We start from the raw sequence: 72,089 nt of genomic DNA, 5'->3' as shown, positions 1-72,089 counted from the left end.
ACAGAAGTATAATACACTAAGAATGGACAAATACAATGAGTGAAACTGCTTCCTAAGAATGTCTGCTTAATAGACTTAAAAGAAACACAGAAGAGGGCAAAACTCTGCTTGACTCTCAAGAATAACAACACGTGTCATCCTCTCTTGTCTTATATTTGTGGACAGAGCTCCTTACCTCTTTTCTATACATGAATGTTTTTATTCTAAATATCCACAGATTTTTTTTTTCTTGCCACGTCTGATCAATGCTAAGGCTAGTTTGTCTATACAATGTTCTTGTTGTTATTGTCTTTATTATTATTAATGTATGTAGATGTTGTGTTGTGTTCTGCTATTATTGTTATTGAAAAATTCAATAAAGATTTAAATGAGAAAGAAGTATAATATGCTAATTCACACACAGATTGTACCTTGTTCAGCACTTTCGTTGTGGAAACATTTATATAAGCAATGTTTAGGATGTGAGAGCATATTAGGTGTCATAATTTTTGCATTGAAGCATCGCTAGACATCAAATGGGCTTCCTGACTCCATACACTTAAGTTGTATTGGCAGAAAATCCTGCCTTATAAAGCACAAATCATCACTGCTATCCGTGTATCTTAGTGTTTAATTTTCAGGGGGTGTTTTAGTGTAAACAATGAAAAAGGCAAGTTAAAAAGAGAGAAGATCAAACTGAAAGAAAGCAATGGTTAAGTTGCCAGTGGGAAGTTAAATATGAAGTGGCAGACTGCTTGTAATGTGAATACTTTCACACTGTCACATTAAATCCTTAGTCGTGAGGAGGAGAGTAGAAAATCATTTTAAAAAAAAACAGGATTTCATGTAACCTTAAGAACTTTATGACCCATTAAGCATGTATTTTGGCGATACATATTCTGGGAGCAACACTGCAATCAATTTTCTATTAGCTCTTCTCTGTATGGTTGTCAAATATATAATAGACATTGAAAATGTATGAGAATGAACAAACAACACAGATCTACTCTGATAACAATATATAAACAATAATAAAATGCCTTTTTACAAATCATCTCTCTCTCTCTCAGGTTTTTTTTTTTTTTTTTTTTTTTTTGCATACCTTATGTAGAAGATTGATGACAAGCTGCATTCTGTGGACAGAACCTATGCTAATGAGGAACACAGCAGACGTCCCTTGGGTTTAGAAAACAAGTTAACCGAGAATAGGCTCCGGTGACTTTAAGCACAGCGGGTACCACCTCAATCTGCTGAAATGTGTGGGTCCATTTGCATGTGTGGGCAAACGGGTTCAAACGTGCACCTCTTTTCTTGGTCGGTGAGCGGCTGATGCATGTGGACATCTATGTAGGTACAAGGACATATAAACATAGATCTACTCCTATCTTAATAATTGATTTGGTGTGGTTGTGGTGGGGGAAGCAGAAATATTAGACACAAATAAGGTCAAATCTACATTACCATGGTAACCCACCAGAAGAGACCAGCTGGTCCATCTGTTCCTCAGCTAACTTTGAGTCGCTTCTCCCACACCTCATGGCAGCTGCTGTTGTTATAGTCATGGAGGATCTGCGTGTTCACTGAAGCAGCAAAACCCCGTGCATTTTCACTGGATTAAGATGTGAGTAATATATTTAGAACATATACGAAAAGAGCAACACTTGAATCAGATCAACAACTGTTTTTTTTAGTTTTGCAGAAAATAAGGTTGTCTGACATGTTACAGGGATCAAGGCGAGATTTGGGAGAAAAATAAAATATCAGTTTGTTTTTCGCTCAGTTAATAAAAGAAAATGCACTTTCAAAATATGGTTTCATTGGGTAGATATCGAAACTGGAGGAACTTGGAGGTCTTTGTTTAACTCAAGGACATTGCAACACAGAGTGGAAGTTGGCACTGACGTTGAAATGAAAGGATGACTTGACGACACCACATTTTTTAATGCCAAATTTGATGCTAAAAAAGAAAAAAGAAACGTCGATTACTGAAGCTTGTGAAATAACCTGTATTTACAATTAATTCTATTTTACAAAAATGGCACAGATTATGAGAACTTCACAAAGCTAAAAAAGAGACAATATCTCAGTAGGAGGCCAGGGTATAACGAAAAGATCAAAGACAACACAATCAGCTGGGAAGATAAGATGTGTTTTTGATATGAAACTGATGTTGGCTTGTTGGAATGAATGCAATGTTTTTTGTTTCTGTTTTTGTTATAATGGCAAAAAAGCTGGACTTGCTTGGAGATCTGGAAGACGTTTTACGTCAAAATGTTCTTTTCTACAAGTCAGTTCTCCTCAGTCAGTCAAGTCAGAAGTGAAGAAACGTCTCAGATGAGAGGTGTGACTCTTGCAAAAACTAAATAAATAAGAAGATTTTAGTCCCATGATGTCTCTGGATATACCATTGCTTCTAACGTCAATAATCTCGAAAGGCCATCCTTTAACTTGCATGGTAAAGTGAAAGAACCTCCAAAAACGTGTAGACTACAGGAACATCACATTGGATTTCAGTACGACACGTTGAACATATGGTCAATGCTATGAACTTACACCTGAGTAGCAAATACCACATATTTTGAAGTAAAAAAACACTTAGAAAAGAAAAAACAAACAAACAAAAAAAAAACTATGACATAATGAGTAAACATGATGAAAATTTCAACCAATTTCAACCGAAAATTACCGCAATCTTGACTTAAAGCCAATTTTAATGATGTATCTGGTGCAATATACAGTTAGACGTCCAAAATACGTCTCCAATAGCTGTGACAATTAGGCATGTTTTTACAAACTCAGCCAGACAGTATGGCATTGAGACTAATGCTGGTTCACACTCCTGGCAACATCACTGATTTCTCAGCTTACTTATTTGTGTTATGTTGTCTCTGCTACTCTTGAGAAATGTCTTTAAAACTTTTTTTTTTGCAATTTGCTTAGTCTTTTGGTGGGAAAGATTGGAGCTTCCTGCTGGCGGGCTTTGCCCCATCAGCCTTATGTTTTACACCCCTGCTTTAGATACATTATGATGTTGCCCAGCACTGGTGATGGCATCAATATGACATTTTCAACATCAAGTGCAGAATGAGTTGTGGAGTTCATCTAAGACAATTCAAACAGCAGAATTAAGTTGTTTTAAGTTTTTCTTTGAAAGAAATGGGCTGACTTTTTGTTCCCAACAATGTTTTCAGTCCAGCAATGCCGAGGGATCCGGTCACGGTGACATGTCCAGCTAGAGTGATTCCAGGCTGTATGTGAAATTGTTATTTTTCTGGCCAATTTCTCACCACGGAAGCTGCTCTGATTATCATGTGAGTGTCAGGGGTCCAGAACCAAGAAGCTAATGAATTGCTTACATAAAGTCTTCTGCCAAGGTTGACTCTCCTTGTCAGGATGTCTGGGGAAAAACCTCACAGCTCAGTGGTGCGGGGCGTTCATAACATGGAGGGTCTTTAGAAAAGAGCTAGCAAGAGAGACGGAGCGAGAAAGAGAGAACAGGGAGGAACAGAAAAAAAAAAAACCCTAAAAGAAATAGCAACCTTTGATGTAGCTGCATGGATATAAGGGAGGATGAGCAGTTGAGCGTAACACATTTTTGTAGTTTTGACAATCAAATTGTCAGGACAGGTTGAAGGGAGCCTGTTTGCGCTATCCCATTCATACTAAAGTTGCATTGGTTTTTTTTTTCATATAAATTCCTTACAGGTTGATGAATTAATCTACAAATTGCTCAGGTGTGGTTGTTTCTCTTACAATTGTGAGATTATCTATAGACACTGCTGTCGATAAACCATGTAGGTGCAAGTGGATTGGCTGACCAGCAGACATAAATCTAAATGAGAATTTATGCAAAGCTATAGAACAGGGTCCTGCAACAGTTAATGGTCTTGAACGCATTGCAATGCAAATGGTGGGAGAAATTTGAAGCAAGACACTTGTTGGTAGATACAAGCCGAATTTAGATGCTGCAAAATCTAGTTTCAGTTTTCCTCAATCTTTTTTTTTTTTTAATTTATGAGTCGTGTGAGCTGGATCAATCTGAGCTGACAATGGACAAATACACTGTACTTGATTGACTGGTGATGTCCAACTACACACGCACACACCCACACGTACACACATTCACGCCTATGGGAAATGGAGACACCAATTAACCCCAAGTGAATGTGTTTACGGGGTGGTTAATAAAGCATTAATACCCAGAGAAAACCCATGCATGAACAGGGATAATATGCAGGACCAAAGGTTCAGAATTGAGACAAGGATGTTCTCATTGTAAGGCTGGTAATCCAACCACTGCCACACTGTAATTTGGCATATAATCTGAATCAAAATTAATAATGCCCCATTTTGGTTTAGCCCCATAAGTCTTTCTTTAGGGTACAAAAAAAAGTAATAAAAAAAAAAAAAGAAACTCATCTGCCAATTCAGCAATAGAACAGTGGCGATGATAGAAACTGAACTGTACTCATCTCTGTATCTGTGTACGTATTTATATATGACTTTTGCCTAAAGAATAATCAAGCAGTGCAGTGAAATTCATATGTAAAGCATTGGAACAAAAAGTCAGTGTGCTGACAGTGCATGTTAATGAAAAAAAACACCCTAAAGCCATAAAAGTCAGAACTAATTATGTGTATGAGTTCAACGGATACAATCTGTTTGGACAGATGGCAAATGCATTTTTTTTTAAACAACAGGCAGTTAGGTGTTGTTTTTTTATTCAACATCTGCATATGAGTAATTACAAATATAGTTTTCAAGTTTAGATTAGCTAAAGGTGTATTGTTGTTGCGCCATTTGAGCTACAGTTTGGTTCATTTCATTGAAAGTTCCTTGTTCGTTTTATGACAAATTATTCATAATTATTGATCATATTTATCTAAATTATTTCTTTCTTCTTTGCTTTCTTGTGAGATTGTTTACATTATTTTTCCCTACTTTTGTTTTTATTGACTTTTCTCATTTTTCAACACAAACAGAAAGAACTGAACAGCTTATTCTGAACAAATGTATTTGAAGTGAACATAACAAGACATAGATAGGAAATATAATAAAAAGAAAGAACTGAAGATAAGGAAAGAAAAGTAAAAGCAAAGAGAAACAAGAAAGAGGGAAAACAGTTCACATCAATGTAATTATGGAGTGAAAACCCTGATCGATGACAAATTATGGCATTGTATTCATATTTGCAAAACCTTCATGTCATTCTGTATGAATGAGTGATTTATTCTTCAAAAAAAGTATAAAAAAAATATATATAACAATTTCAATGATTTCCCATTCAGCTTTACATCAAAAAGAACACATTATAAAGCTTCTGTAACACTGGTACATACAATTTATTAGCAAAAGAAAACGTGCTCTTCCTTTAAGTATCACATATACTGTAAATAAAGACTGTTGAAATGTGGTTCAAGGAACAGGGATTTCCTATAATGTGTTGCAGGAAAAGCAGCTGTGCGTCCCCCACTGGTGGGCAGTTTTGCATGACCAGGCTGAAAGCAAAATCTAGATAATCCCTGTTGAGCTTACAGTATGAGTGCGATTGATTTTCTTTTTTTATTTTGACCCCCACATTAATTAAACAGCTTTTCCCTGGCAATTTATTGCCTGCGTCGTATTCTTTTACGACTGTGATACAGGCCTGAGTGCAACATGGCTTTATGCAGGCGCAAAAAGAGCATATTGTTATCACAATGTTTATGAAATGTTCCACACAAGTTTCTTTCAAGCTTTATAATGAAAAGATAGGAGGACATGTCTTCAGTGATGCTGACTGTTGATAATATTTTGGGGGAAAATGTTAAATATGAAAGAAGCTGGGATCCAAATCAGCTAAGAGGAGTGGACAATTGGGGGAAAATGTGTATTAAATATAAGATTAAATAAGAGGATGTACAGGTAGCAGATGGGAAAATGGAAGAAAAATTCAAATTCAAACTTGCAGTAAGGCAATGAAATGGGATGATCTAAACAGGAGTGGTAAGCCTGCAGTAAAAATGGATATGGAATTGAGGATGAGGGACAGGGAAGCAGAGGAAGTATTTCCACAAAAGACCAAGATGGAGCCAGAGAAAGGAAATATATCTTTTTGTCGGAAAATGAAACAAAGAGAAATTCATTTTCTGTGAAATGAAAAAAAAAAAGAAAAAAGAAAAAGAGCAGGAAAAGACTGAAAAATGTGTGAAGAAGACACGATGAATGGATAGGAAACAAATAACAGACCCAGAGTAATTTAGTGTGGGAGAGGGGTGAGCCGAGAGTGAATTGGAAGAAGATAAATTAGCCCAGGGGTTGAAGGAGGAAGCAAAGGGATGAGAGACATGCAACTGGACAGGTGAACTCAGGATAAGGGATGGGGGCCTAATGTAATGGACACTATGGTAGAAAGAATCAGTGTTGGAGGTATACAGGGATGGGTAGATATATGTTTATGGCTGAATAACTTGATGGATGATTGATGTCTGAAGGGGAGATGGATAGAAGAAGACTGTAAATGAAAAAAAAAAAGTGCCATGAAGTAAGAAATTGGAGGTTAGCACAAATATGATTAGCACAAATATGAGAAAGGAAATGAAAAGAGTCAAAGTTGTGATGCATTACAAAAAAGACTGGCGAACATCAATGATGATGATGATGATGATGATGATGATGATGATGATGATGATAATGACGATGACGTAAAGCATCATGAGGTCCAACCCCCACTTTTCTCTGAACTTTCAGTCTGTTTGTCAGAGATTGGTTCCCACAGAAAAGCACATCAGGATTTGTGCAGCTGTATTCCACATCAACCAATTTACAGCTTCGTCCAATATGCTGACGGTGCTCGAGTAAATACCTTCTCTAAGGGGACCTTCAAGCCATTGTTGGGTTGACATATTTCACATCAGCATATATATCATTTTAGGCTCGACTTTCAGGCCAAACGAAAGCAACCAGTACACTTTCCGTAGCCATCCGAAGCCTGGCTGTCATCCCAAAAAAACCTCAGGCAACAATAGGTGCCTATAAAATCATTCCTCCGGAGCAATTTGACAGAGGCACTCTCCCCAAAAAAGCTCCCGTGTTTGCTTTGCTATTTTCTTTCTTATCACAAGACAAGTACATGGCTATTTAAGTGAATACATTTGGCTCAGAGGTGATATTTAGTGCAGAATTAATCTAACAGTCACTCATCAAATTGACAAATTCTGAAATTAGAATTTTTTTTCTTTCTTTATTCAAAGATTCAGCCTCAATATCTGATTATACTCATCTTTACTACAGCTGACGTGTATATGTTATTATTAGCACAGAATATTATTATTTTTCAAGTGAATAAATGTAGTTTTCTTTAAAACACAGTTGGGGTTAGTTTTTTATAGCTGAAAATTCCTTTGCCAGTGAAAGTAAATTATGCATGACAATTATTACTTTATATTAGTGCTGATTGGTGACAGGAGGGTGAGTGAGGTGTGAGAGGCTGCCTTTTTGCACATTTTCAGAAATATTTTCCAGAAGAAATCATGACAAAAAATATTGAAAATTAAAACGACTGTTGATTTTATTTAAATTAAATAGTAATTACTGAGTAAAAGTGATAAAGACAAATTGAAATGACAAAAATAAGCTCCACAGGTGCGACAGTTGCAATGCTATATGCAAGCACTTACCCACCTAACTGCCTCTTTTGAAGTAAAAGCCTCTAAACTGTAGGCTTCTCTAATGTAGTTGATTCCGTACAGCTGTTGACAACAGTTTTTTTACAAATGTATTCCTAAAAATGTGCAAGGAGATGGACAATAACAACAATGGCAGCCTCCCCATCCATATTCCCCGGCAACTTGTTTTTGTTTGTAGTTAAGAAGCACCCGTAATAGCAATCCAGATGTGTTGTCTGTTCATACGAATGTAACTGTTCTCGCCTTTGTTATTGTTTCTAGCTTCTGTTCTTTGCATACGTATGTGTGTCAAACAATTGACAGCTACACTGTTTTCAGCATTTCTGACATGACTTTCAAAATAATGCTGTGTAAATGTACCTGTAATGGTAACTTTTCTGAAACAAAAAAGCAAAAATGATGCATCTTCACTTCAAATATATTACAGTTTTATCCCCGCCTGACTTGGATTTTAAAATATAATTAGTTGTTCATGCACTAGATTTAATCACAAAATTTTAGCTATCCTACGAAAACAATTTAGCGAAACGGAGATGCGTGTAGAGGCTCCCTATTGCACCCACAAAATCACAGGCCTATTCACTCATTTTGCTTGGGTTGAAGTCGGCTGCACACTGTGATACATTGGCCATCTCATACAAAAGATAAGCAATAGCGATGATATCTCCAAAATATGTGGTCCAATGTCGGAAAGTGAGGTGAACTCCAGCTGCAACAATTAATAGAAAAGCAGCAGACAATGATTTGATGTTCAAAGCACGGAAGTAAAATGTCAAAATATCCACATTCCTTTCACATTCTATTAATGTATGCAGCTTTTTCTCTGAACATAAATGTTAAAAAAAAACAAACAAAAAAAACCCCCAATAGATTCATTCTTTGTCAGCCTTGATTATTTATTTTCTTAAGGCTGTGGTGGCATGTATAGTCATAAACTGCCATTTACACTGCTTATTAACTTTGATCATTTTCGTGTGGGGTTCAAGTCTCGCACTAAGTCACACAGCTTGTGACTAGTTTGTGACACAGTGACTATCCCATGTTTACATGTTGAAATTGAAATCCATGGGCCTCCAAAGACTAATACATGTTCAAACAGAGGCAGCAAAGTTTCAATATTAATGTCTCATATCTTTCTGAAGCTGTTTTACTTCGGCATCTGATGGGATCATCTGCTCACACTGTCACTGAGCATGATGCTGAAGTATCCCCTGTCCGTTTTAGAGAGGCCTGGTTGACAGCATCAGCTGCACGCCAACACGTGAATAAATAAGGTGGTGTCACCTCTGCAGCAATGTCCTTTCCGCAATAGATCAATAACAGCTTGCTATGTCAGAGATGTGGGAAGAGGAAAAAAAATGTGATGGGACTGCAGTCGGTGCACTTGTGGTTAGAATCATACACCTTGAAATATGCTTCTGCTTTAAAAACATGAAAAAAAGGAGTCAGAGCCAAACACCTATCCACCCACTCATCCATCTCCTGTACCTGCTCTAGTCAGACTAAGTTTGTGAGGGGGTGGAGTCCTTTTGTCGGTTCACCCGTCTGTTGTACAGCTGCAAACCAAATGCGAGTGAATTCCAAGGGCTGTAATAATATAATTGTTTAATATAGGAGACATTGACAATCAACTGCAAAATTCTTGGAATTCAGATAATCACTTTGACACAAGTGCCCCAATCATGAAACCAAATAGCTATAGGCATCTGACACAACCCTGTTCCCGTTCAGAGATTGATGTCTTGGCCTCTGGCATCAGGAAAAGCATTAACATGACAATTCCAAATCATAACTTGAGAAATGCTTCAGGGGCAGGAAAGACATGAGACACACTGTACAAATCCAAAGTGAGTTACTTCATTGGCTTCGGGGTTCATGTGATTTATTGAGTGATGATGCACCAGCAAACAGTCATATTCACGGGGACATACATGTATACATAGGTGGCGCCAGGGAGGGGGCTTGGGTGTGTTGCAGCTCACACTAGGATAGCCAAAGCACCCCCATAGCACCACCAATAAATGTGATTTCTTCTTTTTTTTCAGTGGTTTATTTAGATTTTTTTATGTGTGAAGATTAGAATTTGTTGCCTGGTTAATTAGTAAATATGCCGATAAAACATGTATTTATTTTTTTAACAAAAAAGCAGTGTGACGTAATTAGGCTAATCGCTGCAGAGCATGCATTAACCTTTGAAAGTACAACTTTACGTTCGTGGTGCGGCGCACGAAAAAAAAATAGACCCCTATATTCCCTAGCACCCTCACTGAAAGATCAAGCTCTCCCATAGCACCCACAAAAAAAAAAAAATCTCTGGTGCTGCCACTTCATGTATATTGCTCAAAGAAACAAGACTCACATTGGCAATGTCATGTTTCAAACAGTGTCCATCCATCCATCCATCCATCCATCCATCCATCCAGACAAAGAGTGACGACGGCCAATGTAAAGTCACAAATTAGACATGAACGCATCCGAATGTCACATCCAGAGAAATAACAGACAAAACACACTTTACACTGACCTGTAACATTATAGTACAATATTCACTGGGAACTGTAAGACTTGTCTGAGAACAGCTACTGTGTATTATGAATCTAAAAGTACTCTCTCAAATATCTGGGAAAAAGGCAAACTATTATTGAAATCCATTTGAAAATTAAAAAAATAAATAAAAAAATAGATGAAAAGCATATCCAAGGTATGCAAAATGTATGTGCCAAAGCAAACAGTCATCTCCATATTACATCAATCTACTAAGGTTCAAAGGACAACATATAAAAGATCCCCCATTCTTAGTTCTTACACGAGCAACCTCCTATAAGATGTTGTGTTTTCAATGAAACGTGCCTCATCAATTTTTTAAAACCAAGGAATCGGGATTTCTTCATACATGAATCTTTTGTTCTGATTTTTAACGTTTGGCTATGCTTTAATTCATGTGCTTCAAAGACTTCAGGAATGTGGCCCTGTACATATGCAGTGGGAAATAGAAAGGAAGAAAACCACTGAAAGTAAATGATGTTCCAAAGCAAAGTCAAGACATCCCAGGCTGAAGGTTATACCTGCATTTGTACACGTGTGCACATGCACCCACACACGTGCACATACTAGGGTCTTTTCTTTCTGAATCACAGAGCTCTGCTTCACACATGAACCCTTAAATTAACTTGATTTAAATGTGTACATTTACCTGAAAGAAAACATATAATTGAATGAACGTAAATTTAAATGGGTTGATGTTCATGCAACACACAGATACTCATAAAGAAAGAAAGAAAAAAAAAGGAGCACTGGGAGATGATTTAATGTGACAGTGCCTTCAACCACCTTTAACCTACAGGTTTATACATTCCCCATGATAAGTCTTTCCAGCCAGCCAGGAAGGACATCCAAAAGGATTGACACGTGAACATTTTAGTGAATAACATTTCTGCTCACAATGTTGGAAAGCTCTGTGAATGTGACAAATCCACAGGAATAATTTCTAAACATGTTATCATCTGTGTGATATTTCAGCCAGGGCCCTTATCTAAAATGGGATTGATGTTTGAGCGAATGTGAACTTACATTCTACTGTATGTGCCACTAATACATCCACTGCAGTCATCTCAACCACCATCACACCCTATTACCTCGGTAAGCTCCAGTGGTCACCTCTCCCTCACCAATGTGGTCGAGTGCCTTCCATCAATCATGGTCAACCAGCTATAGTGGAGGCTCGGTGGGGGTTGAAATGCATTTGGGGCAAACTAATGTAGCCTAAACAAGCAGAGTCTCCCCAATGTTTACAGTGATATGGCTGAACATCTGGCTGTATTCAATTTCCCATGTGGGTTTGTGATATATGAAGACTTTAAAAGGCTATTTTACAGCTATTTCCAAAATTAGTATTCTTGCATTATTATACAGAAATACACACCACAGCTTTCCACAACTGTCAGTGCTGTCAGTTTAGGTCCACAACACACTATCATCAATCTTCATCAAAGCACTTGACCTTGAATGTCACCAGTGAAGCAGGACTTATCTCACATTGCACAAAAGCGAGATGGCTATTGTGCATTTGCACAGGTGTTTTTGCTCAGGCTGCGTTTGTGATAAGCCACTACTGTTGACATGTGTAAGTACTAACCATGTCCCCAGAGGTTCATCTCTGTGCAAGGACTGTGCTTTCTTGGTTGTGTAAATTTTAATTTCATGTTACAGCAACTGAACCTGTTTCCTTGCATCTCCAAAGCAGTAAAAGAGCGATCGCACTGTTAGTGGCAATGGGCCTTTACATGCAAATAAGCATGGCTACAGTCAAGCAGCAACAATAATTTATTTTATTGTTTCTTTAATAGCCCCAATTTGGTTTAGGACTGGAAAAACGAAAAACCATTTGTGAAGAGACTGCATGTGTTAATAATGCCTTTTGAATACCGGCCAGCAGCACGTTGGTCATGACTTATCCACAAATTCTAATTAGGGAGTTATATGTGTTCTTTAAACAAACACAAAGTACTTGTAGTCTCAAATAACATATTAGGATACTCATTATCCGTAACACATTTCTGCAGTCATTGATCTTTCAGTAGTTTGGACTTATTGCAGTGCACCACTGAGGCTTTCTGTGCACAGATAATGCCTGTTTTCTCGAAACCCTGCAACAGTTCTCTTTTCCATGTTCAACAAAACAGTAGCATAGTGGTGGGCGGATTGATCCGAATACCAATACAGTAATAACAATACCTCTATTGGTATTGAATACTCGATTGGTATATCAAATGATACCAGTGCAATGATGTTAATATTTAGTTTCAGTTTCTCTCCTGTGTGGATGCATGCTGCTCCTGTCTGAACACTACCTGATTTTATATTTATGTATTTAAAAAAAAAAATTTTTGTGGTGGGGGTGTTGTTTTAGGTTGTTCTGGAGTAATAGTTTTGTACCCGTTAATGTAAGAAAAAAAATCCAGATATTACAATGTATGAGAGAAAATTGTATTGATATTTTTTGTTGTTGGAACTTTCTTTTTTTTCCAATTATGATAATAAAGTACTTTCTGTTTACCATTAAACTTCCAAATACAGTAAAAATCCCAATAACACTTAAACGTCATGTAAATTCATCCACAATTAGCAATTTGATATTGCATTAACCTTGAATAAAAAAAACATTTCAGTATTGCATTGGTATCAGATCTGTATTGGCAAAACTGGCCTGGTATTTATTTGGCATTAGATCGCTTTCAACTATTGCAGTATTGCACACCACTATAGTAGCATGGCTGAAGGTCATGAAGTCATTAATGGCAGCTTTATGAGACAGGAGACAATGGTGCTCATGCCTGTGGCATAGATGTTTGTCCACAAGAACTTGTATAGCCAAATACAAAAACCTGAGTGTGATTTTTTAACCCATAAAATGTTTTTGAAGAAATTACAACATTCTACTAACACAAGGTTGCCTTGTCAACCTCAAGCCGCACTTGTCTTTAAATTGGGGGTGTCAGGTTGAATTTAAAGGTTATTATAGCACTGTTTTATCAGTCCGACCCACTCAAGATGAAATTAGACTGTACGTGACTCCATAAATAAAATGTGTTTAACATCCCTACATTAAATAGACTTTATTTATAGAATGCATTGAGCTTTTTAAGAAGCCTATTACCTATTATTGAAGCCCATTCAATGCCTATTACAAAATCAGTAACTTTCACAATATAACACACACATCAACACCCGAAAACACTTCAACTTCAACACAAGGCAAATGTGAGGTGGGGGTTCGTATCAACTTGGACGGCTACCTTCTCTGCAAACTGAACCTCTGCTGCTCGGTAATCGGGTGCTGACATTCTTTAAAAACCACATCGTGTTATGTCAAATCGGATTTCATGAAAAACACAATAAATAATTTTTCCAATTGTTTCCCTGCAGTGCTATTTTCAATTCAACCTCGCACCTCATCTAAGATGGATTCTATACAACTGTAGAGTATGCACAGCACTGATGTCTCAATTAAACTCATCACTCCCCCGAAGGAAACATCGCAACGGGGAGAAGGAAGCCAAGATAATAATTTCTACCTCGGGGAAATGTATTTTCAGAGTTTACTGGCTTAGGTTACTTTCGAAATACTGAAGGAATAGAAGAAGCATGGCTGATGACAGCTTAGTTCAGATGTGGACAGACTGACAGCACACAACATACATACAGTGCCCATGACATATTTTTGTTTCATGGGCGATGTGAATAAGAAGATCATTTAAACTGCATTGAGTAAATTATATAAATAAGGTGAAAAAATGTGGGAGTATATAGTCTTTCCATTTGCATGAGTTGCCCCTTTTCTTCCCATGGTAAAATGACATTGTAATGTTCACAATCTCCCCCTTTATTGACATATACATTGTTTGGTTCCTTAAAATCATCAAAACATATTAGTGCAAGTACATTGATCCTAATATTTCAAATGAAGGATATTGTTGTATCTATAATAGTTGGAATTACAAATTAAATTCTGCAAGGAATAAACATGTATGGTGTACAGCAGTTTAATTGTAATTATGTGGGAAAATACTTGTATGCCATGCATATTTGTTTCTCTCCACTTCACATCATTTAGCATCAGACTGCTGAAGCCTAGCGGTTGTATTATTATTTCTAATTCTGCATTTTCCTTTCTTTTTTTACTGTTTCTTACTCACTCTCTTCATGGATCCTGGTGAATTGTAGCTCATTCTGAATGAAAACGAAGCAAAAATAAGCATTGCATTTTCCTACTTCTATGGCTGTTGTACCGTCATCAAGGGTGGTTAATTATGTGTCTGTAAGATGTCTGAGGTATTTCAAAACAGAAGCTTGTTCATCACACAGGGAGAGTTTAGTGCTTAGGAATAGGGCAATTGCTATTTCTTTGTACATTGGACTTTTTTTTTTTGTAAGTTCACCTGCAAGTGTTAAACTGACTTGCTTTGTTTACAAATTCTGCCAAGAATTACTTGATCCTTACTTACTTTGTATCTTTTACGAGCTGAAGCAAATGCTCTCAACCGTGTACGCGCACGTGGTTAACATGCCACACTGAACCAGCAGCTTACGGGTTTCATAGTAATAACAACAGTAATAATTCAAAACAAGGTCTTGTTTAGTGCACAACAAATCAATTATATGCATTAGTGTATTTATAAAATAGTTCAAAATGTAGGCACAATTTTTAATCATATCAATTTGTACAAAACATTTTATTATTCGTTGCATTATAATAATAAAAAATATTAATTAATTCCATTAGCAGATTATTCATCTGTGTTGTGGCATCTATATCTATCTATCTATCTATCTATCTATCTATCTATCTATCTATCTATCTATCTATCTGTCTATCTATACGTACGTACATACGTGCGTGCGTGTGTGTGTGTTCTAATACAACAATTGCAACTGATTTTCCATATAATCTGAATATGAATAGATCCCCAGTGTAGGAATTTTTCCTCTCATGTGTTCACACATATAAGCAGCTTTTTGCTTTTTTTTTTTTCCCTGTAGAGAGTCATGACAAGAGTGGCTTCAAAGCATACTGCAACAGCACAAGCACCATAGCCGACTCCACACATTTTAATGAGACATTGAATGGGATAGGACATCTGTGCATGTTTTAAAGCACAGTGCAGTGATCTTCCAAAACAAGCGTAACAAAGGATTGTAGAAAAGTATGTTATTTTGTAGCGTCTTCTCCTTTGATGGGATGGAGGAGTATGCATAACAAGCCATTGTTCAGCACATTTCACCAGTCGACATTTTGAGATCTGCTAATAACTATTTGGGCATTAATCATAATGATGCAAGTCAAAGTAAGAAATATTCTGTCTTGATTGCATGGTGAGAATTGAAGAGAAACTTTTTTTTTATTTTTTTTTGTGGTGACTGCTATCCAAAATAGCCCCCTCATACACATTTTCAGTTTTTGGTGAATGACTAGAAGGCTGGGCTCTAATGAGTTAGGAAATGTGTGAAAAATGTTTTCTCTGTGGTTTTTTTTCTTCTCCCTTTCACACACACACACACACACACACACACACACACACACACACACACACACACACACACACACACACACACACACACACACACACACACACACACACACACACACACACACACACACACACACACGCGCACACGCATGCATACACAAATACTCCTACACCTCCAGAAATAGAGGGAGCAACAATCTCACTGAATCTCTCAGCCCACATGTTGATAATGTCACCTTTGCAGTGTTTCATTACCTTGTGCTAACAATCACAGAACATCTCTCTCGGTGTGCGTTTCGTCTCTTCACTCGATCGGTCTCACCCTGTCTTTATTTTGGGATCAGTGGGACGTTTGAGGGGAACTGTCATTTCACATAATTGCCATAGTTAATGGTGTTACACTGTAATTTTTCCATCACATCTGGAGAGGGAAGGGAGTTTATGATCCATTAATGTCAGTACTCTAACTTGTAAACTGCACTCAGAGGAAATATTACATAAAAGGACAACACTATGGGAGGCATATCATAGAGAAGGCCGAGTCAAAATTATAGCTTTGTGGACAAGAACATTGAAATAATCTTCACAACATTAACATAAATGCCCACTGATCAGCGACTGTGCATTTTCAGAGTTGTGACCCAGACAAGTGCAACAGGATCATAAACTCTTTGAGTTTTGAGAATTGTTATATTGTTTTAAAAAGCCAAACACATTTTCTGTCCAGGTTATAGAGTGCAGCCTTCCAGGAGTAAATCAAGGTGGAGCCATCGCTCGTTCAAATGGAGGGGTGCCATCTGCAATTGTTGCGGTATCTGATGGGACAGGACGCCACCTGGTCACCTTCCAGACGTATGCCAGGCATGGCCAGCCAGTACAGATCCTGGAGGTCAGCATAGGACCCACTGGACATATTATATCTCTTGGTTGGCTGGTGTATGTCTCTGGTGTACTTCACAAGTTTAGCCAGACTCATATTTCAAACTGTTTTATTGAGTCTTCAAAAATTATTAAATTGCCTTCAATGAGAAAGTGAACAGCTACCCTTTTCTGTTTCAAATTGTAATTTCTGCAACCACACACAAATCAATAGCATTGGTTTCATTTATTTTTTGTTTGATAAGGCAGCGAGGGTAATGCTGACGTTTGTGTCAAGACATTTGAAAGGATAAAGGTTTTTTTGTATTTTTTTTTTTACACTGCATGCTGTTTGTTTCTTTCACAGTCACAAAATATACTAGGGAAACAAAAGAAAATGTGTCATTCCTCTCATAACATTTCTTATAAATTTGAATGTCTGTCTATCAATGTATTTATTTATTTATTATGCACAATTGTAATCCCTCAACAACAACATGTGAGATAATATAAATACAATAAACAATTTCAGGATTAAAGTTTGTTGCACATCTCACAAATTTGTTTTCAAGGATTAAAAGTTATTTTAAGTTAACCTTAAATATTTCACTCACATTAATAGAACAATTTGGTATATTTCAGAAGTCTATCTTGAAAATATAGTGATTACAAAAGAGTATATTATTGATAAAGCCTATACTTACTCTGGAGGCCACACCACAGTTAGTTATCCACTACTTTTGTTGGCATTCTGATTTCACTGCAATTGACTCTGGTTTCTGATTAAATCAAAACTCACCTTTTCAAGTTAGGTGCTTAAGCCTCAGTCTCACCCTGGGCATGTGCTGAAGTGTCTTGGGGCAGTACACTGAACCGCAAGGTGACGCCAAGGGTGTGCAAGCCCATTGTAGAGCTTCTGTCACCATTGATTTGTGTGTGAATGACAGTGTGAGCAATTGGATGAATGTTAATGATTGACTAAAACACAGTGACGCAATAAAACACTCTATACAAGTAAAGTTCTTTTAATTATCTCAGACTTTAAAAGCCATTTGCCACAAGGAGAAATGAAAAGAAGAAACTTGAGGAATAGTGATTAAAATCCCTTGCAAATATTTCTATGGATATAAGGAACAGCAGCAGTAACAACAAACAATATGACAAATCCAACCCCTGAACTGAATTTTTTTTCCTCCTCCCACTTTGCAAAAGAAATGCTCTCTGAGGGATGAGTGGCAGCAGTGCAGAGATCCACTAGGTAGAATCAGTATCCAGGAAAAGTATGTGAAGGAAAGCAACTAAGCAGCTGAACAGATGGTCAGTGCGATTTTAATGCCCAGGCCAAACTAAACTGTTGCACGTTGGTTGGCTAAATCTCAGGGTTATAATCAGTGTTATGTAAACTGACGAGTGACAGCGCTGCCGCCACCGCTGCCGCCGACCTGGCTGCTGCTGCTGTGAGGTTTGCCTCCGCTTTGTTGTCCTACTGGCATTTTTCCATGATACTGTGTGTGTGTTTTCTTTCTTTCTTTCTTTCTTTTTTTTTTGCTTTCATACACAGACCTGTGCTTTTGGAGATAGAGAAAAAAAAAAGCAAGGAACCACTAGAGAAATGAAAGAGAGATCATTGGTGGTAGTAAGAAAGAAAAGTAACAGGAAACACAGAAATAAAACAAGATTATTGCAGCAGAGGTATTTGAAGCACGAGGAATGCATCAGTCCTTCACAGCAAAGTAGAGATTCCCAAGGCTTACAATGTTGTTGTTGGGTTTTTTTTTTTTTTTTTGTTTTTTTTACATGCTGTTCCTCCAACAGCCGCTAGAGGCTGGCCTGCAAGAAGCTCTTTTGAAAGGAATAAGAACAACTACATGTATGAAGCATGTTTAAATCTTAGAAAACACCTTTGTTAGAAAATGGCAATTTTTTTGTGCAACATTAGGGGATATTTAATGTGGCTCTCAGATTGCATTGTAATGACATTTCATGACACTTTATTAAATTAAGAAAGCAAGAGTAATACAAAGCTACAAATGACTGATGTGAATAAGGGGTAGGACTAAATAAGCTCTGCTTCTTCCTGCTCCTTTTTGGACAGTTTGGGCCATTATTTATTAGTTATCTGTTACTTTTTTTGCCTTGTTTGCTTTCCTCTGTGATGTTTGTTTGTTTGTGTTAGTTTATCTTTGTTTTTGTTACATACCAACATGTCCAAACTACACTAAGTAAGTGTGAGATGTGCTGAACTCTCTTCCATTTGAAAGCTGTACATTTGAACATTGCTGAAATGTTCATGACTGTAAAAACATGAGCAAAACAGTAGAAGCTGAAACAAGATATATATTTTCCATCGTCACAGGCTGGTTGCTCTTGTCTCTAGCATTGCGAATGCATGACAAAGAGGTCCACTAAATATCTATATACTTTATACAGAAAATTGTGCTGTATATGGAACTAATTCTGTGTATTTGTACAACGACGCAGCAGAGAGGCCTCTGAATTCTTTATCTCACGTCAGCCTGTTTATGCATTCTAAACAAGAAGCAGGGCAGTGTATTCTTGATATCTATTCACATGCCATTTCACTGGAAATATAAATATTTGAGTACGGAAATATCAACTGGTTGCATAATGCAGTTGCCTCCAGAGATTTGCAGGCTACATCCAGCTTTTGATTTACCTCTTTATCATGTCCCACATTGTGTGTGTGTGTGTGTGTGTGTGTGTGTGTGTGTGTGTGTGTGTGTGTGTGTGTGTGTGTGTGTATGTTTTATTTTAAGTAAATGGTAAGACTTTGAGTCTGTGTCCATATATAATGTATACATGGATTTTTGGGTGCAGGCTTTATGCCTGTATGTAAAAGCATGCAGCTGGTAATCAATATAATATAATCTGATACCTTATAGGTATCTTAAGACTTAAATATATTTTAGGTATGGCATGGGTTGAATCTTGGCCCATTTCAATTACTTACAAATGTTATATCTCATTCAAATATATCTCCGCTGCATAATAACCTCTGGTGAATTATACTCATCGTCAGCATTTTACTTTGCATGGTTGCAAAACCAGTCAATATTCTGTTTTCATGTACATGTGTTTTACCTGTTTTTATTTGAACTTAAAGTTGAACTGATGTCATCTTGACTTTTTCAAACCATGGCTTTCAATGACAGTGAGTCCTACAAAGTTGGAGCACTATTGTGACGTTCTCTATTCACAGACAAATCCATTGGGGAAAAGTATAAAGAACAAACCCAGTTCTGCCCAAACGCCATTATGATGAATATGTACAGCAGAGGCTACAACAGAAAAAAAAACAAACAATAAAAAAAGCAAACTGTAGGAAATCAAATGAAACTCAGTCTGGAAAGACGAAAATCCATAGACAATAATCAGGATGATCCAAATTTTATAAAGATACTTTCATTCTAGGTTATAATACTACAGTCTGTTTTCTCCTCTTCACAAAGTTGACTTTGATACAAAAGAAACCAAGTCCAAAGTTTAAGATGACAATCTTTGGCAAGGTTCTTAAATACTTTTTTGCAAATTAAGAGGTTACTGATAGGCTGAGGATGGAATATGTGGGAAAGCATTAAAGACGCTTCAAACTAAAGCCCCTTTGTCATGACAACGTTTCAAGTGAAAGAGCTTTGTCCGAGTTCCAGAAAATGTCTGTTTACATGGAAAAGATGTAGTTTGCATGCCAGGCCACAAGTTGGCACTGTTGGTTGATTTGTTTGTATTTTTGTGTAATAAAACCACACACAGAAATGTTGTCTTTTCTTGCATCTTCACGGCGATGGAGTCAAAGGTTTTCTTTTCCAAAAGTTGTGTTTTCTCCCATTTACACAGAGACAGAACAGGAGCATTTTCAAAGAGTGGCATTTCCCCTCGTTTCCATGGAGACAGAGTTGAAACATTTTCAAAACCAACTGCGACTGTTAAGAGTTTTTGCATTTTAAGCCAACTTCAAGATATCAGCAGTTTGATGCTTCAGCACCAGAACCAGGAAGATTAGTACTCTGGTCCCAAAAGACTCCTTTTAGCTCCTCTTTTTCTCACCTGCCTCTGGATGTGGATGGTGCACCAATGAAACCCTACTTGGGGGAAGAATGGCCACGGCTTGTAATTTTGCTGCCACCGCATCAAATTCAGGCATTTTTCAAATATGAGTTTCTTACTTGTGTATGAAAAAAAAAAAAATGTAGTTGATTGTGTGGTGCAACTGAATGTTCTTTCGATATGAGCATAGCTGTCAAAAAGCTGTTATAACTTGGTTTATTCCTGCGTCCGTGTGCAGTCGACCCTTCTTCTATACTTGCTTCATTCAGACATTAGGCTGCAGCTGATGGTGGGTAATGGAAGAGTACACTTGCGGTAGATGGATATACACTGCATTCAGGGCTATACATAGACAAAGACAATCAACTATGCATGCAGTCACATCCCAAGTCAGTTAAGGATAACCTTTAACCTTGCATAACTGATAAATCTTGCAGGCACTGAAGGAAGATGCATTGTCTGCACAAAAAGGACCGAGCTTGGATTTGATCCTGATTTTTCCTTCTCCAGAGGAACAGTGGAAACCACTGTATCACAGCGGATATGGTTCCAACAGTCATGAATCACAAATTAATGCACAATAATGTTGCAATTACCAGTTATGGGCAAAGAGATCACTTTTGCAGTTGCTCAACAAAAGTTACAAAAAAAAAAAAAAAAAAAAAAAAGATCGCTTTAGCACACCATTGTCATGCATCAAAGTGTATGCAATATGCAGCTACACATGCAGGCAGTCAAACACACATCCATATACAGTAGGTATGTACATGTGCATTGTGTGTGTATGCATGCAGGCATGCACGTATACCTCTGTACACAGGCATCACATATCACAGTGGACCTAGTCTGAAACAGTGAGTCAGAGAAAACACTGGTTTATTGCTGATTGCAGAGAGCAGCTCACAGAGGGGAAGCACTCTTTTGTCTTGTTGCAGTCTGATTTATGCTCCAAAACGACTGATTGAGGCGAGTCACTCCTAATGTTCTGCAGAATGGGAGTGACAGACAAAAGTCACAATGACACTGTGTCCACTTGTGTAAAACCGCCAGAACGAAAGGTACCCAATGTGGCAGCATGTATTTGTGAGTGTACATGTGCCTCGAACATTCCTGTTTGTTGAAGAAGTTCTGTGGACAGTAACAATTTAATTTACTGTGTGTGTCCTCTTCTTTACACTATCCACTGGGACTTTTAACTTCATCCAGAGTAGACTGAGGCCACAGGGACTGTAGCCTATTACTGCATAAGGATAATACTGCAATGACAATGTTTGCGCTGATCTGATCCCCCCCCCACCTGTTAAAACCCTGAATCACTCTGATTGGAAGGATGTTGGACAAAAGATGAATCCAGCGGCGAGGCGGAAGTTAAATGAGGCTCTAAGCAGCAGACTCAGAGTCCAGGTTCAAGAACAACAGCAGCAGCACAGTTTCAACCCCCTGACACTATGAAATGCACAAGCCCATGGGGTGAAAAAGGCAAGCGCAAATCATGCTTTACTGCAGTAATTGAACTGAAGTACTGCACTTGGGTTTATCTCTCTCTCCCTCTATCTCCTAGAGTCTCAGTTGGAGGTAGCCAGAGGGGAGTCCTGCCTGCTGTTGCCTACTGGACAGAGAGCGGTCTTGAGCGACCTAACTGGAGCTAAAACATGCCGCTGGCTACTACAGTCTAACAAGGGGAAGAGACTTGCCGTGCCTCGGGGACCTCCAATTCAGTGACCCCACATGCCAAATAAAGACTTTGCTCCCTTGTGACTGGCACGCTGGTCCACTTCAAACAGCTAAAAATATAAGTTTTGTGCCTCTTCAATCCCTTTCAAAAATATATTTTTTTTTAACTGTGTGTGTGTGTGTGTGTGTGTGTGTGTGTGTGTGTGTGTGTGTGTGTGTGTGTGTGTGTGTGTGTGTGTGTGTGTGTGTGTAATCCCAAACAAAAAAGCCTGCAGAGGTGGTAAGATTGGTAAAGTATCAAACAACAGACATCCACAACCCCAGAAATAACAGGCATGAAACATTTCAGACTGCCTGTGTGCTATCAGACAATTTTTGTCAATTCTGTGTGTGGATGGGATTTTGAAGTGTTCATAGTACTCATTCACACACAAACACACCTTTTGCCTTTAGTCAGGAGTCTACAACCTGTAGCTCCGCAGCCACATGTCTCTTTAGCCCCACTGTGGAGGGTCACTGAAGCTGCTGTGTTATTAAATATGGTATTACATCTTATTTTATTTTTGGTGCACACCAGACTGTTTTTCCTAACAACTCTGATCTAATGGATAAAAAGGAGAAGTTACATAAAACCAAAAAAATAATAATAAAAATGGTTGAAACAACTTAGAGGGGTGGAATTGCAAAATCATTGAATAAGCTAAAGTGGCAAAAACTGTCAGCAACAGGAAGCTAAGATTGGTAAAATAGATGAATCAGTTCAAACTGCATATATATATATATATATATATATATATATATATATACATACATACACACACACACACACACATATATATACATACACACATATATAAAAAAGGGGGCTGTTAAAACAACAATAATTATTCAACTGCCTAAAACTATAATGGGACAAATTGATAGAATGGTGGAATCTACAAAAAAATGATAAAATAGTTGGAAATTGCTGCAAAGGGTTATACAACTAAAAATATATCAATAGTAGGGCAAATGGCTGTGGACGGAAGATGTGTGATTGATCCAAATTTAAAGGTCAATACTGAAGCAATTTGGCAAGTCAATGGTCAAGATAAAGCCTCACATTCACAACATCAGACATGCGCCCATGCTTGCATTAGTCAAGTTCAGGCTGTAACATGAAGGTGGCGGCAGGTCAAGTTGTATTAATGTGCCATTGATTCAGGGTTGACTGAGAGCTACAGATGCTCATAACACCAAACATGCTACAAACTGTAGTTTCATGACCTCAGCCTCAAACCAATTCACAGACTTCTCGATAAACCTGTTTCAAAATGGAAAAGCTTACCACCACAAATAACTCGAGAAAGTAGAAGAGCAGCTCTCAAATATAAATTGAAAAAAAGCTGCTGTGAATAAGCAACTTATGTTGCATCTATTTCTGGTTTTGGTAGTGAATTCATGGCATTTTTTTTCCTTTTTCTTTTTTTTTTACATGCATTTGATGTGTCTATGGATCTTAGGAGTGATCATGTAATCAAGGTATAACTATTTGGGCCACAGGAAGAATAGTCACTACTGTGGCAAATGGATCTTGAAACAATAAACGAGACTGTGAAACACATTGTTTTTGACACCACCCTTAGGTTGAGATTAACCAAATTACACAGCACCGTGATGGACGGCAGGGGTGTGCAGTTAGTCAATATACTTTCTTTTAAGATTCAAAAGCACTATTCACAGCGAGCGATTATTTCCCCATAACCTCCACATCTCTCACCTAAATTGCCGTCATCCATCTCTCTTCGTTTATACGTGCTTGCACAAACTCCTCACTTTACTCTCCGTTCCCATCACCTGACCAGAGATGGAGCTGTGAGGAGGCAAGTCGCCTTTATTTTTTGTGGTGGATATATTCGGCTGGACTGATCACTGTTTTGGAGGAAGCTGTCTATGGCTGCTTGAGAGAGAGAGAGAAAGAAAATTGTCCTATTTGGAGGAGCGGGAGCTTATTAAGAGTGGAAGGGGGAGAAAGAAGCCGCACTTTTCACTCTCTCCACACTTCTTCGACGAGAGTGCGCGTAATAAAAGGGAGGAAAAAAAATCCTAATCGCACGCGCGCACGTGTTGGTTATGCATGCCCGCACGTGCACGCGCGCGCATGGGGCGAAATCGAGTCACATGCAGCAGTGGCGTCTGGCTCTGAGAGAACGGCAGGCAGCTTGAAACGGTACTCCACTTGCATTACAATGACATTAACTCAGTGGAAGGAGCTGGGTGGGGCTGTGGAGGGATGTGGGTAGTTAGTGTTTTGTAATTATCGTTAAAATATAGACACGGACCTGCAGCATCAGGTATTCAATGTGCGCGCGCGTGTGGGTCACCATCGATAGATAGATAGATAGTACTAATATGACGAGACACTTAATAAGGCATAGTATCATTAATGTTACTTATTAAAGCATATAAACCCATGACGTCCCTCATAACTAATCACGCACATGCACTACTTTAACCACGAGGCAACACACACACACACACACACACACACACACACACACACACACACACACACACACACACACACACACACACACACACACACACACACACACACACACACACACACACACACACACACACACACACACACACACTCGCTCGCAGAGAAAACGTTGCACTGCAGACCAGACTGACGTGACTACACTGCCAGCTCACTCTGCCTTGCTCTGATGAAAATAAACCCTCAGTCAAAACTGAAGGCACAACAAAAAAAAACGAGTTGTTCCCCTGTCAAAATGCAGAATACACAAACAACACCCCCCCCCCCCAATTAAAAAAACAACAACAAAAAAACATAAAAATCAGGACTGTAAGATGTTTATACATTCATTAATCACACCGCTATGATGTAAACTACCCACAAGAATGCCTCCCTTCGCTTTTCCATCTCTTATGCTTTCTGCCTTTTTAGTCCTTGGCGATGAAAATGTCCTCAGATTTGTAGTTTAACTGGAAATGCGTCGATGACTACAAACAAAATATATATACGCCGGCAGGGTATCATAAGCCCGTTGGTTTTTTTTTTTCCTTTTTTTTTTTTCCTTCCTTGCAGATGCACGCAGCTCCGCGCGCCTCTCGCGGCTCTGTGCTCAGTCTGGAGTGGCGCGGCTCGAGCAGCACAATATTTGGCTGCAAACAGAGAGACAGTGCTGTGGTCTCGATGCGAAACGTGGGCTTTTAGGACACGGAGGATTTTTTTTTTTTTTTAATTATTATTATCGTCGAGAGGAGCTCGACTCATCAGTGCGAACTGGTGAGCGAACACGATTATTTCTTTCAAGAATTTGGGAGCTTGTGTGCGCGCGTATACGAGCCATAAAACCGTCTGTGTTTCATTCCGTGTGCTTCATTGTAAGTACTTCATGTCTGTTATCGCGATTGCTTCTCTGGTGCATATATGATACCTTATGCCTGTCGTATATATAATATATATATATGCGTGAGAATGTCAGCGTTATCTCCTTGGAAATCATCACATAGGAGTCGAAGAGGGAGGCAACAGTGATCGCTCAATGTGGGGAGAAAAAAAAAAGAAAGACAAGGAAACAAGGAATCCCAGTTGAAAATATAAGAGGATTTTTATTTAGCAGCCACTGAAAAGAGATTAGGGCGACAGCAGTGGAAGTTAAATTGTGCTGCATATAAAATGGGCGGGCTTGTCTTTATATTCGGTTGGCACAGCCTAGTCTAAAATTAAATAGTCTGCGCGCTTAGACGATGTCTGTTCGCCCTGCACTTTATTTATAGAGGCACGACCGGTGAATGAAAACAATTATTTCGGATGGGGACTCTGCCACACAGATTAGTTTGGTCGATTTTTTTTTTCTTTTTTTTTTTTTTTTTGCTGCTGCTGACAGACAGAGTTGAACTCACTATAGCACCACCAATGAACAGTCAGAGAGACCTGCGCATATCGTCAGCAGCCGCTTCTCCAGCCTCAAGCTAAAGAATCGTCAGATCTGAGATCACAGAGGATTTTTTCTTCTTCCTCTCATTCAGTCCGGCAAGAAAAGATATTCGCAAAAGTTTGAGGATATAGGCAGCGGGCATTGAATATACCCCTCGACGCATCTGCTGTGAGTGATTTTCTCCGTTTTTTCTCGCCTTTTTTTTCTGAGCAGTAAAGGGGGAAAGACAACGAGAGGCTGTTGGATTGAGAAAGGGCTGGTTTGTGTTGCGTGTAGAATCGAAGACGAGTTTTATTATTGGGGAGAAAAGGGGTGAGTTTGCCGTCGAAATTGGGAACCTTGGAGTGGTATTTTATGGCAAAACTGGCGCCGTTTGCGCGTTTAAACGGGAGGTTGGTTTCAGCACCGCGGACAGCGCTCGGAATCAAACAGCCTCAGATGCACATTTGCTTTAATTACTCCGCCACGCACGAATCGGATCGTCATGCGTGTGTTTTAGACGAGCCTTGCAGGGATGCCAGTTGCATGCTAAAATCTCTTCCCCACCTCAAGTGGATATCCATATTGCTGGCGAGATGGGTGACATTTCGCTCTGAATAACTTAGAAAGTGTGCCTGTGCGGGATTTTCTCCCCCATTCGCTAATCTGCATCATCCTCGCTTTAATAAATCCGTGTCAACCAAAATGATTTGTTTTTGCTAGATTTTTTTTAAAATGTAATTTTAACACAGCATTGTATGTCCATCGATATCTTTCTCAGTGTACCTTGGACCACCACAAGCAAGTATCAGCGATATTGCCTTTTTACGTGGGTTGCGTTTCAGTGATCATTTAAGACATTTTTTATTTATTTATTTTTGGCATTTTTTTTTAAGTAAGTAATTGGCCCCCTCGTGGACAAGTCGACAATTATTTCGCTCAAAATAAAAAAATAAATAAAAAATAACATCGGTGGTTTTCAGCATTGTGATTTGCATGCACGATAGCGCAGATTATTACCTATAGACTTTGTGACCCGCTGACATCATAGTTGGATGATTAAGGAGGAAGGAAATGTTCTTATTTTTTTTTTTTTTTGGGGGGGGGGGGGGGTTGGTTTGATATTGCGGTACCGCCGTTTCACATTGCAGGGTATTAGGATGCTGTGTACAGGTGCTACAGGCTCGCGCAGGGTGGTGTGTTGTCGATGTGTTTTCTTCTTATTCCTTCCTTAATTATCATGCAATACAGATGCAGCCATGCCATATGTGTCTATTATTAGGCGTCATTGATGAGAGTGTTGACACTGGGTGGCTGTGTGATCATAGAAACGCTCAGCAGTTATTCAAATGTTGCCTCCCTCATGGCCAGGGTGTAGGATATGTCTCTGTCAAATGTGACATCCAACTCGAAATGATGATGTAAAATCTTCTGGGGCTGTGTGTGTCAAGTGCCATTTGATGAACCAATGCATGTGGCAGGACCATTTGGTTTGATTCATGTTCTGTCAGGAAACAATGAGATGTGTTGAGAAGCAAGACCCACAATCCCAAATAAGACTTTTTTTTTTTCCTTAATGGGGATGTGGTAATCATTGTAACTTCCTCATCCATGTCTGCGTATGTATTTTGTCCTACCATTATGTTCATTGACAGTGTGATAAAATGGGAGGATGGAAGTTGACGAGGGAAGGCTCATTCATTTGACTTGGTAATCATACATTCTTCTCTCTTTGACCTCCATCAGTGAAAGGTCCTCATATTGCAACGATGTGTGGACGGAGCAGAGCGGCCTTTCTGTTTCTGTGGGCTTGCTTGCTTGGTATCAACAGCATACTGGGTGGGAAAAGGTAAGAACTCATAACTCTCAATGCACGTGTGTAATACATTAGATCAATTAAGCTGCACCACATATAAGCCTGCTATCGGAAACAAAACAAGTAGTTCCAAAATCTCCAAATAACACCAATATGATCAAACATTTAATGGGACATTGATTGTATACAATGTCGGACTGCACTGGGCAAAAATATTGAGAACATTATTTCATAATGCTGGTGTCGAAACTTGCCCAAGAGTAAACTCGCTTTTGAATCTGTCATTCAGCCACGGAGAGGATCAGCCATACATTTACCGGGTTGATATTCCGTCTGCCTGCCTCCAGCTTGGTTTATTGGGTTACACTCTTAGAGAGCATATCCACCATGGTTGGAACTGGGGCATCCCCACAGGACACCTGCATGCTTATAATTGCATAGAGGTAATAAGAAGTGCAACACAGAGTGAACACACAAGGAGTCGAAATAGCAACTCCCCACTTTAGGGCCGAGGAGACAATGTCCCTACGTTATCAGTTTTACAACCTACGTTGTACACAGTGACTGATGCTTTCTACACTGAGATATTTAGCACCGATGTCTCCACATGTGGTTTTGACAGTGGCTGTAGGGATAGTGGGGTGGATGTATAGGCACTTTTTCTCAGTGTCAACACTGAGGAGTTGGATGTCAGCTCACCAGAAGCAGACAAACAACCAGAGAAGGAATGGGGATTGGATAAGAGATGACAGCAATAAGATACAATATCATGTGACTGTGACTGTAATAATTCCCACATGATTCAAATATTTGGCAGCAAGTTCTGTGTAGCGCATTTCAACATAGCATAATCTTACTCCTCTCTTTGGATTAATCTCAATAAATGTGACAGGGGGAAACAAAAAAAAAAAAAAAAAAAATGGGAGCCAGTTAAGCCTTCTTGAACGAAAAACAATTCCAATTGTATAATTCTTCAAAGCTGTTGCAACTGCATGATATCGTTTGAACTCTCATAGCATTCTGGTCCTTGTGGAGAATCCCAGGGAGGCTAAAGAGATCAGGATTTTCTTCACACTTGAATAATTCAGTTGAACTGTCACAGGCAGTTGACTTAAATGGTGATGTGTTGGGATGGTCCAGCTTTCATTTCGCAGAAGTTACACCGAAAAACCACACTTACATGCAATATAGTGTATATTTTGCACCTGAAAAACAGTCAAATGCAAAGGAGAGTTGAAATGTGTAGTATGCCAAAATATTTGCTGCACAGCAATATGCCATTTTAAACTCTGTTTTATCGAAATGATCAACCGCTGCTGTAGTGTGCTGAAGGAAGGTCTGATTTACAGGGCTTGATGAGCTGTCCACTATAGGAAATGTAAAGCCAGTGATTACCTGACTGAGAAACTGTCACTGTAAACTGCAAAGCAATTATCACCCAAAGATTTACTGTATAATCCAGTACCCCTTTTTGAAGTCAAATCCAGAAACACACTTACACCTTGGGGGATTTCAACAAGGCACGGTAATCAGGAAGACCTAGCACTCCGATACAGTATGGTGCCAACGGAAGAAATTGCCTTATAATTAGATATCCGGCAGACAGGAGAGACGGCGAAAGCGAGAGAGCGTTAGAGGTACAGTAAAATGGAGAGAGAGCAAGAGAGAGAAAGACTGGGAGAAAGAGTGTGAACAGCACTGTTGCTGTTCAGATGACCTGTAGATGGGGATGGTGTACAATGTTTTAGGAGGAAGTAGCCCCTGGCTGTTAAACGTGTGTATCCTGCCATAGCACCTTTTCTAAATCATCTTTTTTTTTTTTTTTTTATTATCCTTGGAAATATAATTTTGTACCACCATTGCATAGTTAAAAAAAAAAAAAAAGATGCATCATATGAATTTCATAGAAATCACAAGGTTGACATTTTATAATCTTTCACCAGTGTTAAATAAAGCTATCGTTCAAAACAGAGTAAAACATATTTTAGTAAGTTCAGTGTATACTCTTTGTCTGTACATTTACACTCTTGCTTTTCTTTCCGTCAAATGTATTTCAATCACGGCTGAACATAACATTCAGATATCTTGGTTTCTATTCTGTGTCATTGAAGATAGAAATGAAATGAGTGTCACACTTCTAGTGACAAAAATAACATGTCACGAATCTGGTGGAAATGCTTAGATAATTGTGAAAAGTGACTAATACAGAGGGATCAGAGAGGTCTTTTTATTTAGCCCCAGTCCACATCCCATGGACTGCGGATGCAGTTGATGTTGTCTATATTTATATATAATTGGCCTTCCAGACTTAATTATTACCGTACTTTGGATTTGTGTATTTCAAAGCATGGACCTCCAGGTCTGATGCCAAATAAAATTACTCATCACAGTTTGTTTTTTTACACTTTGTGCTTGCTTCAGAGAACAACCCTTTTTATGTTTTTTTTTGTTGCTTTTTTTTAATTGCTATTATTATTATTATTATATTTATTTACCTTTTTGGCAGATATGGAATGCTTGTGAATTAAAAATAATTGCACACAGAGAGAGACATGCATTAACCCATTTACACGAATCCATGTGCAATGCAATGCAATATTCAAAGCTGACATATCTACCTCAGTGCTGCAGCTTTGAGTATGAGCTCTGTCTCTTTACATGGTAACAGTCCAAACAGCATTCTCACCTTTCCCAACCTTGTTTGCCCACCTTCTCTAGCACTCCTACACATTTGTTATCTTCTTTTCTGTGTCATCATCTCTTCTTTTGAGTTTCTCTCACATGTTTCTCCAGATATCACTCTCCTTCCCACTACATCGCCTACTTTTCTTTGCCTTCCATTGCAAGTCCCTGCGAACTAATCTTGATGACCTCTCTTTCTCCTTGGAGCTGTTTTGCTCACAGAGCTTGTTTCCAAACACTTCATGTTTATTTTGCATGCAATCAAGCCAAATGCTATTGGCAAGAACACGAGGGAGAAGATGTGCCACACAATACACTGTTGAACAATTATTATCAGCACTGATATACATGCAAAACAAAGGCTTGCACATATGCATACAGACCTTGGCTGTGCAGTGCATGCATGCACTGATGCGTGCATTGATTCTGGTGTGCAAACATACGCACACATGCTCTATCTCTCGTTCCCCACATCCCATTTTTATACGAGACAGTCTAATTAGTGTATGTATATCTGAAATATTTATGCATGGAAATGCAAACTGTGCATGCACAATTTCTGATTGCATGTGTATGCGTGTATGAGAGAGAGCGAGAGAGAGAGAGAAAAAGCGAGAGAGAGTTTTGTATTGCTCAAAGCTTTTTGTTTCATGTTGTTGAAAGAGCACATTCAGCAGAGCCTTTGTGTTCTAAAAGACCATATTAAGGTATAAATATTGCATTATGATTTCTCCATTTCATTTTCTACTTCCTCTATTGTGCCTACATGAACTTGCACATGTGCACGTCCAGTCTTAAATCCCACTGACAAAAATCCTATTTTAGCCAAAGAGACATAATGTAAAAGTGGAACCGTCTGTCGACCATTGACCATGATTCACAATGTCATGGTGTCCTGCTGCAATTTCTTTAAACAGGGCCAAAGGTATTTGTGGTCATACATACATTTTAATTGATGTTGTGATTCTCAATGTGTTTTATGCTGTAAATTTACTTCAACATGGATGCGTTGCTTGATACCAAGATATAATCTTCTTATGTTTTTTGTTTTTTCTGTTTTTTGTTTTTTTTTCTTGGGGGGGGGGGGGGGGGGTGACACATGATTTGTCCTCAAACTTTGTTCTCAGTTAATTTACAGTTTTGATTTTTTGGGGGTTTCTCGCTGTGACTCTCAATTGTATCCTTTGCTTTGCCAGCTCTGGGCAGAACAGCATGACAGAAGAGCAGAAAGATGACAGTAAAGTGTTCACCAAGATCTTAGACAGCCTTCTGGATGGCTATGACAATCGCCTCAGGCCAGGACTGGGAGGTCAGTAAATCCAAGTCATTGAATCTGTTTTGTTGCTCATGATAGCGCCATTTAAAAAAAGAAAAGAAAAAAAAACTATGATGGCTATGATGGATGTGAAATCATCTGGTGGGAGTCTAATTATATTTAAGCAATGTTTACTTTCAGTTTGTGTGACTGAATGAATTAAAAACGTATTCTATACCAGCTGCTTTTTGAAACACTATATAACATGCCTTTATATTATTACACAGTGAGTGTATTATGGGTGATTTTGCTTACTCTTTGGTTGACTTTCCATCATTATTGGAAAAAAAGGAGAAATAACAGAGTCAGTATAGATGAGTGAGTGAATAAGTGGAGAAAAAAAAAGCATGACATCAAGAGAACACATGGAAATATGTTACAATCTGCATGTGAAGGACACTGATGATCACACATCATGATGCAGTGGATATCAAACAAGCCTGCTCGACGTTCAGCAGCAACAATGAAAAGAAAAAAAAAATAGGATTATGATGTGTATCATTTATAAATCTTGCTGTCATATTTTTTTTTTAAAGGCATGGGGAATGAGCTGTTGGATCTGTACAAATACACTCATACATCCAGCCTTTCACCTTGTCCACAACTAATCCCCTGTGGACCCATTTTGGATGTCTGAATTACTGGACCACAGGGGCATATTTTCAGCGATATAGCTTTATACATTTAAAAACATAAATAAATAAAATTGAGATTGAAACTTGGTCCAGGTAATGCAGCTGACAATTCAATCAGAAATGGTTATACACATTTAAAATAGATGTCAAAATGATTATTATTTTTTGTTATTTAAAGCTTCAATGTTTGTCAGTGAATGTGTGTGTGGGAGAATTAAGTATATTGATGAATAAATTGAATGGATCATAGGCTTTTCGTAGGCAGTCTTGTTTTAACAGGTAGTTAAGGGCTAATGAATGCCACTGATAGTCACTCACTCTGGCAATTTCCTGCTTCAACAGAGCGTGTAACTGAAGTCAAGACTGACATTTTCGTGACAAGTATTGGGCCAGTTTCGGATCATGACATGGTAAGATGTTTTGTTTTGTTTTTTGGGTGGAGGGGCTTTCGTAAAGGTCATTTGTTTTCTTCTATCATTCTTACTATCCTCACCCCAGCCTCATAACCCCTCTGGATTCAATGGTCTCTAATCTGTATAGTATTTATTGATTTGACCATTTATTCCATTAACTCGTGGTACTTTAATTAAACTGTCACTCATGAAATGTATGATTTGGTGCATGGTTTGTAATTGCAGTCAACAAATAGTAAATGTTGTGACTCATGAATAAGACTCCATCTGCAGCAAAAAAAACAACAACTATGCAGTAAACATTAGCTGCAAATCATATTTATTTGTTCTGGGATATCAAAAAAGAAGAGACCTTTTCACATACCGATACGTCTTTCGTGGGATGTCTAGATACTGAGGTGTTTAAGTGATGAGTAGATTAAATGACTATGTTTTTTAGACAAATGCAGTGCAGCTATTTCAAAACACAGATTAAGCAATTTGACCTCAGCTTCACTTCTGAAACATATTCAAATTGCATCAAAAACGGCTATACCATATGTGTTACTGTCACTCGAAAAGGTCAAGCTGCTGTCACTTCCCATTTGAAATTCCAGACAAGGACAAGGGTATGTTAAGACGGTTTGACAGCAGTCAAAATAAACCTCCAACAAAAGAAAGAGCATTGTTCAAATTTGACATTAAAATATAAATAGTCGCTTCTGGGATTCTTTTAGTTTTCAGCTTTCTACCTTGAGCTGTTCAAACAAGAATCTGAACTGTGCCCTGTGCACCAAAAACCAATTAATAGCATTTAAATGATTCACTACCCCCTGCTGAAGAAGAAGAAGAAAAAAGACTTGTTATAGCCACGTGAAGTGTGTCTACTCTATTTGACATAACCGCAGTTAATTGCACGAACTGACATGCGGGCCAGCACTATTTTGCTGTTCTGTTGAGGCCAGAAGGAAGAACTGAGGAACTGAGTCTTCTCCATCTCTAGCCTTTCCCTATGCTCCATTCTTTATTACCTTGAAGCTTGATTTCAGTTTATGCTAATTATCTTCCTGGGACCAAATGGAAAAGAGGGGAAGGGAACAAAAAACAGGCTGAACTGTAATTTTTACAGGCTCCCTTTACTCTCCTGTGCAGTCATGTGGAACCATTAAAATCTGCTCTCAGCTATAGTCATTAGCCAGCTTGAAAATGAAATGTCCTCCTAATTTTGCATCCAGTGCGTTTTTTTGTTTTTTTTTGTGTCCAGTGCAATTCAGATTACAGAGCGAGGACGTTTCCCCAAAGATAAATGCTAACAATAATAATTTTTGGCACTTACATAACAATGCAAAAACACATGAATGGACACTAAATGTTTAATTTGTTGAATATAGAGCATTAGAAATGACCAGACCGTGACTATGCCAACAAAAGAAGACGCAAAGAAAGCCACAGACATCATGTTGAGGTATTCTTTGAGAAGATACCAGCAAGGAGACTATGGGCCAAGAGATCTTCCCAGAGTTTCTCAAAGCCTTTAACAGGAATAGACATTTAACAGCAGGGAAACTAGACCAAGACCAGTGTAGGAAAGTCATAGTGACACTGCAAAAAAAAAAAAAGAATGTACATGAAAAAGGGTAGGAGCGTGAGGTGAGGTTTGATTACTCAGCATGTTTTCCATACCACCTGTGTGTAAAGCTAGAAATGAAAGTGGCACTGGGTGAGAATTGTTGCTTTTAGTTGACATCTTTTCACTGCGTTCATTCCCCCATCCACCTATAGGAGTACACCATTGATGTCTTCTTCAGACAGAGCTGGAAGGATGAACGATTAAAGTTCAAAGGTCCCATGGCTGTACTGCGTCTCAACAACCTGATGGCCAGCAAGATCTGGACTCCGGATACCTTCTTTCACAATGGCAAGAAGTCAGTGGCCCACAACATGACCATGCCCAACAAGCTACTGCGAATTACAGAGGAGGGCACACTGCTCTATACGATGAGGTAGGCTTACGTGTTGTGTTCTTGAGTTGGTGCAACGAGTCATCCTCAAATTAGAAACTTGCAGGTTTGACCTCCCATCTTGCCCTGTCCAAATGTCAAAGTGTCCTTGGACATGACACTGAACCTTGGACGGCACCCAATGGAGATTTAACACCTTGCGTGGTCGCTATCACCATTGGTGTGGTTGTGCTAATGGGTGAATGTGACTTCTGGTGTACAGCACTTTGAGATGACTGAAGCAGTGAAGAAAAGAAAAGTGCAACAGTACTACAATCAAAATTGTTGTTTTATTGGAGGGAAAATTAATTATACTGAATAGTTGATAATAAAACTCAGTTTAAATGGGAGCACATTAAGGTAAAACTGAATATTAATAGAAAAGAAAACATGAAAAATGGATACATTTAACCTACATTGTTGCAAATGAGTATTCTGTATCAAGATAATTTGCTCTTCAGATTGTAAAAACAATACATGTACAAGTACAAAAATATGTAATTTCCTAAAACAGCTGAGGACCTGTTGTTTGATCCAACAGTAATCCAAGTTGATAGCCCACTTGTAGGTTATATTTTTTTGTTCATCAAGTTTATGTTACAATTGTGAGCAAGGTGATAATGGATTAGATGTTGAGAGCGTTTTGTCGTCTGATCGCATTGTTTCCAACTGGATTCAAGTATTGCCATGTCCTTGGACAAGACAGTATCGAAGGTTGGCAAGCTGACATGAGAACTTTGTTGCCATTTTTCTTAATTCGTGTTGAAGGTGAACAGTTTGCAGAAGTGAATACAATGTGAATACTACAGTTTATATTTATATATTCAGTGTGTGTGTGTGTGTGTGTGTGTGTGTGTGTCTAAACTATTTATACCTGTATATGATGAGCACTTACCTTTTTCGATTGATTCATAAAGATGAAAAGCCACATTTACATAATGAATGAACCTTTGACCTTTATCTGATGTGGTTTTAAATGATTTTGGTGGTTGATGATAGAGGCGTTGATTATAATTGAATATATCACTCTTTAATTTTTTTTAATAATTTAATTTTTCATCAGTATATTGTCTCACATATGTAGCCTCAACCATGTACAAGTGTGAATACAGCCGGTATTTGTATACACAATGTATAAAAATGGTTCTTTTACACAAAGATGATTGATTTAACAACTGGATGATTACAAGTTTTTATTTCTGTATTTTATCTATTTGTTGTCCCTCAAATATTATCCCCGTGTGCATATATTTTCATTACGAATTGCCATCTTTCCATGACAGTGTTCAGTAGGAAAAATAAAATTGTTTTATTCCGTCATGATTTATCTCCTTGGGGATGCTGCTTGACAGTCACAAGCAAGACGATAAGGTGTACGGCCAGCTGAGCTGAGTTTAGCACTACACTCGGCACCTCAGTAGCCTTCAGCAGAGGGCGGGTAAATAAACCCTTCATGACAGGACAAACCTTGATGCTCAGCACGGAGTGATGCTAATGTGAGATGTCTAAGGCAAGGATCGTAAAACATTTGTTTCAACATGTTTACTGGCGGGGGGAGGGGGGAGAGGCGGAGCCCATATTGCTGTCACAGATGAGTGAGATGAGGGATAGATGGGAGATTAGTGTGTCACGGGTGGCCTGACATGCTGTTTTTCACCAAGCTGTCAGGAAATAGAAACTTACAGCTCAGGGAGCTGAAGCATTTACGTTGGATTGGTTGGAAAGAAGTGCAGCTTCATTCAACATTGTTTGGTGTGAAGAGACTGGGAAAAAAATAGAAGAAGACGAACACCACATGGCGCCTAACTGTACTCCATTGTCACGATGCCGCAATTCTTCCAGCCTTCCTCCTTGTGCTGTCCCTGTGCTATATTTTTTTTCTTGGTTTCACACATGCTCTGATTTTCGTATTTTCCATGTTACTATTCTGTCTTACTGTCTGTCCCTTTTTAGACTTACAGTAAGAGCGGAATGTCCCATGCACCTGGAAGATTTCCCTATGGATGCCCATGCTTGTCCGCTGAAGTTTGGCAGCTGTAAGTCATCTTTAGTAGTGATGTACACTTTACATACAGTTTTATGTAAAAGTCAATGCACTATATTTGTTTTGGTATATGTATTATAACATATTTTATATTTTATTGGTACCCGTTATTAAAAGGTTTACATTTCAGGCAAACATATTTTTTAATCAAATCCAATCATATATATATATATATATATATATATATATATATATATATAATTTTTTTTTTCCCTCCCTCAAATGATTGAATTCGGTTAAAAAATACACCTTTTCATTTATCGCATCTCCAAAGATAAGTGTGATTATTTATTAAAACTTGACCTTAATGAGATCTCAAAGGTCTTTATAATACAAGTTTGGTTTTAAGTGTTGCTAAGACTAAACAATATCTTGACGAAAAAATCCCCTTCTCGGAGAGAGCAATCTCCAGGTGGTGCAGATTCCCTACAACTTCCAATTTATTCAGGACTAACCGTCCCAGATAATTATGCCCAAGAGCAAAACATTGAATACAAAAAGATGTTTGAGGTGACTCTGAACCACCTCATAAACCAGGTTGTCATCAAGGGTGCTGGTTCAGTCCCTTATGCCACCTTTCTGTGCGCCAGGTTAGAACCTGATATGATAGCTCTCATCACTGATGTGGGAATGTGTGCATAAATGGGTTTGTTTCAAGAAACAAACAAACATCCGCTAAACCTATACCCAACATGTGTAAATGACCATAAATGCACTATGTATACACACACAAATACAAGACTAATGTGTGGTCATCACTCTTGCTTAAATGGAGTTATGACCTAAACAAAAAGGCATCATCACAACCCAATTTGACCCCTGCAGAACTCTCAGAACCCCGTAAGACCTTGGCATGCATGAAGAATGCAGACCTGCAATTATCCAACGCTGTGCCGACTGTTACCAGAGCTTCAGGCCAGCTGCTCACTGCTGACATCTTCCCTGTCCCTGTATCAACTTCGGGCAGATATAACAAGAGATAGACTGATGGAGGTTTTAGACTAGAATAGAGAATGAGAGAAGAACTAGAGTGAGAGCAAATGGGCTGGGGGGGGGTGGTGGGTGGAGGCTGGTTGGGGGTGATGGGGTAAAGAACCAGGAGCTAAAACACACTAAACCCACGGAGAAGTGAACATCACACTGTCTGGGTGCCATCCTTCAGACAGCTGCACAGCGTGAGTGAGAGGAACGAGCCTTAACCGCCTTTAAATTGAACTCACTCCCTAAATATTTTAGTGATGAGCTCTCTTCCTTATGCTGCAGTCTGCAGTTGAGCCATCCTTTCCTCTGCAGTGGCCGAGCCACACTGCAGCTTTGACAGGTTGGGTGGCCGAAGGGAAGAAGAGACTGACTTAGCTGTTTTAAGGTCATGTTGTCCTGTTGGGATGTTGTTGTTTTCTTTTCTTATAAATTGGGGGGGTGACATGATGTGCTGCGACATGATCTGACACAACACCATATCACATAATACATTGTTATAGAAAACACCATAAAGCATTGGCAGGTTGTGCTTAGTTTAAACATGTTTTGCCTGCTGACACTCTACCCGAGTGAAGAAAGGGATAATATCTTTAAAAAGCAAATTATAAAAGACAGCCAGCATATTGATGAGTGGGGAATAGACAAGACGACAAGAAGTAGAAAGAGGGAACGTTTGGGTGCACTTTTTTTCAGATCTGTTTGTCATCAGGCATCCCTTGTAGCTCCAAAAACATAACATGACAACACGTGAGGACAGACTCGCAGCAGCAAAATTATTTATAAGGTTTTACTCTGTTCTGCCCTTGCCAGATGCCTACACTCGCGCAGAAGTGGTCTACGTGTGGACCAGAGGGGCTGCCCAGTCTGTGGTGGTGGCAGAGGATGGATCCAGATTAAACCAATACGATCTGATGGGACAGAGTGTGGATTCTGGTGTGGTGCAGTCCAGCACAGGTAGGCTTCAGTTTGCCTGGAGTGTGATTCCCTGTGATGGAAATAAGTGTTTTACGAGTGGTGGCTAACATTTCAAATTGAGGCCATGTGGGCATTATTATCATCAAATGAAACAAAGATCTCCCACTCCACAATCATCATTTCACTCTAACTTGTGGTGCAAATGGTTTGCGATTGCATATTGTGACAGCTGCATGAGTTGCAATGGATCTGCAGTGGCATCACTGTGTCACTTTAAAAATGATAGACCACGTCCCAGATTCTTCATTTCCCAAATGGCCATTTCACCCCACCCCCGCCAACTCATTTTGGTCGATTGATACTGGCAAAAATTAGTCACAGCATGAAATGGGTGACCTGTTTGCTGCGATGTGAGCTGCAGGCAGAAAGTAAAACTTGAGACATCCCTTTCCCTTTCATCTTTGCCTTGTTTTTACTGGCAACAGGCTCCCACGTGATTTATGTACACTGTAATAGTTATTTTTGTCTCTGGAAAACCTCAGAATCAACATGTTGTTATAAGTACTTCAAACCCCCGTGCTGCTCCTGTGACTGTTGTGTTTTGTAGAGGACTGGCTGTGAAAGCACTGATGAAGTGGATCATGCCTGGATATTGAGTTTGTTGACAAATGGCATCCATAACTGTGCCGATAAAACTCAAGAACAATAAAACTGTAGGATACAACACAACAAACCTTTGAAAACGAACACTTTAGACTATCAAGGCGGCTACAAAAGATAGTACGCTACAATTCTTCTGCACTTTGGTCTCTGTGCTTGTCCATATTTGGTTTGAAATATAATCTTTCACAGTGCGTAAACATGTCAAGCCTTGAATAGGTTCATCAATAGGCCTCAATAGGTTTATGGACAAATAATGTATTTAGTGTGTAGAGTGTACAGCACTGTTAATTAAAACTGCCCAGAATTCATGGATTCTCAAATAATTTACAAGATGCTCATAACAAGTCAAGTAACAAGTAAAATAATGGAGAACCTTTTGCAGTCACTGTCTGTCTTATAAACACCACCGGATGTTTTTCATTTTCATAGTCTTCCAAACTGTCACTAACTTCACTGATCGTTTTGGTGACTGCCCATTCTTCAACAAGTGCAATCAATGTTCAATCAGACTGAGATCAGATAAATAAACTAGTTGGCCAGTCTGAAACTCCCCTCCTCCCCCATCCCCAGAAAAACCCTCCCTGATTGTTCTGGCTCCATATAAAGGGTCATTGCACTGCTGATTGTTACACAGTCTGTAGTTCCAATCAGCTGCCACAAATGCCCAAGCAGTGAAGGGCTAAACAAGGGTTCATGATATTTACTTGTTTAACCATGAAATAAAGCTAAAGCCAGGTCTGTAATACTGGGCATTTTTCTGTATAGTTATTCATCATTGATGTTAATATTACATGTTAGGTATTGTTTTTTACTTGAATAACAACTGAATCAAAATGGCAACTCAAAACTGTCAATGAACTCGGCAGTGGGGGAGAGGGGGGGGGGGGGGGGGGGGGGGCTTGTAACATTGCCATAAAAACACAAGAAATATACATATTCAATGTGATAACAGCTTTATAAGAGTTAAGGTTGTAGAAACTGGAGCCCAGTTAATACCGGGAGAAAGGTAGGGCATGCCCTCAAGGTCATCATATATCAGAGGGTTAACACATTAAATTCCCCATCATATTCATACGTATGGCTTATCAACCCTAAGAAACATGTACCTGGAGAGAATCTGCCAAGGAACTGGGATCTCCATACAGAAAGACTCCAGCCAAAGGCCACCTTGGATTTTCTCATCCACCATGAGGCAAGAGTAGTAACTACGACACCACAGTGTGGTCCCAAAAAAACACACTTAAAAGCCATTTACCAAACCGACCTAATTACTTCTGAACCACAGCAATTTGTGCATGACGTGCTAACAGGGTGATACTGCACAGGTCTTCATATATAGCTGTAACCCAAATGAAATCAAAGCTTAACCAACTTCATCGGTATTATCATTATTACAGTTTCTCTTTGAAGATTTGTGTATGTAACCTTTCCATATCTTTTGTCTGCGTACAACAGGAGAATACGTTGTGATGACAACTCATTTCCACCTGAAGAGGAAAATCGGCTACTTTGTGATCCAGACATATCTACCATGCATCATGACAGTCATCCTCTCCCAAGTGTCTTTCTGGCTCAACAGAGAGTCGGTCCCTGCCAGAACTGTCTTTGGTGAGTTGTCTACTCTGTTCTCTCAGAAACATCTGTGGCGAGAGAACTGAGCCCATTACCAGAAGGTTTCAAATCTGTTCATGGGAAATCAGTGTGGAAGATACAATGCTGACACATTAGGCACTCACTCAGAACTATAGCAGCATATAGCTCGCCACTAAATACATTGGATTCCTCATAATACATCAGAAATCTACCCACTAATCAAAATGAAGATTTAGTGAAAAATTTACATTTGTAATCATTGTGCTATTTCTTTCAAAATCTGATTTTTGAAGTATATTTATTACTTCATAATGAAGTTGTTTTTCCATTTCTTTGTTCTGAAGTTGAATTGCATTTTGCTGTAATTATTATCATCTAAAAATTTAAAAATGATGAAGAATGGGTTTCCAAGTGGGTGTTCACAAACAATTACACCATGAAGAAATCTGACTCATGTACTCCTGCATTGTGTCAACCTCAGAATTTTAAAACCTTGCACAACACAAGCAACTGGTGCACAACCTGTTCTTAGAATCTTATTTGTCACCCTACATGTGTTATATACAAAATATTTAAATGCCATGATTTTAGTCAAAGGAGCCTGGTACATTTTCCGTGTTGCGTCTGACTATCTTCAGTTTTTTTTTTTTTTTTTTTTTGATAAGGATAAAAGCATAAACCACACATTAAATGGATGGCTCAGCAATTTGAGAATTATACATGAATGTTTTTTTTACCATGAAAGGGGGAGAGCTGCAGCCTGACAGGATGGACTAAAAACTGCATTTAGATTTAAACAAAGTAAAAAGAGGTTTGACGTTTTCAGATTCATTTGATGCGTCTCATTTGCAAGATTTATAAACATTCATGTTTTAAGAATTTGTTGGTGATTTTGTTCTGTGGAGTTTGTAATGACTGTTCAGAAACTGCAAACTGATGACCAACTGCAGTACTCGTCTTCTCACATGATTCATATTACAAATGCAATCTGAAAGCCAACTGCCAGACCCATCTGTCTGGTGACAGTTTAACCCCTTGGAGCTCCAGACTCCCTCTTTTGTGTGGAGGTCAATGTTTGTGGTCTGATTAGCCTCTTGAGACATAAGACTATGTTTTTGGCTTTTGTGTGTATATTTTCTACATTTGTATTAACGTTGGCCCAAGCGTATGGCATAAATCAATTAGGCACAAGATACAAATATATTCTAATTAATTGAAAATAAAGTTGAACAGAGTCAAGCTCAATGTGGGGGGATTTTGGTGTCATTGCCATTTTTAGAAATGTTTTGACGTAGATGTTTTGTGAGGGGCTTGAGTGCAAAAAAACAAAGTAAGAAAGAACAGCCTGCAAGCTCTGCCAAGGCTAAGACAAAGAACCACAGAGCCTCGCAGAAAGCTAGCTTTTTATATCCTATGGAACTCTCTGCCCCGGCGCTCCAGATATCATGGATGAGAGACTCAGCTGCACAGAAAACTAGCAGTTTTCTGGCATGGTCACACTCAGACATAATCAGATAACGTCACAAGACCGTTCAGCAACTCACCAGACCAGGTACATGAATGCAGACAGACAAACACTGAAATTGTCGCCAAGAACTGACCAAAGAGTCACAAGCTCTGACTGCATCTGGTGTGTTCTGACTGTTTAGCTGCACCCACCACGTCAATGCAACCAACACTCGCCGCAATGTTTTGATGCGATGAACACGTCAACCAGAGAGAAAATAGAAACATGGACACTAACAGCACTAAAGTGTTGCTCACACATTTTACATTGCTATGCAGATAACTGTTTATACGGATTTTAAGGTCAAGTTATTCTTTTAAAGGGCATCAAATGTAAAAACTGATTGAACTGCTTGTTGTTAAGTCCAAAATATTGTTGTATAATTTATCCATACTGTTGTACTCTGTTCTGTCTTTGCACCAATGAGATGAACATGAGTCTTAATCAGTTGTGACCCGCTGCAGCAGAATTTCAAGTGCAAAGCTCAGAATGAATCCAGAATTACGTGCGCTGAATGTTTGACTACTAGTGTGTGTGTGCGTGTGTGTGTGTGTGTGTGTGTGTGTGTGTGTGTGTGTGTGTGTGTGTGTGTGTGTGTGTGTGTGTGTGTGTGTGTGTGTGTGTCTATGCATGTGTGTGCACATTGGCCTGCGTATTTGTATGCGGCTGTGTGTGTATCTGTCTGTCTGTCACACTAACGTCTTATATAATACCGCCCAAAAGGAAAGCTCTTGCTAGTCTGCAGCATGCTCTGTAGCAACCCAGCACAGCAGCAGGCAGAATGTCCTTGAGTTACCTCTCCCCACACTCTTTCTTGTTCTTTTCCTTCTCTCTGCCTCCCTCTCTCTTTCTGTCTTCATTTTCTTCTCATGGATGTCAGTGTCTCCCCTAGCCCACTAGTTAAAGACTTTTCCCAGAATCACGACACACTGGATTTTACAGCTCTGCAGTCTCCAGCAGGTTTTTTTTTTTTATACTTCCTGTAATGTTTTGGTGTCTGATTGATTAGGTTTGTGAGTACTTTTGTGTGTGTGTGTGTGTGTGTGTGTGTGTGTGTGTGTGTGTGTGTGTGTGTGTGTGTGTGTGTGTGTGTGTGTGTGTGTGTGTGTGTGTGTGTGTGTGTGTGTGTGGCACAGCTTGGTACCTGCGGTGCTTGTCACGTGTTGGAGAAATGAGGATGGCCTAGATTGGATTCAAACAACTATCTAGGGCATGTGTGTGTCCCTCATGCTATTATTGCTGGTTCAGCTTCATGAGATTACACGTATGTCGTGTACGCAGGCATGTGTGTGCATTCACGCACAGACACAGCTAAATAAGCACATGTTCACGTTTTCATAAACACAAAATGTCCCAGGATAGTTGATTGGCCGTTCAAGTGACAAATATGCATCATGCAGTACAGCAGATATGCAAGTCTGTTCATCAAAGAGGTTCAAATGGAAGTATTGCAACACATTGCTTTATTTGACACAGCGTCAAAATATGATCAGTTTTAAGTCACCTGCATTGAAGTTAAAATGTTTGAAAATGCATTCAATGACCATCTGCACATAATTCATCATTAATAACAAAGCCAATTATGATTACCTAATGCTTACCGTCCACGTACCAATAAAGTATAATTGGTTTGATGACCCACGCACTGCCCCCTCTCATTTGGGGTTTTAATAATGCCGTGTGCATGGATGAATGAATTAAGACTTGAAATATTCCTCAGATACAACATGTGGGATGACCTAAATTCAACAAGGGTCCAAAATTAATGCCTTGCCTGTCTGTGTATCATATATTGTAGGCTGCACAATTATCTAATAAATTAGTGAATTAATGAGAATTCACTTTCACTGGATGAGCAGTGGGAACGAGCATCATTCTTACCCGTAATGGTCATTAATCTTTATTGCAAATGGATCTTCACAAGCAAAATCACTTATACAGTATGTGTAACAAAGAGAGTATAGAAAGACCTTATTTTCCTTTATATCAATAATTTTTGAATTGCCGCTATGATTGTGCTATCAAATCCCCACTTGCCCCAAGTGCCAGATATGATGTAATGACTGACTCTTTCAGTAATGCCCATGTTACCTCTGAATCAAGCCATAAGTTAGAAACACTGTATGAAGCTGACACTGCTACATATGAGATAACAACTCCACAGACAGAAGATTCAAGGTGATTTTTTTATTCTTTTACTGTGAAAGACAAATGACTTCAAGGTGCTAATATAGTTTACTCATTCCTCCCTCACACACTTTCACAGCTTGGTGTCCTCTTGTCTTTATTACAGAGTGGCATCATAGTGCATCAAAAGCTGCACTGATACTAAGAATAAACAAACAGCTACTGTCATACAACGTGCGTTCTGATTAATACACATGTGATCAGCTTAATGTTTCCCACAGATTCGGCCAAGGCTGGCACAAAAAAAATATTACCATGAATAAACACAGTGTTAAAAACCACGTTTAAATTACATTATGTGACTATCAAGCACAGCCTCTGCACTAAATTTTTTTTTTTCCCTAAAGCTTCCCCTGTGGATGAATAGGCAATTTAAAAACACAGCAGTGGGTAGAGTTATCTTATTTATCACTGTACCGATTAAGAGGCTGGTTAGTTTATAGCTAGTTCGGTGTAGTGGAAAACTGTTGGCAATTTATTTGTTTGCAGTCCAAATGTAAACCAAAAAGGAAGCAGCCACTAATGGCGCTGATATGGTGCTTTCTCTCTCCTCCGCCTCCCTTCCCCTCCTGCGTTTCTCTGTTTCTAAGCTGTCAGGGACAGAAGCGCTCAGAAGATTAGCTTGCTTCCTTCTCTCCTCTTTAACAACGATTGGCTGTGTATTTATTGGTTCTCCCATGATGCTGTTTAATGTATCTCCTCATTAAGGAATAGCACCTTGTGTGTGAGTGAACGTGTGCGTTTGAGTTTTGAGTCGATGTGTGTGTGTGTGTGTGTGTGTGTGTGTGTGTGTGTGTGTGTGTGTGTGTGTGTGTGTGTGTGTGTGTGTGTGCGTGTGTGTGTGTATACATGTGCATGTGTTTGTTTGTTTGTTATATTTGATCATGCTGGTTGCGTGTCAGTGGGTGGTCATACATTTTCGTCGCTGACAACATTGTAGGCAGTGCTACTATATGATGTATGTGTATGTGGGGGGGGGGGGGGTGTTTACGTGTGCGTGGCACAAATCTCACAGCTGTATTACAGGCACAGTCATTTGCATCACCCGCCAATCAACATGTCAGTTTGTTTCTTCAGTTATGTAAATCGAAGGTGACGTAGTGGTGCTGAAGGTAATGTGTTTCTGGGTCAGGCTTCCCCGAGGCTTACGTTATTGATAAGGCATGAATAAATGAGAGCTGCAGTACAGTGCAGGGGAAATGTTGACAGGCATACAACAAAGACAGTCTCACTCCTGGGAGTGGTTAAGGCAGCATAAAAAAAAGTTGTTCGACAAGTCCCTACACAAGAATCATATTCATTCATCAGATTTACGAGTTTCAACACGAGTACACTCTCTAATGTATTAATGTAAGATCAAACTGGTCATACTCGTGCTCCTGTGGGTAAAAAATGATCTACTGCGACTAAAGTCACTGCTGTAAATGATGGTAACCACTAAAATATTTAAGTTATCGTCTATTTTCCGAATGAAAATTGAGACGGAATCTGATCCCTTAAAGAGTTGCACATGTGAACATACCCTTTGGAAGCTGATCTTCTAATGGGAACATTGAGGATTGAGTGTGATTGATGCTCAGAATACCACACATATGATCCATTTAGCATAGTTGTCTTGACAACAATATAATATTCGGCATGTCTCTCACATTGTGTGGAATATGCTGATATTTTGGTGAACTAACACAAAGCATTCGGCAGACATGCTGCTGTTATTATGAGGAGGAGCATTTACTCACCTGGTTCTTCCCTGTTTCATATGCAAGCAGACGAACACAGAGGAAACTGTTTCAAATTGATCGATCTCCTGTAAACATTGTGTAAAGCACACAAGAATCTCAGCTAAATTTCAGTGATAGTAAATCAACAACAAATCATCATGTCTGCATGAAGCAAGCAAAGTGCAAATTGTTTGGTTTATGCAAGATCTTTCCTTTCTTTTCACCCTTTCGTATTAATTTCAGGCAAGTAAAATAATTGGTTGTTTTTGATCAAGAATATCATCATGGTTAGAGACAGAGAATTACATTAATATCCTTCCAATAATGTAAAAAGACAATGGCTTCCACCTTGGCATCCTTCATTCAGTGTTATTGCTATATTTGTCTGGAGGATGTACCACAGTGAAGCTGTTTATGAAGCTGAAGTCTCAAGCGTAAACACCATTTGCACTTGCAAAAAACAAACAAAAAAACAGCTTTATTGCAAATCCTTCAAAGCACCCAGATTAGATTTGTGTGAGCTACTCTTAAAGGACTGTGTATTCTTTGAGTGAGCAGTCACTTTTGACCTCTTCCCATATTTTGATTGTCATGTTTGATTGCTGGCCTACTCAGTCAAAACATTATCAGAGGATAATCTATGCTTGGGGGTGGGGGGGGAGGGTTCCTTTGCCACACAGAGGGTTGCCTATGGCTGTAATGTAATGAATGGGCAGTGTATCTTATTCATTCACTTGAGATTGGCTCAAAAACGTGAAGCTTGTCACTTCTCTCTGCTATTACGAGAGTTGGAACAAACAACGCAATGTCAGAAAGACGTCAACAATAATGAGAAAACATTGACTTTGCATGTCATGCAAAAAGTGTTTGTGTGTGTGTGTGTGTGTATGTGTGTGTGTGTGTGTGTGTGTGTGTGTGTGTGTGTGTGTGTGTGTGTGTGTGTGTGTGTGTGTGTGTGTGTGTGTGTGTGTGTGTGTGTGTGTGTGTGTGTGTGCATATCCACTAACTCTGACCGGCAGCTAGACATTGAATGAATTGATGAAACCAATTTTCTACGAGCTATATTCTGTCAAAAACTCATTAACCAAGGGGACATTGTCTGCACCATATTTACTCCCAAATGTTCCTTTTTGAGAAATTTGCACATGTGCTTAGTCATATCAAAGCTTCCTTTCCCAGAGGCAACAGTGACTGTCCTCCCAATTTAAAGCAAGCAGGCCAACCTTGTGTATTCATCATCTTCATCATCTCTAATTTACCTTGTCCAAACTTGCAATCTAGCAGCATTTTTCTTCTCCCCCCTCTCATCTCGATATTTATGTGAATAGCTGAGTCTGGGCCAACAAACAAAGGCAAAAAAATTATGCAAGATATATATATCAAATAAATCAAGTGGCATTGCTTGTGCACACTGAGCTAAATTGAGTGGAAGGGACTCTCAAGAATTGAGTTACACCACTAATAATCCAGTTAGAACTTTCCAGATCAGTGATTTTGTTCATTAACATCCTTCAAAGCCTCAAGACTATTAGTAACAACATGTCAGATAGAGTCATTTAAAACCAGCTCTGGAGTCATGTACTAATGAATCAGCTTCCCAGTTTTCCAAATGAGTCCTAAATAGAACCATCACTAAACAGACACAAAGCAGAATTGTCCATCTGGAGGTAGGAAAGGCACAGCCAGCCGACTCTTATTAGCAGAGTAACACACATACATTTCCACACATATATGCAGATGACATATAACGTTTGCATTAACGTGTACAAGCTAATCATCATCCAATCACGGTTGCATCTGTGCATCATTTTAAGTATTTTTACACCGAAGGCTTTCCTCCACTCTCTTTCTTTCTCTCTCGTGGTATTAGGACATTGGAGGAGTTGAGAGACTTGTTTCCATGACAACAGAGCTTGTCAAACACAGTAAAGTATATATGATGCTGAGCATCAGGCTGCTTTTGCGAGGACTTGTGTAATACCCAGTGGTGCTGCCGTCCTTCTCCCCCACAAAATTAACTGATTTACTGACAAACAACACTGACAGACCAACATCTGCCACAGATGTAATCTCCCTCATTACTTTCTTCATCTCCTTAAAACATAAATATAAAGAGATCAGATGCGGTGAATCAGAGGTGGCTGTGAAGTCACTCCCACTGTGGACATAAGTGCACATGATTGCGAGCAAAATCACGTTGTACTGGCTGTTCTCCAAAGGAGACTGTTCTGGCACCCAACTCTAAAGCAATGACACCTTGATGCTACACTGTCACTCCACTGCAGTCTCAAGATGGTGTTTCAATTTGAAATGATTTAGACAAAACTAGCAGATGCAATTAGATTACAGCTTTATGAGAGCTAATGTATGCGTTGCATTAGTTTTTTTCTGGAACGCACCTGCAGTTTAGGTCAATTGATAGCATATTGACATACTGCCTTGATTTTGTTTTTAACAAGAAGGAAGACATGCTGGGTAATTTCTTATTGCTTCTTCCATCAGTGTGGCTGGTTTTAGTTTTAAAATACAACATAAAACATAACATATCTTTCGCATTCTCACATAGAATAGCTGCAGATGAACTTAATTTGAAGTTATAACATAGGAGGGCATGGAAATCTGATAGGAAACCTGAATTGTTTCCATATCTCTTGTTGCCATGCATTCTAAACAATCAAGCCCAGCATTGGTTTTCCTTACAGTGGTTGCAGTGCACAATATGGAGCTTCATCATGAGGTGCACCGTGGTGGCTGCATTTAACTGCTGCTTCCTTTAATCTCGAAGTGCCGCCTCTCCATCAGTGTGCATCACATACTGTATGTGGGTGGCTGAGTTATGTCTTTCCACTGAATTGGATATGGATAGCATCACTTTCAAATGAACCTTTCATTTGTTTTTGTTTGTTCGGACTGTGCTCGTGCCAAGTGTAATTATGCCACATATGATGAAACAGGTGTCTGTCTTAATCATTTCACTCTGTTTTAATGTAATTCAACAAATTATATGTCTTTATAGGACATTCACAAAAAAAAAAGGTTTTAGCAATAAATTACTTACAAATAAAGACGTTTAACCAACATATTTATTATCCCCTTCACTACCTTAATAAACCCCATAAATGCATGCATCCATCAGAGGCATCTTTCTCAGTTATTTCCACTAACCAATCACTTATTTGGCTATGAGTAATGTGAACATAATATCCATCCTTTATGGTTCATGTCACAGCACCAAGTCAGCAAAGGCAAAGCAAGTGAAAAGAGAGTGGGAGGATGAGGAGTCAGTGATTCATCACTTAACACTTAACTAGGACGGGGGGTGTCCACAATTCTGACAGGAAACAGTTACATATCAGGAGGACCTGTGTAAAACTCAATGGAAGTGGTAAACAGAATAACAGGAACAGAGTGTAAAATATTAGTGTTTTGGGGATTTACTCCATATTTTCTGACTTCGTTTATTTTTCTTAACTGATCTCATGACAACCATTCTTCGATCCAATTTATTTAACATTCAGTACATCACCATGAAAGTGGACAGCCATTTTGTGATTTTGAGTTTGTAGATGCACATTTTACCGACAAGAAAATGCTGATATGTAAATATCATAAAAGCAGCCAACATTTTTCATTGGCTATGCCGTTTATGTATTTATTTTTTTATGATTCAGTGTCTGCATGCAAAAAGCCAGCAGGATACACCTGCTGGTTCACAGAGATTGGACAGTTGCTGTGTGAATTGGTGACACAGAGACACAAACTGAGCAACCAGGCAGGCTTGAACCATTTCAGCATCATATTAATATCAACCAATTCATCTTCTTATCCTACTGAGGGTCCTGGGAGGCATAGCCAATCCAAGTGGCAAGACAGAGTGCACCTTGTCACCAGATCACCAGTCCAGCACAAAACACAGAGGGACTGACTCTGGGGAAATTTTAGTCAACAAACAGCCTCAAACATGTTTTTGGACAATGGAGAAAAAGAACACATCACCTATAGACCCTGGAATAACATGCAAAACTCATGAAAGGCTCCAGGACTGCATTCCAACCAGGGTGGGGGTGTCGACTCCATTATGTCACATCATATATATTTGCCAGACAAAAGGAGGAACAGTAACAAAGTATTTACTCTCATATTTCCAAATTACTAACACACTGTTGGCAGAAGTTGTACCAAAACTACAGTTTTGCAAACAGTCATTCTGCCATGTTGTATTGAATAATACCTACATTTTCAAAAGGACCAGGCTCCTTTTTTGGGGGGTTGTGTGTTTATGTAAATAGTGTATTTTGTTTCTTCCCTTTAACTAATTTCTGGAGTGATCAAAAATGATCACATCAGTTAGAAAATTATTTTTAACTATTTTTGTTTATGGAGCAAATCATTATTCTAAAAAAAAAATGTCAACACCATCTTGTGGATCTTGTATTTATACAAGTCAGCATGCACTCTCTACTATATGTTTGTACACAGCCATGGCCCCACATGCAGCATGCATGTGGGAGGACCATCTCTGCATATTTTATAGTTCCTCTACAAGCCAGATGTTATTCATGCTAGTCCAGACTGAACCGATGGATCTTTCAATGCTTGGATTCATGTTGTTCTAAGTGTAAACATCTGTGGTAGCCTGTTCTGTAACGAGCACTGCATTGACGAATGTGCTCTGACCTACTTCCCCTTCCCCTCTATCGTGGCTCTGCACTGCTTTCTGGAGCTCATGTTTCAGTATCATGCTAATTTGCACTAGAGAGATGGGATTAAAAATGAGGCATCCATCTTTAATTTCTGCATTATTTCTGTGTGGATTCATTTTGGTATATTATGGTAACTGTGCATTGGTGAGTAGGTCATAGCTGGGAGGAAATTAGTTGGATTATCCTTGTTATTAGTCAACAGCAGTGCCTCTATATATCCTTCCCACCTGCATCTGAAGAAAGTGCTACCTTTGTAAGGTTATTAAAAGCATGCACTGTAGGACTGATCACATAGATTTATGTGACTAAAATACTTGAGCTCAGAAAAAAATAACTCACTTTGCATTGTTCCTATTCCATGATACTTTGAGGTTGCTTCAGTTTGGGAAATATTGTCTTTGTAGGCATCGTGTGGCTTGCGCACAATACTTGGAATACTGGATTTGATTTGCAGTATAGGACAAAGAGCTTACTCATTATTTATTCCTGTGCATTTACTGTACAAAGGTGACAAATGGCAGCACCTGAAACTTCAAGGATCTAACGGTATTTCACGTTTTTTTTTTCTCTACAGGAGTGACCACTGTACTGACCATGACCACACTGAGTATCAGTGCCAGGAACTCGCTCCCTAAAGTGGCCTATGCCACAGCTATGGATTGGTTCATTGCTGTCTGTTATGCCTTTGTCTTCTCGGCCCTCATCGAGTTTGCCACTGTCAACTACTTCACCAAAAGGGGTTACGCTTGGGATGGGAAAAGTGTGGTACCAGAGAAGGTATGTAAAAATGATGTTTTAACCTTCTTGCATAGCTATTCCTGGGTAGATTTTGCATTAAGGTACACATGGAGTAAATTGCGCTAATTATCGCATATATTGTGGTTGCATAACTGGGCTCAAAGGGAATTTATATATTTCCAGGCAAGGAAAGACTCCATCAAATCAGTCACAAGAGATGTGAAATTATATTATTTCCAGTTAGTCTTTGTTACAGCAGGGTGGTACTTGCCTGCTGATAGAGCTACATCAGGCAGGGAACATTCATTTGCCATCACCACTTTCTCTAATAGAAAATGCAATGTGAATAACATTAATAGTTTAGTGTTCATCTTTCTGCTCCAGTTGTCTTAATGCCACCGTCAGCAGCAGCGTACTCTGTCATCTCCAGCTGTTTTTAAAACAATAGTAGTATCCAATATTAATTCATACATTATTGAGAATATTACTACCATGTGAAATGAGGTAGATCACAGAATAGGAGTAATTGTCATCAAGAGTGGTGTCTGAACTTTGATTAAGCCGGTAACCTTAACCATTTATCCCATCTCTCCATCAAATGCAATTAGCAAAAGAAGAAGAAGGAGTCTCTCCTCAAGAAGAACAACACCACAGCCTACCCAGCTGCCACTGCTACAGCCTTCGCCCCCAATATTGCCAGGGACCCTGGATTGGCCACAATTGCCAAAAGCGCCCCACCACCCCCTACCGAGCCCAAGGAGGAGCCAAAGCCCAAACCTCCAGAGGCCAAGAAGACCTTTAACAGTGTGAGCAAGATAGACAGGATTGCCAGAATAGCCTTCCCTCTGCTCTTTGGAACCTTTAACTTGGTCTACTGGGCGACATACTTGAATAAGAAGCCCAAATTGCAGGGGATGAATCCACACTAATCCATGTTTCATTCCTTTTAAATTATACCCGTAATGATTTAATTTCTTTCTTATTCCTCTTGAGAAAAACAGAAAAGAAAAAAAGGTGTTTATTTTCAGACAAACATGGTGTCCATGCTGGTTTCAACTCCTACTTGTTGCATTGCTTCTATGTTTAACTACATTTTGAAGATTTTGAAAAAAACAAAATGCAGAAAAAAAGAAAAGATAAAAATACAAACATTTGAGAGGGTGTTGTTCAGGTCTGGGATGATGCTACGAAGAAAATGCTACTATAAATATATAGCCAAGAGAATGCTATTCAACAGCTGCACATGGCCCAAATTGTTTAAAGGGGCTTTTGTTTCTCTGTTTCCATGTTTTGTTTTTGGCTTTTCTTTGTTTGTTGTTTTTTTGTTTCCATTTTGGTCTTTTTAATTCAAACAAGGAATCACTGACACAGGAAAAGGCACTTATGTATATGCATGGGCAGGACATACTTATTTTATTGTTTCTTTTAATTTCTTTAAAATACAGATCAACTGGTGGCTTCTTCATTTGATATCAGCAGCAAATTGCTACACTCAATCTATTTCAAAATATCTTCCATTCTCTGTAGATTTTATTTGATTCAAAAATATTTTAGGGGTTTCTGCAATAGCAATAAAACATGTCTCAGTGGACACACCATTTATTTAGGGTAAAAGACGACAAACTAAACAAGAATCCAATCATTTCTGTGATCGCCATAGAAACTATTTTCCCTTTTTTTTTTTTCAAATCATTGTAAATATTATCAGGTGTTTAGAGATGTCAATATTATGTTTAAGCTTTGCAAAGTGTAACTAAAGGGTACGTTTATTGAATACATGGAAATACGTTTCTTTATTTTTGGTTCATTTTATGATACTTTCTACAAAAAAAAGAGTATATACTGGTCTGACTCATGCTTAAGTGACTGTTTCTCGCCAAGTTGACGTTCCATTCAAAGCTGCTTTCACAACAAAGTAAAAAAAAGATATATTCACCTGTGTGTATGTGTACACACTGTCCGCAACAACAGCAACAACAATATCAGTGGTATAAAGTGGAGATTGGCTAGTTACGAGTAAGAATGTAAAAATCATCTCAAATCCTAGAGTGCATTTTACATTTAGAATTAAAACACTGCTTATTTACTTAATTTCTGTTTGTTTGTTTGTTTTTATTTACATTTTGGGATTTTGTCTATCCATGGTGAGGCCTTGTTTGCCAAACAACCATGTGTGGGAAAGTCCAGCCAGTATCAGTTTAAAAAAAAGAGGGGTGGGGCACACTGAGACGGAGGAGAAGTGCCTTTTCCATTTTCAGAGTTGAAGCTGTGATGGCTAGTACTTTGTGGATTGATGGCGCATCTGTATTTTCCATCCCACTGTGTCCCCTGACCGTGTTTACCGTAGTCCCTCATGTCCATTCAGTTGAAAATTGAGAAATAACACTCAGAAAGTACCAGCTACACTGCCTTCAGTATCACATGCCCGTTTGGACTCATTTGTTGCTGCTTCATTGGTGAGCAACAGCGACAGACAGGGACAGAGACAGAGAGAGACAAATTGAAAGGAGACACGGAGTTGGAGTGGCACTGTAATCTTACTTTAGCCGGCGCTTTGTTTCGCACAGAGGACTTGTCTTGTAGTTCTACGATAGTGAAGATGAATATATTTTTGTAGCATGATGTCAATCCCTCTTCCGAGAAAAACCAACAGAAACTAACGCAAATGTGAAAAAAGAATGCGGTTGTTTTTGTCTTGAACATTGCTTGCTTCCTCTTCTTTTCATTACGTTTTCTTTCGACTTAGAAAAAAGACACACTTTAGGGAGTTGCTTCTTCTCTGATGTGGCATGTTAAGGTTTTTGAACAGTCCATTTTAAATTATGTTAATGTAGCAATATTAATTAGCAAGGGCTTTTCTAGGACCTGAACCTGGCACTCAGTGTGGGGGTAAAATCCATTGTAGCTTTACACTGACCCCTCTCTACTTGTAGTTTCATCGATATGCTGTACACATGGAAATTTAATCTATTCTATTTAGATTTGGTTTAAGAAAACAGGTTTTGCATTCTGCATCCATACTTGGGTTCTGAAGCATTTGGCTCTCACTCTAACCTTGTTTAAGAAAGACTCAAGAGTTAGGGGGTGCATTGCATCACATTATTGATTCTCAGTATGCTTTGTTGAATATGTTTTACAGGGCACTGAACAGGCCAAAAGGTATATTAGAATTGTGCAGAATTCTCTGTGTGTTTGTGCGCTGGGGCGAATAGATTATGCTTTCACCAGAGGGAACTGAAAAACGAATAGGTGGTTGTTGCTATTGTTATTATTTGCATTATCATTGTGACGAACACGGAGTCCATCCCCTAATGGCAGACATCTTTACAAGCATATGCAAGCAGTCTACTGTTCACAGCCACTTAACCTACAAGCAGAGGGTCAAGGAACTACGAAGTTCAGGGTGAAGAGTTGTATAAAGATACGGAATTCTAAACTATTGTATGTATGTTTATTACCATGAAGAAAAATATATATATACATATGTAAAATACATAATGCATACAGTATTTGATTCTATTATTGAAGATATTAGCTAAGATGATGAATATTGTTTGTATTATCAACCTATTGTTATGCATTTTGCACATTTAGAAGAACAATAACATTACATTTATGTAGTCAGCTTCGTGCTATGCAAGGACAGCTTTCAACCACATCATTGACCTTCTCTCCCTGACCATTGTGCTTCAGATTTACAAGCTATTATAAAAAAAATAAATAAAAAAAAAGACAGAAAAAGCTTAGCTTTTTATATCAGCTGTGCACCCATTAGCTTTTTTTCCCCCCAACCATGGCTATACAGGGTGACATCAAAGAAAACAGTGGATTATCTCTTTTGTTTGCGCTTTGGATTTGTCGGTGGTTGAAGGGAAAACGGCTTTCATTGTTGATTGCACTTTTTCTCCAGAGACATGCAATAAAGTGATTGAACTGAAAAAAAACAAAAAAAACACAAACAAAAAACAGGAGCAAAACTGTAACAAGATCACCTTGTTAATAATATTTCTGCTCGGTTGTTGAGTTTTTTTTTTTTTTGCCATCACCAAAATGGAGGCAGGTGAAATGGATCATTTTGTGTATCTTCTGTTTTCAGTTTCACAGGGAGTACCACAGAGTTTGGACACTGATAGATTGAGCATCAATTTTATACTTAACGTTTATGTTCAAAGTATCTCTCCTACCTTGCATTTCAAGCAGGAAAGTAAAGCAACAGGTTATAAACAATATAAACACGTGTTTTGAGCCAGGTCTGGTTTTGCTACATTTAATGCTCCAGAAAAAGAATGTGAAATATGAGGCACAGTGCAATCATGAGCTTCCAACCTTTACCTTCACACTCATAAAGCAGAGCATCCATGTAAATATCACATTTGTAGGCACACCATTCATTTATTCCGTTATGTTTAAATGCAAGATCCATTGCAGTTCTCAGCAGCATTTGCTTTTCAACATCGAGTCTTTGGTTATTCCTAGATACCTACTGGAGTTTTTTCTTGTATTTTTATCAAGCAAAATATGTTCTGATTTTCACTGAAATGTAAAAAAAAAAAAAAAAAAAAAAAAAAAAAAACTAATTTTCTAAAGCACAAAAGTTGATTAGGATAAGAGAAGTTACAGTAAGAATAGAAATATGGATATATAAAAAAACACACACACAATCTACACACACCTTCACACACTCACATGCGGTACATACAGTATGTTGGTAGTTCAAGGATACTGAAGAGGTTCGGATGGATGTAGATGAAAGGGTGGACCTTCTGTAAATGTTTTCTTTTGTTTTTTTTGGTTATGATATGGCCCTGTAAAATCTGATTCTCTGCATTAGTCTTTAAATAAAAAGAAAACAAATGAATGTTGTTGTTGTTGTTGTTATAACTTCTGTACTTGCTCGTGTGCCATCGCATACAGATTTATGTTACAACATATAGCAAGAATCTCAAACTAACTGTTCATACGCAAAGGGTTAGAGCAGAGGTGCCAATATCATTCTATTGAGTTGCTGCAGACAGCCTAATATAATCATGAGTGGGCTGACTGGTAAAATAGTGCCATAATAACCTTTAATTTTTAACTTTAAAGATTTTCCATATTGTCTTATTGAGAATAAGTTTTTTTTGATTTGCAAAAGGGCTCACAATTTGTCCAAACATTAGAACAACCTCAGTAAAAAGCCAATTTTAATTACATTTTCTGGTGAAAAATACAGTGAAGTGTCCAAAACAAAAAGTAATTTTACAGCCTTTTGCATGCAGGTTTTTACAAACTCAACTTGACAGCATGGAGGCGAATACCAGTCTGCTCGCAATGAGCTTGAGTCTCAGTGTTGTATTATGTCCTCTACTCCTGAGAAAACTGAATTAAAAAAAATGGGCCTCTTGCGAGCCCATGGCTTAAGAGAACTTCTGGGCACTGTAGAATCCAGAGAGTAGCCACATGTGGCACCCCGGGTGCCCTTGATCGGCCCACGAGTGGTCAGTGAGATTGTTGGGTTCAAAAGAAAACGACGCATTCAATACAAGTGCTTTGCTTTTTTTCACTCCGGCAGTATGTATTTCATGCTTGTGGTTGTTCTTTTCACCCAGCTACAATGTGTTAACTTCACCGTACTTAACAGACAGATGCAGTATGTAGCGTTATGTACATTAAAGTTTTTTTTAGATTACATTCTGAATAATTATCACCACATGAATCACAACAGAAATGAAAAACTGTGAAAGTCACTGTTATTATGGAGAGATACGCTGCTTTTTTTTCTTTGTAGAAATGAGTTCAATTCACAGTTCAGTCCCCCCCGACAGTGCGAGTTTATCATGTGGGCCGTTTGGCAAATTAATTGCCCACCCTTGGCTTAAAGTATGACTCATGAAGCATATGCTTTAAAGATCTGTAATTTTCAGACTGTGTCATTTAAACAGCACAGGGTTATTTGAACATGTGAATTTTTACACGGTATTAAAAAAAAGTTTCACGACATAGATATTAAGTGAAAATAGGGCTACATTTACGAGTTACCATATGGTAAACGTATAAGTGAAAAGCTGCTTTTGCTCAAAACAGCCAAACCATCTGTGATGGAAAGATGCCTGAATGATTCAAGGGTTTCATAAAACTAAAAACATGGCCAGGCAGGGTTCTCTGGATGTTTAATGAGACTAAGATTAGACTGGAAGCCTAATGTTGCACCAAATTAATGGGATAAACTAAAAATAAATACAATCTTTTCTCAATGCTCTTTCAATAACATATTGATATTCAGTCTTTTTTCTTTCTGCTCCGACAGTCAACATATCAATGTCTCACATTGAAATGCATTGGTAGACATTTAATGATGATGGGATGTCCAGTGTTGGGCAGTGTTAGTTCAAGGTTCAGTTCACAGATTGTAAAATCAACAAGTTCAGTTCATAGTTCATAATTCAGTTCCAAGTTCTTTTTTTTTTTAAATATGTTTCTGTGAGCTATTACCTCAGAATACTGGCATTCCCCTCTTGTTGCCCCCCATTCACTCACACTAGTAGCCAGCTGCAGCTTCCCACCCCTACAGTATATTCTCCTAAACATGCTGCTTGAAGGGTCTTTAAAATAAAAAATAAAAAAAACATAAAAAATGGACAGTAGTCCTTAAAGTGGAAAAGAAAATATACCAGGCAGATTCGACAAACAAATTACAAGTTAAAATAGTAAAACCATCCAGTAGACCATTGTGAACTGCTGTTAACAATAAAGTCCAGAAGATGTGTCGACATAATTATTGTACGAACACAAACACAATCTGAGGGAGGAACCAGGCTGGGGTAAGAAACGTAAGATGCACGCCAAAGCACAACATTCAAAGTGCAAAACATTTAAACATTATTTATCTATGTCACGTTTCAGTTTTTAGTGAATTGATTGTTTCCAGACCCGTTTGCCCAAAGAAAAGTTCTAGAGCTTGGGTCATAAAAGAGCAATATTCAGCTCATTATTGACTCGTCATCGCCGTGTCTTTTGATTTTTTTAGTTACTCCACATACCTTGAAAGTCTCGCTGGGTGCTTCAGTTCAATGGGCCGTCTCAGGTTTGCTGTTCATGTTGTTGATGTCCGGAGTTGCTTCTTGAAACCTGGCGGGCAAAGTTTACACAAAAATATAAGCTGTTTCCACCTGGATCATCACTGACCTTTTCATAAAAGGATTTTAAGTAATCATATGAAGATGAAGTATTAATCATGGAGGCAGAGTATGAGGCAGTGCTGTTGTCTCCTATTTGTTTTTGCCGGGATACGTCGCATGTTGATGACGCATGCGGCGGTGCGACTCTGTGGTGGCTGCTGTTGCCAGATTGGCTGTTTTCCCCCCCTACATGTTAAGGCCCGTTTACGGTGTGCTTTAGCCATGTTTTCCACTGGAAGTCTCTGGAAATCTGGCAACCCTCTTAAACAACATTAAACTGTGAGAGCGCCGTTCAAAAACGCCAGAATGAGTGCATTCACAGTCACATTCATCAGGTAGAAATACAGTACGTTCAGTTCACGTTCACGCGAAATATGAACGAGCTCATGAACGAGCGTTCATTGAACTCATTCAGGCACAACGATGAGAATGTCCCTTAAGCTTTACGCTGTTGGTCACAACCGAATGCCTCCAATGAGAGAAATGTTTGAGTTCAGCGTCTTGCTTGAGCCCGTATAGAGAGGCCATACCGGCAACCTTGCAACTGGAAGACAACCCGATCTACCAACTGAGCAAGAGCAGGAGATTTCTACATGCATGCCAAGAAATACTTGTGTATTTCTCTGCATTTAACCCGTCCTATTCATAGTAAACCTTACCAATGTATACTAGCAACATTGTTTGCTCCGGTGCAATGCCCTTAGAGCAAGGGTCTTACTCAGAGACCCACATCGGTAACCCGTCCGCCGTGGGATTTTAACCTGTGAACCGACTGCTTCTCTAACCTCTGCCACCACTGCCCTAGGAAACAGATCCTCCACCTTTGTCTCCTGCCTCCACATCTCTATGGCCTCATTAGCTACATCCATGAAGCTTTTCTTTTTACCCGGCAGCTCCATCTATTACCTGTTAAAGACCTGCGCTCGTAAACAACAAGAAAATTCTAAATTGCAAAGGCTGTCTCTCTGTTGACATGTTAGCTTTTCAACAGTGATCATGTTAACAGTGATGGTGTGCCACTCTTTTCACAGCATGGTTGTTAAAAAAAAAAGGTTTCTCACAACATCACATACCTGCTGACTTTGGTCTTGGCTTCAATTTACCACTCAACCATATTCACTTTTAACCCCAGGCCAATATTTCCCACACAGATGTTTTTAAAAGAGTATCTTTCTAATTTTCTTCTGCACAATGTGCAACAGTGAAGGATAATTGCAGTTGTTGTCTTCCTCAGGATTCAGTGTCAAGGCTCTTCATACAAAACTGAGTTGAAGAGTAAATCTGTTTGTGTTAGTTCTGCTTACTCTCTCTGGAGTAACAACCACTGCTGGGTGATCCCTGACTGTGCACAGTTTGTCGTTCCGTGGGAATGTTGGCACCAAAACCCAGTTCAATTTATAATGTGTGATCGTAGTCATTAATGGGAAGCGGGATCAGTCAAAATAGAACAAACTGACTCTGAATCAAGTAGTTTAATTCACATGATACCTTAAAACTCCACACTAATTCAGTGTGATATCCCTATTTTTTTTTTTTTTGTGGGTTTAAAGCGGGCCTGTGTTTTGATTCAAATAGAATATAATAATAGAATGTTTTTTGCACCAAAACACTAATTGTAGCACATGCATCAAAGCTTTATTATCGAGGCAGTCTTAGTGGCAATCGGCCAATGGCTGTCCTCAAGCCACTAAAAAGGCAACCAACAATCTCAAGATTGTTTCACCGAATGTTGCTCTTTACTCTCTCCTGGCTGCTTCTGCTTAAAAGCCTTCACCTCATCCTCGCCTCTTTTCCCAATGTGCCATGAGACTTCAGGTGCAGCGGAACGTACACTCCTTCCTTAAAAGCATGTGAGCTGCCAAACCCTGAGACTGTTATGTAATAAAGCTGCGTCTCACTGGTAGGACAGCGAGGAGAAGATCCTTTTTTTTTTACCCCCCTCTCTTTTCTCTACTTAGCTTCTCCTCCTCCACCCAACTCTCTCTCTCTCTCTCTCTCTCTCTCTCTCTCTCTCTCTCTGGATGGACATTGCAGTCATTTACATTGGAAAGTCAATACTGAACAAAGAAGCACATTCCTACAAAAAAAAAGTATAATAATTTGAATATAAAGTGTTTCATTGTTGGAAAATAAACCAATACAAAGATAGAAGATGATATATTTAAGTGGAATCACCCCATCTGCTTTCAAATGCAGATTGCAGCTTCATGCATACAACCAAGGTAGGACTGCCTATTGTTTGATTTTATACAAAGAGCGGGCTTCCCGCTGTAGGAACAGAGATAGACAAGATATGTTACTCATTGTATGTCTAGTCCAACTGTGCCTACTCCCCCATTCACACAGATCTTGTCTTACTACTGTTTCTCCTCTGTTACTACGTCTGATCCCAGCAGACAGGCACAATACAAGGCGATGAATGAAGACTTCTCCAAATAAAAATTAAAGAAAGGGCCAACAGAGTGAAAAGAGCATAAAAAAAGAAAACCCCCATGCACAAAAGAACATATACTGTATATATATATATATATATATATATATATATATATATATATATATATATATATATATATATATATATATATATATATATATATATATATATAAAATTCCCCTCTCGCCCTCCGCGGGCGGTCACCTGTTTTTTCTATTCCAAGCTCACGTCCTCTACCAGAGGCCTGGGAGCTTGAGGGTCCTGCACAGTATCTTTGCTGTTCCAAGTACTGCACTTTTCTGGACTGAGATGTCCGAGGTTGTTCCAGGGATCTGCTGGAGCCACTCCTCCAGTTTGGGGGTTACTGCCCCGAGTGCTCCGATTACCACGGGCACTACTGTCACCTTCACCTTCCAAGCCCTCTCCAGCTCCTCTCTGAGCCCTTGGTATTTCTCAAGTTTCTCATGTTCCTTCTTTCTGATGTTACCATCACTTGCTATTGCTACATCCACCACGGCTTTCCTCTGCCCTTTATCAACCACCACAATGTCTGGTTGGTTCGCCATTACCATCCTGTCTGTCTGTATCTGGAAGTCCCACAGGATCTTGGCTTGGTCATTCTCCACCACCTTTGGGGGGGTCTCCCACTGTGACCTTGGGGTTTCCAGACCATACTCCGCACAGATGTTTCGGTACACTATGCCAGCCACTTGGTTATGACGTTCCATGTATGCTTTCCCAGCCAGCATCTTGCACCCTGCAGTTATGTGCTGGATTGTCTCAGGTGCCTCTTTGCACAGTCTACACCTTGGGTCTTGTCTGGTGTGGTAGATCTGGGCTTCTATGGCTCTGGTGCTCAGAGCCTGCTCCTGTGCAGCCAGGATGAAGGCCTCTGTGATGGCCTGTAGGCCAGCCCTCTCTAGCCATTGGTAGGACTTCTTGAGATCAGCCACTTCAGTTAAGCTATGGTGGTACATCCCATGTAGGGGCTTGTCCTCCCATGATGGTCCCTCTTCCAGCACCTCCTCATCTCGCCACTGTCTGAGACTTTCGTTGAGTATGTCATCCGTTGGAGCCCTGTCCTTGATGTACGTAAGGAGCTTGGATGTTTCATCCTGGATAGTGGCTCTCACGCTCACTAGTCCTCGGCCTCCTTCCTTACGGCTAGCATACAGTCTCAAGGTGCTGGATTTGGGATGGGACCCACCATGCATGGTGAGGAGCTTTGGTGTTTTAACATCTGTGGTCTGTATCTCTTCCTTTGGCCACCTTATTATACCCGCAGGGTACCTGATCACTGGCAGGGCGTAGCTGTTTATTGCCCTGGACTTGTTCTTGCCATTGAGCTGGCTTCTTAGGACTTGTCTCACTCGCTGGAGGTATTTGGCTGTTGCCGCTTTCCTTGTTGCCTGTTCAAGGTTGCCATTTGCCTGTGGTATTCCCAAGTACTTGTAACTGTCCTCAATGTCTGCTATTGTTCCTTCTGGGAGTGAGACCCCTTCAGTGTGGACTACCTTGCCTCGCTTTGTCACCATCCTACTACATTTCTCGAGCCCGAATGACATCCCAATGTCATTGCTGTAGATCCTGGTGGTGTGGATCAGGGAGTCTATGTCCCGTTCGCTCTTGGCGTACAGCTTGATGTCATCCATGTAGAGGAGGTGACTGATCGTGGTCCCGTTCCTGAGGCGGTATCCGTAGCCAGTCTTGTTGATTATTTGGCTTAGGGGGTTCAGACCTATGCAGAACAGCAGTGGGGACAGAGCATCACCTTGGTATATGCCAGCATCACCTTGGTGTGTGTGTATATATATATATATATATATATATATATATATACAGGGAGGCGTATACTGATTTAACTTCTGAAATGTAAAAGTACATTTAAAAACTGTATATATAATGAGGTGATGAAGTTTGAATGTATATATCTTTAACAATATAACTCAGTGTAAAAAACTGTCAGTTGTGTCAATATAGCGTTTTGAGTAATAACAGAAGGTTAAAACTAGTATTTATCATGAATAAAGTGTGCTGTTTTAGAATTTAGTGCTTTAAGCAGAAATAAGATAAAAAGTAGTGACAAAACCTAAAAGCTTTAAAACAGACACAAAAAGAAAAAGAAAAAAAAACGTATATAAAACCATAGCAGATGAGGTTGAGCATGAAATACATATCGTCTAAAGCTCCATTTGCACGGAAACATATCAAGTGAAAACTTGTTTTGGCATTTCCGTAGCAGGATTTAAAAAAAATTGCATTCACCCTGATCCTACGGATTCTGCATTTCAGAAAAATGTTGTTTTCCCTCATTTCCATGGAGACAGAGATGGAGTTGGAGCATACTCAACAATTTCTACCTTGGAAGCTGTTTTCAAAAAGTAGCATTTTTCAGTGGCTCCGAGCATCCCCAAAGCAGAACAAAGGGTTTTTTTTTGTTTGTTTGTTTTTTTTCACTTGAAAATATTATCGTGTTTACAGGGCCTAAATGTTTCAAAGTCAAAGTTTTCCTTGAGCATGCATTATACATTTGCTTGAAATGCCTCAAACCTTTGAGCCCAGTTTGCATCAATATACTTTATTTTGATCCAGAGAAAGTTTATTTATATGTTGTTGGGTTTTTTTTCTAAATTAAGTAGACTCTCTTCCCAGGCTTGACTTTTTTTCTAATGGTCAAAACAAGTAATGATTGAGTGGCAAGATCAGGCATCTAAAATACATACTAAGACTTGGTGTTGTTGTTGCTGGTCAGTAGTGATACGCTCTCCTCTCCCACAGTGTGAGCTGTTTTAATATACACTTAAAAAAAGAAAAAAAGCAAGAAAAAACCTCTCCTTGGGTGTGATGTGATTTACATCAGACTTTTAATACAATATCGAAAAAATGAAAAATCCTACGTTTATTCAGGAATTAATTTGTAGTCATAGCTGCTTGATTCCAGTTATGGTCACAAGATGGTGATTGGTTATTAGTGATGTAATGTATACCCTGGACAGTTTCCTAGTCCATCACATGCAGTGTTTTAAGTGGAAAAAAAAACAAGTGCCGGTATTCACCTTGGTGACCTGCCATCAGTCTCTCATAAAAATATGGACAAAAAAATTATATTCAGTGACGTGTACAGACATTTTGTACGGCAGGTGGTCAGTGTAAAATAAAGGCACCTTGTGCAGCTTGTGGATCCACCAGCTGCTATATTATAATAGTGTGAGATTAAAGAAAAATCTGAAAAAAAACCAAGTACATGTTGTAAGTAATTGCATATTTAAATATTGGCCGACTTTTAATAATTACGCCTAAAGAAAATAAAAGGAAAGAATAGGGAGAAAGAGAGAGAGATGAGTGAATAACACTACACACCAACATGAATCAGTGTGGGGATTTTGTAGGTTGATGTTGTCGATGATCACATCAATATGGACCAAAGACCACAGAGTACATTATTTTAAAGAAATGAACATAAGCTGCACCCACAATATTTAAAAATTTTAAAAATATATATTTTTACATATACAGTACAAACACTTGTATATACGTTCACCTGTCCACGTTGTAACAGGGCATGAATTTCACTGTGGGATTGAAGGATTTTTACTCTTTTCTTTTTAATTTTTTTTCAGAACAAACAAGTTTTAAACACTGATTCCATGGTGGGGCGACGGACTGGACTGGAGGGAAAGAGAGAGCGGGAAGGGGGGGGGGGGGGGGGCAAGTGAATTACTGCAAAAATGCACAAACACTGAGGGTTTCATCTCTGGTCATAAAGTATTTGCTGATTGTGATTGTGAGGAGAGTATTGGTCACTCACGGAATGCAGCCACGAGTTCAGAGTTATGTGATGCACCGAAATGCATCATCCATGTATCATTGGCATTTACCGTAAAAATCCATAAAAATTCATAAATTACCGTCATTGTTTAAGCTGCTTAGTTTAAAGTGTGTGAAAAAAGTAGTGGCTGATAGTCCAGACATTACGAAAGGTTCCGGTACGCGCCATATGGTAGAAAAAAGTCCCAGTATGCTGAAGGGTACAAATTTAAAATACTGTGTACCGGTGCGCACCGGTCCAACTTAAAGCACTGATCACATGGCATAAACATCTTGACAGACAGAGAGTGACAAGCTCATGCGGGCCCTCATTCCTCCGTCAGTTTCGAGACAGTTTGTGAAAAGAAACTTGAGTCGTTCAATTAAATTCATCCTGCCTTTAGTTTGTTTTTTAAATAGTTTCTCTCTCCTTCTCTTCAGGCAAGTAGGCCTCATTTTCAACATACCTTTTTGAACGGTTTCGACTGGATTCTCCCGTCTTCATCAGAAATGTCATCCAGTTGTGGGGGATGGTGTGTCTTTACATCAGCTCGTGTTACAGACACGTTCAAGCCTTACCTGAAGAAGAGAATAAAGATAATATGCATAAAAAAAAATAAAAAAAACTGTTCTTACAGAAAACCGCTCAAGGAGAACATGCAAACTCTACACTCCCCAAAAAAGCAACGGATTTGAACCGGGTACCTGCTTACTTTGAGATAATGATTCAGACCACTCATATCCACCACCAATATAAATTCAGAACGGGAACCCAATAAAGGCCCATCTTCATCGTCGCATATATATTTTTTTTTCCCTTTGCTTTTTTCTCTTTACGATGTTCAAACCCCATCTTTACTACAAAAATTGACTTTTCCCCCCATTTCAGCCTCAATTGAAGACAGTGCGGTCCCCCTTAGAGAATCTTGGTTGCTCTGTATGAGATTTCCACAACTTATTAAAACCCAACACATCCCCATATACATCAACATCAGCCTTGCATGTGCTTGGATGCATATATTACAAACACAAGTCGCTTTTGGGAGAGTTTGCCATATGCAGTCATATTGTTGCAATGAAAATGACTAATCTTGTCCGTATCCGCTCACGGAAGCAGTGCAACGCACAGTCTTTGGCCCACAAGCTGTTCTTTGCAATACGAATGATGTTAGTCATCTAACACGACATTTGCAGAGCCACCACAGTGACAGGTTTATCTGAATGGGCGAGTCGTTAGATTTTGGTCGAATGCTGCAGAACACTGGGCAACAGATAATGATGGTCGGATCAGCCGAGGGCGAACCACGTCAGTCCAGTGGACCAATGGAGAGTCTTGTAGATGGATGAAAACAGAACACTAAAGGCAATCACAATAAAATCAGAATATTGTTTATTTTTTGGTTTTGTTTTTTCCCCCCATCAAATCACACAAATATTTTAATATGTTTCCCCCCCTCTGTCATCTTCTTTTAAATGTTAGATGAAGGAAAGATTCCTAGTGATTTCCAGTGGTCTTTATATATTTTTGCCTGTTTTATCTTCCTTTTCATCATTCCTTGCTTTGTTTTGAAGTTGGCATCTCGGTAACAACTGATATGCTGTTGCTTTGCTCTCCTGGAAGAAACATTCCCAGAATATAATAAGAACAGAAAGCAGAATGCATAGACTATCTGAACTGATACGAAGAGAGTGGGGAGGCAAGGGTATAGAAAAAGGAAGAAGGCAAATGAGAGGAAGTGATTGTGCAAGGGCATTAAGGTCAGAGAATATGGACATAAAAGGGATGATCAACTCGGATGAGTGAGGTTGCACAGGAGAGTCAGAGGAAATTATGAGGGAAAGGTAAAAGAGAGGAATGAACGGGAGGCAGAAGGAGAAAGATGAGTGCAATCACACAGGGAAATGGGAAAAGTTTGGGATTTGTGAATGAGAGTGCAGTCACTTAAGAGAAGGCAGTGGAGGAAAAATAGTGCAGGAGAGAGATTTTCAGATGAGAAAAGAGCCGGATGTAGTAGAGCGGAAAACACTTGTTCGATGTCAAATATAACTTCAAAAAGCGATGTTTAAATAGAAATGAAGATTTGGTTTAAAAAATATATATTGTAATTATTGTTGGATTATCCTATTTTGTGTCTATCGTCCAACTTTGCCCTTTCGACTGCAGTTTCTTTCAAATACCTGATTTTACTTGCACTTCTGTTCTTCCAAATTTCCATTTATTCATTTTTTTTTTCCAGTGCAGGCAAAACATCTTTATTCTTTGTTCCCCGAAAAACACTGTCCTCCTCTTTCAGTTCTAAATACGTGTAGTGGACTTTAACAAGACAAAAGCCGCTTTGTCATTTACGAAATTGCTTTGCTTTCCCTTTTTTTTCCGTGGGATACACATTCAATTCATTTTGTGGGGTTGCTTATATAAGGCATGTTATGTAATATAATTAAAAGTTGTTGTTCTACCATCATTGGATTACATTGGTGTGCTTTCCACTTGCCAGCCAAGCATCCTAAATCAAGAGAGGTCTTAAGCTTGTCGCAATCCATGGTTATATTTAATACCAGACAACAGAAGGGTAATTTATTTGGCTTTCATCACCAAACGCATCCTATTCCATCGAATTGCAAGTGAAGACTTCCATGTGGAATTAACGAGTTTTCTTGCTTCTTTGGGAAATGTTAATTTAACCCAAACAATTAAGATACGGGTCTCAGAAGCATTTTGGAAGGATTATTATGTGTGCCTGCGTCTTTAAGAGGCATTGCACAAATATGACTATCCTAGGTGACAGACATTCTTATTATTCTTCGTATTATTATTACTGTTATTATTATTATTAATATTATTACTATTATTATGAACTAATGACTGTTTGTTTTTGTTTGTTTTGCTCTCATGAAATAACGAAACCACACATTTTATCACTGTGATTTAGTGAGAGGCTAAATCGAGACAAGATCGGTACACTCATTAGATGTATTACTATAATGTCTGTTTGCAGTGGACTTCCACTTTCGCAGAGCAGCAAGGTAGTGCTTGAGGATTCAATGACCATATCTGCAGCATACAATCCACTCTTTGTATTCACACAACTGGATTTATGTGGAACAAATTGGGCCTGTTCGTGATTTTGAATTCGCTCATTCCGAACAATGGCCCTGGCAGCAGTTTTTGCTGCAGTAAGCTATAGTTGGCTGCATAGTCAGTAAACACTGCCTAATTCTTGAAGGTCAAAGAATAAATACTCTTGGATCCAAAGTGGACAATATGGCAATTTGGAACTGCTTTTGTTTGGAAATGACTTTCCTTACAGGGTATTATCTGCATGCCTGAGCAGCCAGTTGCCTTGTATTAATGTGAGCTATGGAAGGTCTGTACAGTATTGACCCGGTGAAGCTACAGGACTGCACCTGTCACACCCAGAAGACCTGCTGAGCACCAGGTACAAGAACATTTGCCCACAGGTGGGTGTAGAGCCGACAAACAATAGCTATAGATTTATGGTTTCACCTTGGCTGGTTACATTGTGTGTGTGTGTGTGTGTGTGTGTGTTTCTGAGTGATTGCCTGAATGCACAAGGACCACTCATATCTGCTTCACACATACATGTGTGTGTAAATGTGAGTCCTGCCTGAAGCTGTCTCGCTGTACATTTTTTTTCTTCCGTAAATTACGGCGTAGACCTCCATTCACCATGGTCAGTGCAAGTATCACCTTGTTACAGCTCTCTTTGTTTGCTCACTTGTGCCCTGTTTCAACTGAACACTCGTTCACCCTTAATTGTTTCCGAGGGAGCCGCTTATATTCATTGCTCTATTGTAATGTTCTCTTTAGCCCCTTCTCCCCCTATCCTTCACGTCCTATTCCTTTCAGTTCTCCCTGTCCCTCCCAAAGCCTTCTTTGATGTTTTTTTTTGTTTTTTTGTTTTTTTGCCAAAACCAAGAATTACCATAGTTATCTCTAACGAGCTCTGGAGTTCATCAGGACATGAAGCTAGCATCATGCCATTCAACCGCATCTTGTTACAATGACATGCCCCTTTAAGTACACATTTTGTGAAAAGGACAAATAGCCACTCAGAGGCCACAAAGTAAATTGAATTCAATCAAAAAGGCATAACATCACAGGTTCTGATTGCACATCGCTGTGCCATGGACATTTGGAGCGATTTCCCTTGTTTCCCCACTGCGGATTACCCTGCAAAACCGATTTCCTGTGGGTATGACACAGTGTCAGGTTTAACCTTGGCAAATATATCACTTTGGAGGTCCAAGTATAAATTATAATTTCCACTTGAAGGCAGTGCTTTCTCTTCCTCAACAGCATGAATCAATAAACAACTTACATGATAACATGGTGCATGACCAAAGGTGCACATTGTGAACCATTAATTGGATTTATAGTTAAGAAACAATATATTATTGCAGTGCAATTATATATAAAAGAAAAAAAAACACATCAGACTCAAACAAGAGATGTGGGTGCTTCAACTTCATATTGTCATGTTGTCACATGATGGCAAATTGTTTCAAAACAAACAAACCCGGGTTTCTTCAGAACCTTTTGGTCTTGATTAAGCTCTACAGCAATAGTTTTCTGTGTGATCTGCAGCACATACTGCACTGTGTGAACACTGACTCCACACATATCAATTCTCAAGGGATTCAGTCAGCAGGTCATCATGGCCGTGAAAGCTTTATGCGGATCCTGATCGAACGAAAAGGAAATCATATCATGAAGCACACACTTCCGGAATGGTTCGAAATGAGCTGATTAGCACGCTTGTAGTAGAATACTCTTACTGTGACAGGTCTGCCATCCATTTTTTCCCCATTCTTTTTTAGGCTTGTCTGAACACGAGACAGCCCGTTCCATTTGCACCGTTGTGTACTGGCAAGCTATAATTGGACGGTGACCACTGTGTCATCTGTCAGAGTTAGAATTTAGGACTTCATAAACTGCTGAACTGGCACAGTGACTATTTTATTATTTTATTATTATGAAAGTGTGTCATGTAACAGTCCACTGCCTCAAAAGTCAATATGGCAAGAGAATGAAAGAAGAATGCTGGACAGTGCATTAGGTACACTTCTTCACAAGCGGATGTGATTCACTGCAGCTGCTCTACCAAATGTTTTGTCTTGCATCTGTTATTCAATTCTGTGAACATTTTCTTTTTTTCTATATTTGTAATCTTTGTGTGTAACACACTCCGATCACACAGTCACACAGCTAATGCTGATTTAATTTGCTGCTGTTGACATTTGCTCCATCTACAGGCAATGTGTTTTCTCACTTATTGGCCCTTTATTGTTTTACATTGTGTCATCTGGCTTCTCCTACCAAACAAATAATATCAGACAGACAGACAGAGAGATAGACAGATATAGATAGCTATGTTTAAAAACATTAGGGGATTGCAATACAGTTATTGTTATACAATCAGTGCACCAAAAAAAAAACAAAAAAAAAAACGCTGTGAGCGAGCAAGTGACTGACTGAGAGGGAGGCAGAGAGACAGCGCCTCCATTATTCATCTGCTCATCTCACTGCAGTGGATCCAGCAGGGGGAGGTGTTGCAATATTTGGTTGGTTGCTGCCAGCCGAGCAAAAACAACACAAAAGAAAAAAGGAAATGAAAAAAACTAAACAAAAAACGACCTATCTAATCTCATGCAGACTCACAAACTCATGCAACTTTTTTCCCCCACACCTGAGGAGGACTGCAAAATAGAGGTTGGCAGAACTGCGGCATGCTCCGCAGAGTCATTTGATATTGAAAAGAGGCTGGTGTGTTTGTGTCCTCTTATTTAATCCCTGTGTCTTCTCTTCCCTGCGTGACTCCCACATGTTTGTGTGCGAGTTACTTGGTTGGAGCAAAGGTGAATAGAGGGCAGGGTCATGACGGAGCTTTTCAAAGCCATGAAATGTCTCCCCTCACTTGGGAGGTTTTGACATTTTACTTTTTTTTGGAAGGCAAGTGAAGAAGAAAAAAGAGGGGGGAGAAAGAGAGTCTGTGAAGGATGATGCGACACAAACAGACAGGGACATTCTTCCTTCGCTATTACACACACTGTGGTCACTTTAAATAATGGGCATTAGACTATATCATCATCACAAAAAAATTGTGTTTCCAATAAATTACTTCCCTTAACTTCCATTGAAGATAACAATATATTTTTAGTGTCGGAGTTCTCTTGTGCTGAAAATCAGTGATATGACCAGTAACTCTAGATTTAACACACTCTACAAACAGCAGGACATTCTCAATTATAAGGTATTTAGAGTTGATATTCCTATATCTTTCATTCCCAATATTCTAAGCAAATGCAATATATTTTGCATAATACTTTGCTATTTGATTGCCATTGTTTTTCTTCTCACTTTGATACATTGATGGAAACTAAATGATTAGAATTGTATTTCTTAGGTTCAAAAAGGAAAACTGTTGTCAAACATGACTCACTCGAAAAGCCGTGGTGATTGAAAGCACGGCCAAAATGATGGTTTTGTGGCAAATTGAGGCTGCCAGTTTTTACTAAATGAAATGCTTAACAGCTTAGCCGGAGGCCTCATGGTCATTTAGTGACATTTCCTTTCAACTT

The 72,089-nt window shown here is 39.1% G+C and overlaps 1 protein-coding gene across 1 annotated transcript; it reads left to right on the top strand.

Moving 5' to 3' along the window:
* Window positions 1-27,968: 27,968 nt before the first annotated feature.
* Window positions 27,969-53,020, top strand: gabra1 (gamma-aminobutyric acid type A receptor subunit alpha1; the record flags this gene model as incomplete). Its single annotated transcript, XM_080508368.1, has 9 exons — window positions 27,969-28,048; window positions 31,894-32,006; window positions 32,990-33,057; window positions 34,822-35,042; window positions 36,993-37,075; window positions 38,875-39,018; window positions 41,098-41,250; window positions 51,928-52,130; window positions 52,700-53,020. 9 exons carry the CDS (start codon window positions 27,969-27,971, stop codon window positions 53,018-53,020), a joined length of 1,386 nt encoding a protein of 461 aa, XP_080364494.1.
* Between the last annotated feature and the right edge of the window lie 19,069 nt (window positions 53,021-72,089).

This window comes from Blennius ocellaris, assembly GCF_963422515.1.
Source record: "Blennius ocellaris genome assembly, chromosome: 14".
Taxonomy (NCBI): Eukaryota; Metazoa; Chordata; class Actinopteri; order Blenniiformes; family Blenniidae; genus Blennius; species Blennius ocellaris.
Note: the sequence above shows the minus strand (reverse complement) of the source record. Positions and strands in the feature narration are given on the sequence as shown.